Here is a 60,948-nt window from a genome sequence, read left to right as displayed (position 1 = left end):
TCATCCTCACACCAGCCGGCTCCTGGGTTCAGGGCCGGGTGCAGAGGTCGAGAGAGAGAGAGAGAGAGAGAGAGAGAGAACAGGACTGCTGCGACTGAGCAGCTGGATTCGCTGTCACGGATGAGCTCATTTTGGCCACCGTCCAAACGTCTGAGCCGTCTCCGTGAAGTCACTCTCTCTCCGAAACACAGACAGAGCAGCGGCACAGTCTCAGCGGACAGGACCGCAAAACATTGAGAATTAGTTCAACCAAGGCCAGAGTGATGACAGGAACAGGAGGTCCATCTTGGAGAAGGGTGTTTTGGCAGCAGGGAAAGGAAAAAATAACATGCCTTCAGGGCCAAATGTAGTTTTGTCATACCCATAACCAGGGTAATGTGAACAAATAACAACAAATCTCATGTGCAAGATAGACCATGATAACTCCCAAGTAAGCAGCCCCGAGCATCTTTCACCAAAGGGACACGAGTCCTTCAACAGGCCTCTCGATATAATGTTAACCCCAACCGACCAGCTGGCCCACGGACAACCTCCTCTCCTGCTCTCTTACATCTGCCACTCACCGTTCACTGGTCAGACACACACACACACACACACACACACATATTACAAATATACCTAAAATGCAATAAGGAAGGCTGTTTGGAAGCGACCTGCTCTCCAACTAGGCCATCCGGTCCTCCAGAAACACACGCCAAGGAAAGCGTTCATCAAGTCTAAACCACATGTTATTCTGTATCGAGCACACGACATAAGGTGGGCCGAGCATATACAAGAGTGCCCGTTGTAAAATAACTTTAAAAAAAACTTTAAGGCAGTGAGACATTGTCATGCTTTACCCAATCCAGTTTTAACAGACACGTGGCTTTCTGTCTGCACGGGGAATCAAGAGGAACAGCAAAGAGGTCAACAGCTGAATATGTCATTTATATTCAATTAGCCACATTATTTATAAAAGAATCAGTGTGTCGTTGATATATATATATATAAAAAAAACACACTGCCCATTAACCTGTGGTCTATAAAAGGACATATTCTTAGCAATTAGCCCACGTTTCCCAAACTTATCCAGCTGCCTCCATTTCAAAATGACTATAATTCTAAACAACGTGGTAATTTACAAGGCAGAGAGCGCATGCCTGGTGCCGGCTGATTATGGCTTTTTGGAAATGTATAAAGACCGTGGTTTCCTGGAGGGAGACCACATCAGCTGTCGTATTCATAATTATAGCATTTCTGCTATTTCTAACAATCACGCACTTATTTATTTTTTTATTTTTTTTGGAATCTCTGCTATTTCTGTCATGTAATTATCATATTCATTCACTTTGTTTTTCTGACATTTACCGACGTTTTTCCGTCACGGATCAAGATGACCGTGACCTCGTTTTCTAGCACGAGCGTCGCTTTCGAGTGCTTGACTTGAACCCCCCCCTCCCCCCCCCTTGAACACGCAGTAACCTTTCTGACGACAGCTCCCATTTCAAATCACATACTTGATATGAGAAAATGTAAACGACTATCTCTCAAAACTATGATGATAAGTATAAACTTCATTTGGAGGGCTGTAACTCAAAAAGCCAATCCAGTTGTAACAGCTGCTCCACAGAACCCTCACTCCATAAATTTAGGGTAATTAAGGCCCGAGCTCCACTAATGAACCTGACCAACAAGCTGGAGGAGGGTTGTTGCTCCGACACCAGGTGCTGAGGCCATTCACAGGAAGTCTCAGCAGGAGTAACACCTGGGAGTAATAAACCCTTTCAGCAGACAACATCTCAGGGCTGCGCCACTGCGGAAATACGATAAAAGCTTCCGTGCAGAGAACATATAGTGAATAAACAGTTTGCAGTTTAACCACAATTAGGTGCACATCATAAGTACCGCTAAACTGTGATCAGGAACAACTTAAATCTGATTGTTCAAAGAGTTTGCAACTGCATAATTCCCAAATGTCTTATATATATAGAGAGAGATATATTTATAGATATAGAAAGTAAAGTAGTATTAGTAGTTCCGGAAATGCATTCAGATATAGAAAATGAATGCATAAAGAGAAAGTTATCTGGAGGGCAATTAGACCACAAGTTGAGTCATTGCTAAAGGGGAAATGATTAATCATAAATGCTGCTGTCACGCTGATACCAATCAGTGGACCATGAGGGATGTTAGAAACACCGTTTTTTAATCTGAGCAATAACGGTAACAAGTTTTTTTCCAGTTACGGTAAAGCTGCACAAGTAGTCACACCGGCGAAAGAAAAACAAGGTTGAACCATCATCAAGAGCCCTGAAACGTCTGTAATCTGCTGTAAGTTTTGGGAGATGATGTTCTCACAGTTTACAATATAAATAACAGCAATGCTACCAACGCGTGTGCTATTTAATTTCAGGAGGAATTCAGTATATAAGTAAAAGAACACATCAAATATTATTGCAGTATATTAACAATGCTGTGTGTAGACAACCGGACCGTGTTGTGTGGACAGAGCTGCCCTCTCCACTCCGTGATCATTAACTTGGGCAAACTGCTGTGGGTACCACTTAATCTCATAAGCAGAACAGTGGAGAGTGAAAAGAGGTCTATTCCTAATATCACACCAAAGCTTGAGTCAATGAGGGAGCCGTCCCCTCCCTTCCCCACTCCTCTAAAAGGCCACCATTGTATGAGAAGAATTGCCATGGCTACTGCCTGCGAACTGTAAGCCTTTTAGAATTATTAGCATTCCTCTCTACCCCGAGCACTGTAGCAAAACTACTCGCTTTACCATCAATCCGCCTTGAGAGAAACACACCATTTTCTTTTATTAGAAACTAAAGGAATTTCCATCTGGCTGGGAATTAATTAAAGTCGAATTATGGGCTGCAGCAATATTGGACTAGCCAGACAAATTCAACAACACCCATGGAGGGTAAGAGTGAATGCGGCCTTGTTAATGAGCACAGTAAGAGGCGAGCAAAGCTACCGACTCAGCAGTTATAGGGCAAGATAGCCATAACACAGATAACAATGTGACTATTGATATGGCTACACAAACATCTTTATACCAAACGTATGTTTTGCAAAAGTGTGCACATATATTCTTTTAGCACAATTACATCAGCCTCAGTACATTTTCAAAACACCTTTTTTCTTTTCTTCGCCTATTAAAATCCACTTGCCACTTTTATTTAAAAATATATACTCGTTTTCAAGTGGTTTGTTATTTACCATATGTATCTATTGTATCCGTTTATTGCACGTGCACAATTAAAAGAAACAAACCTTTTTTTATATCCAGTTTTATGAGAGTCAAAATGCACAGCAGTTTTTCATGGGAATGGACAAACCTAGTTAAATTAATCATATTACAGAAAAATGTAATGCAATATAGTGATTACTCAGATGGGGAGTGTCTGCAATGTAGGATAAACAACCAGAAACCACCCAATTCTGAAAGAATGTAACATTTGTATCTTTGTCAGTGTAAGACAGGGAAGCTGGCGGAGACAATGTGGCCACTATTAGACAGTAATGAGGACGCCTGGACCAATGGTGACACAACAGGCTCTGTTCCACAGGCAACCAGGGAGGCTCCACTATCAGGCCTGGTACTCCTCCAGTCCTTGGCACCTCCACCGATGCAGAAAAAGTAGGTCTGCGTGAGACCCAAGGGGAGCAGCCGCAGGGCCCGTGTCATTCCACGGGTTGTGCCAAAACGGCTAAATGGCAACCGTTTCCCTGGAGCATACGACCGACTACAGTTTCAGTTTCACCTATCCGTGTTGTTCCAGGTACAGGTTGCAAGTCTCACTCGACTGAGCCCTGAGTGGTACCTGTGAGAAAGGTGGCATGCATACGGATGTGCTTTGGGTGTGGAATACCATAACGGAGAAAAGAAAATCCAGCACGCTGATCATTTTTACTGACTTTAATAATAATGGTCAAGACTTCCGGAAGGGAAGGAGCAAATGGCCAAAGCATTGTTAACAATGTAAGTTGAGTACAAGTGAGTGGGAGTGTGCTGAATGTTATTAGTTCATCACAAATCAACGGAGTTCAGATAGCAGAGTTTTTAGATCTGTCAAAAAACATTTTGACGCGCACATGCAAAATAACTTTGTAGGAACAATAGCTGATGTTTTGGATCCCATCTATTGTTACGGAAACTGCCCAATCAATGTGTGTGTTTTTTTTGGCAGACGTACAGACTAATGATACAGAAGAGCAGCTCATTCTTAATCACAGTCGCAGGTGATCAGGAAACCTGGGCCGGGCTCTGCTGATGAAAGAGAGAGAGGGTTTAACTCAGTCCAACACGGTGATACAAGTACATATATCTGCTGACATGGGTTGTATCTGGTTACCTTGGTAACTGCCTGTGGCCTGGGCACTCCCAGCCAGTCGCAAAGCTGATTCCTCTGGGGGCGAACGGTGGCAAGGTCACTCTCCCTGGAACAGACACCCGGTTACATACAAATATAGAGCTACATACCAAAAAGCATTTAACACTGAAACGATATTTAGTAACCGCATCCAACGTGACAACTAACCAATTAGCATCACTGAGCAGGGTCATGACATCATCCAACACTTCTGGATCTATGACATCATCGTAGGTCAGAAGCATCTCGTACATCTGGCTGGCCGTGGTCTTTCTGATCTAGAGTTGTTAGAGAGGAACAGTTAATCACGTTCATGTTGTAGCTGTTGTTACATAAATTAATGACTTGGAGTCTGGACTGAGCCAACTGCAAACTTCAGTGCGCTAACACGTTCACAATGCTAATGCTAACATGCCGATGTTAAGCAGCTATATTGTTTACCATGTTAGTTAAAGTGGCAATAGACCTTAACTTATCATTATAAAGTAAATGTTGACTGCAACAATGTAATATTATAGGATGAAGACACCATCAGCATTTAGATTGGTTCCCTGTAATACTTTTACAACCCAGTTCTGTCCCCCAGGCTGAAGGCTCGATTTACAGCAGTAAAAAAAAAAAAGAAAAAGAAGTGCTTCAACAATTGCGTCTGCAACCAAAACTGGAAGAAAACAGCACGTTTTCCCTGTTTGCCATTGACAGTTATTGGTCGCTATCCCCAGTTACCAAAGAGTATCAACATAAGTGCTTCGTGTCCCCAGTAGCAGAAATGCTGGAGGGAAACAATTAAAGTCAACGTGGGAAACGAAATGCAGTACGTCCTGTACGTGTTGATGGAAGTTGCTCTGAAGAAATTAGACGGTGATCCAAGTTGTCTTTTTGACAGCTGTGCCAACATTAAATACCATTTGGAAAAGCAAGTGGGGTGAAGTGGACTGTTTCCACTTAAAGAGTGTTAGCATGCTAACAATTGCTAATTAGCATTCAACACAAAGTTCAACTGAGGCTAATGGGTACAACATTTTAGAGGCTAGTGATCCCTTGGCTCAAACAAAAAGCCAAGGGATCACTAAATCACTAAAGAATGCAAAAACAATATCACTGGCAATTTCATCCGGACGAAGACACATTTCACTGGTATTTAGAGAGTGTGAATGTTTTACCGTGAACCAGAGCGGCTACATTTTCTAATGCTGAAAGACGGCTCGTCGATGCTTCTATAGCTCTCGTAAAGGATAGGGGAGTATTCCTGTCTTGTGAGCTTACCACGGGGAATGTATGGCAGAGTAGCATCAGCAGCTGGGACAACACTTTCTTCCTCACTTCACCCGGGAACTGGATCAGCCCACAAAAGCTGGGAAGACGCAAACAGCGCGGTCATCACGGATGCCTCAGTGCAGTACATCACTGAATGAGTCAAGATGATGGAGACTTACACAGATATACAGGCGCGCAGCTTGGAAATATCTTTGGCCTTCCTGAACTCTTTGCAAAGATCCAACAGGTCCAGACAGAACTGATGACTTCAAGAAAAGAAGAACAAAAGGACAGAAAAACATAAGCTCTCACACATATTCATATCCTTTTTTTTATTTTTAAACAAAGCTTTTGCAACACTCACTTCTCTTGTGTAGTGAAGATCTCAAAGCAGCTGTTGGCAAGCATCTGATTGAGCATCTTCAGAAAAGGAATAGACACCCTAATAAAGAATAAAGATAAAAAGAAATCACTGATTCTGTTTCTTTCTATAAAGGAAGAAACAGAAAACACTGCCACTATTTTTCTGGTTGCATTTTAAGTATATTTGTTAAGAATGAATCCCTAAACGTATTAATAATATTGACAATAAACATGAGGAAAACAAATTGGAAGAATATGAAAATCAAAAAATATATATATGTGTACACATGTATATATTTATACATATATACATATATACAAAGTGTTCCATAGAAAGTCATAATTTACATAATCACATTCAAAGCAAAGCACAAAATAAAAGCAAAATGAAAACAGTGCAACACATAACCGAAGGTAAAGAACTATTAATTACATTTAAAAACAGGCTGACATATCACACTCCAGTCTTCAGATGGAAAAGGGTGTGAAGTAACATATTTATGGCCGTGTACCTGTCATTGCGGAGATTGTCTCTGAAGATGCTCAGCAGCGTATCTCCAAACGGCGTCAGAGCAGCACTGGCGTCCTGAATCCCTCTCAGGTAGTCAAACAACGACTGGGAAGAAAAATGCACCTGAATGGACGCAGCAGAGAGCGGCAGTTAATGTGGAGCCGCCTGATGATCAAACCAGTGGCATCACTCGCTGTGGTGAGCTCGCTTGTTAGCTTGCATTTAGATTTGTTTGTATCGACATCACAATGAAAACTAAAAAAAACACTTTTTTTTCTTCAAGTTTACTTGAAAAAAGGGAAGCTACGGTAACAGGGCCATGTTCTAAAATGTTGTACTGTCAGTAAATAATAGTAAAAAAACAGAAGTGCACATTGGTTTGAATATAAATTACTGATAAAAACAGAACACGTGCCTGTAATAACTAACCGTGTGTTTATTAGTGATCGTGAACTTGGCCATGAAAAGAAAAGCAGTAAAAATGATGATGATATCATCGGGCTGCAGGAAATAAAGTGTCAAATCTTGACGCTTGCAACATAGCAACAAAACACAGCAACGCAATGTGATAAAAACAAAGTTACATGGAACCGTTGGGTCTGATATCCTAATCTACACTTAAATCCATTCGTAATCATCATTTTTTAAAATTGTATTTGCGTTTCAATGCCTAAATGTCACTTCAAGCATTTATATTTCATACTACCAGATATATAATACACAGAATAGGGTTTCTCCATCTTGGGAGAAACCCTATCTTGGGACTTGGCCTTATGATCTCAAAAGCAGGCCTTCAAAGCAGTTCTTGGAAAGTTCGTGGATGCTCCGTCTCTCTCTGGCCTGAATATGCGCCTGTGGTGTGAGAATGGTAATCTTGGCTCATGTATTGATGCAGCATTGGCTCAGTTTCCGGCATGCAATCCAGTAAAAACATAATAAGTCCCTTCCCGTCCTTGAGAATGCATCTGTGGCAAAAGATATTGGAGGTAAAATCAAGACGAGAGCCAGATCGTCTCTGATGGAATATGTTGACAGCCTTCATTGGCGGACGAGTTCAACTTCACTGCCGCTACTCCAGGCTTTAAAACTTATCTTTCTTCTCTTTTTACATCCACTAAAACACTAAAAGTTAAAAATAACCCAACCATCACAAATCTTTGTGAGCAGGACAATCTTTCGAATGATTGGTTTTAACAGGTTTAGGTCAAACTGGAACGGGAGGGAGAGCTTGATCAGCCCCTGTTGGGGCCCCTGCTGAGCCTCCTGGGTGATTCTGTGTAAGGGGTCAAGAGTGGAAAGACATGCTTTTAAGCTGTTATTTAGCAAAGCATAGAGGAGGTTAAAATGATGGGAAATTCTCGCTTGTCCGTACCACGAGGGACTGATCAATTTGTTCTGGATAAGTCGGGATCAACGCTTCAAGCTCAAGTAGTGACATTGTGGAGATAAGTCAAGAGTAACACAGCCTGATATCTGTGATTAAAAAAATTATTGAAAAGACATGCATTCTAGAGTATGGGATTACATTGCAAAGACACATGGCTCCCCCTGTTGGCCTAGATTTAACAGCCGAGAGCTGACTTTTCCAACTCAAAACAGGCAGCCAGTAATAATCAGGCCTTACTGTGTGATGAAATGTGAATAAGGTACAACGATATAATGTTAAATGTCTCTCTCATATGACATTTTCAGGAGTTCTATATTTTATACCAGTGATGAAATGTTGGAACAGCGTCCTTAAAAAGGGAAATAAAATGCTAAAATCAGTTATATGTTTCCTACTAAACTCCATACACTATATTGTTCATCTTGAGAACTTCTTGATTATGGCCTTGAAATGTGAATAAAGTTATAGAAACCTCCACTAAAGCAACTGTAGGTTAAAGTAAAAAATATATACAGATTTAATGACAGATTAAATGACATTATAACATGAAGTGTCTTAATAAGGAGAAGGGAAACCATGAGATGGAGAAATGTGGTGCTCCTTATCATAGATTGTACAATTTGCTGCAGGGATGGAACACCACCCTCTTTCAAAATATGTAGCCTCATCTGGTGTTTTGAGATCTTAGCATACGATAGCATTCCGCGACCACCTTGCCCGCATTTGTTTTCCGTTTTATCTTTCAAAGTAAATCTCCCATCTGTACGTCATAATGCTCCGATTTGACAATTTTCTACTCCTCTTAGCACAGTTGACCTACCGTGGACTCGGTGATCCCTCCCACAGACACAGTGAGGCCCAGCAGGGTGTGGTACTGATACTGGGGCAGCCCAAGCAGCTGGGTGATGTACTGGAACGCTTGTGATGGAGCATTCCAGTTCAGACTGGTTGTGGTCTCACTGAAAGACATAGCAAAGTGGGAGAGAAATATAATAAAATATATTGGTTTTGATTTTATGCATATTTGACAGTCCAGCCAACTTGTTATGCTGCAAGTTGAGGGGCAATGGTGACTCACACGGGGAAAATGCTCAACAGCTCCTCTTGCTGTGGGATGTGAGGTACTGCAGGCTCTGTGCTGTGGAGGAGGCGCAGGAAGACGTTGCCAGCGTGGGCTCTGTAGCGGTCAATCTTCTCTGCTGCCTGCTGGGCCAGGCAGCGCATCATACACTTCACCCTGCATACGGAAACGTGGGAATTAAAAGTAAATAAAATCATTTGTTTTACTTTAGCCTGTTCTTTATTATCACTTAAAAAACGGCATGATCCAAGTTGGGTCGGCGAAGGCTGAGTTTATTGTGGCCACACCTTTAGAAATAAACTGACTGACATTACCACTTGTATGTCCCCTGCTGGTGACATTCAACCCAGTGTCGAGTTCTCCATTTACTACTCACAGATCTGGCGGAAGGATCTCTGGAGCACTGCTGGCCACCAGTAAAGTCACCTCCATCAGACTCGTCATCGCTGCCTCTCTCACCCTGGTCACGGCACAGAAAAGAGTGAAGACTTTATGCTTGAATCTACCCTCCACACACTGACCTGGGTCAATATGATCCAAAAAACTAACATAATCTTTTAAAAACAAACATGACAAATGATACATTTACACATACAAAACACAAGATAGCGCAAGGATGCATGACATCGTTGGAAGATCATATTTTAATGGCGCTACATTTGGCAGTTTTCTAGGCAAATTAGCTTCATGGCTGCAGGGCACCCTTTGTTTATGCGAAATGTTAATCAAGACGTTCATGCAAATGTCACACCCAGAAACAGGTGCACGGTGGAGAGGAATCTCTCTCTCTGTGTGGTGTGGGCTGAGAAAAGAAGTAGAAAAGCGTATAATAACAGAAGAGATAAGGACGCAAACGAGAAAGAATGAGGGAAAGAAAAAGATTACAGTGTGAGAGAAGATGCCCATCCCATGTAGTAAGGACAAGTGACAAGCCTGGTGACATTCCTGGCGAGGCGGCAAGCATGGCCTGGGGCTACTAGTGAGACAGGCGTGCATGTCACGTCTTTGTGTCCCTAGTTGGAGGGACAGAAACACACCAGAGGCCTCAGGCAGAGGAGCATTCCTAATACCCGAGGCGCATTAAAAGCACACGTGTGCATTTGCAATCGGTGTGTTTGCATGAAAGTACGATGAAAAAGGAAGTTAACTTACCAAGCGCCTACGTCCCCTCTGCTGTCTGTCGTGTAGTCATTCATACTGTGAAGCAGCGCAGCGTACACCTCCGATACATTCTCCGAGCATAGAGCAGAGTCTGGGGAGCCGTGGGCACAGACAACCACCTTCCCACACACTCTGATGGAGGATTACAAATAAATGCATATTTAAAAAAAAAAAAGACCCCAAAAAGGTTCATCAGAGGCGGTACAGAAGCTCATGACCTGGATCAAAGGGGAGTAATTTACTAAACTAATGGACGGACACGTCGTTCAGGTGTGTATTTTCGCATTACCACCGACACAACAAGGCACAACAAAGAACAGAGGAGAGACCGAGGGTCCTTCAGAACTTAAGCCTGAACCACAACAACTACATTAAATAAGAAAACATAAAATAAAATGAATAGATAAAAATGTGTACGGAAACTCACTGAGCAATTGCTCTGACTGCATCTCTCCTCGACTCTGTAAAAGTCCCCTCCTTCTGGCTGACGGTGCACATCTGCTTGAGGCCTTCAAGGATCTAAAACACACACACACACACACACGCACACTTGATATCTAAATACTGAGGCAGCGAGTTCTAAAATGGCTAGAAAATGTAAACATCCTCCAAACCGACCTGCTTCAGTTTGCTCTGGATCATAAATCCTGGAAGACAGCCGAGGGCAAGTGCAGATCCACAACGAGTGAGCATCTGGTGACTCTTCAGCCCTTCAATGTACTGAGATACCAGCACATCTACAAACACACACACACACACACACACACACACATGCCGTGCAGAGATTAACTTCAAATTCAGCACCAGTTATAACTAGTGGAACAAAGAAATAATATCCAACTCACCCTGCATTTGTGAGTCCGCCTTGCCCAGCTCGGCCTGGTAGTACTCCTCACACAGAGTGGACAAGGCTGATACTACGACCACCTGCAGACAATAGAGAAGAACGAAGCAAATAGAACAACAAATAGTCTTTTTGAAATGAAAAGCAGCATTATAATAAACAAACTGTGTCAGTCTTGACTTGTAAATGATCTGCTTCTCAAACTTCGAGTATTTAATTGGCTGGAAAAAGGGAAACATTTACATTTTCTTTGATCCATAATGTTACTTGCATTTTATAAAGAAAAGCTCACCATGTTGCCATCCTTCACGCCACTCTTTATGGTGTCGTCAATAAGCCATTGCCAGCCAGCTGAAACAAAGTGGCACAACTTCAGAAACTTTGAGCGGATGATTTTTAAATTATATTTAAAAAGCATAAAAGCAAGAATAAACTTACAGATTACAGGGTCGTTCTTAAAAGGCATTTTGGACAGCGACAGCTTTTCGATGAGACAGCACACTGTAAAGAGAAGAAAAAAGTGATCACATCTACTGTATTATGTGAATTTAGCATCGCTTATCATCTTTCCTCTTGTTTGTGCGACAGCCAGCTCATTAAAACCAATTAAGTGCTTCGTGGAAGCCATATTTCTAATTGCCGTGTGACTTACTTGCTGGCCTCATTAGCTCTCCACCAAAACCCCTAAAACAAAAAGGCAGAATTGTGATTAAAACCCAAAAAGTTTTTACATTTTTCAAACATACTGCTAATTAAAAATATATCCTTTCCACTTACCTGTACTGTTTTTTATCATTAAGCTGAAAGTAAGCCAACGAATGAACATTAGCAACAAGGGGGGGGGCATTTGGCTTTGGTTTATTTAACTTCGAACAACATTTTTAGTCGGCTCGTTTGGGCACACGTACCGTCTGGTGAATGTTCTTTAATGCATCCACACATTCTGAAGAAATGATGTCCACCACAGTCCTGTCGGACCAATATAAAGAGACAACTTGTGAGATTAATCCCAGTTCAAAGGGAACATTATTTTAAAAACCTATAGTAGCTGCATCATGAGCAGATATATAGTGTTCTCGTTTTTTTTGAGCTACACTCGTGAAATTTCCCTTCATGACGTTTTACAAAATGTGCATGGACTAGTTATTCCACTAACTGGGTATTAAAGTCTACCTGTTGGTCTGAAGGCCCAGTTTGTACAGAGCGTGTGTGATCTCTGCACATGCTAGGATGGCTCCGTGGCGACCGTGGAGGTCAAAACCCACCGCCGTGGGCAACAGCTGTGGCAGAACTGAAAGAACAAGGGAGAAAAACTAAAAAAGGAGCAAAATCTACTCGCGACCAATCATTATAGGTTTCTGACAATTTCCAAAAAGGGCATGTCTCATGAGCAAGTGTCTTTCTCCATTGCCTGTGGAACAGGTAAGGTGACATTGTTTACCCGTGGTTGCCATATAATCAGGTGCTTGAGGCGTCAGGTTGTGGAGTGCCTTAGTGGAGAGCTCTCGGATCACTCTGTAGAGCACATATAAAAGGATACCGCCATATATGAAGACAGGCAAATGCGTCAACTAATTTAACATAAAGTGCACATTACCCAGAGAGTCTCTGTCTACTTTACAAGTAGTAAGAAAACCAAAAAACTGAAAAGAAAACACAGGACATGCAAATGTACCAACACACACACACACACACACACACACATGCACACACATGCACACAAACTCACATCCAAAATACATAAATACAAGTACGTACCCATCCCAGTGGTTGATCTTCATGGTTATCAAATGATCTATCATGGCCTTGGTGTACTCTGGGAAACTGGCTATATAGACACTTTGAAAACAAAACAGAAAGCTTTAGCTGCATAGCTGCCAACTGTAACTATACACACTATATCCACTTTTCTACATCGGCATTCTGTTTTCTTTGTTATGTGCAGCTCATAACCTGAGGCTAGCATCTTTCTTCATGTGTTCTGCTTGAATGTTTGTTCTGCTGGTGGTGACACACTTCCCGCCAAAGGTGACACTTTTCTATGTTGCATTTCATATCTTTAAATGCGGGAAATGCACTTACAAAAGATGGCAGATGTTCATAAATCTAATTGGAAAAAAAACAACATATTCTTCACGAGCAGTAAAACTGCACAGCTATAGCAACATTAGCAATGGTTTTGTTCTGGGAAGGATAACAAATTAAAAAAACTTCACATTTATGGGTACTTTACTAACCAGAAATCATGTAATGTCTGCACACGACTCTCCTTTGTCCCGAGTGTTTTTTTTCTCTTTCGCCAATAGGGCAGGAAGACAAGATGAAAATCTTTTGGCCGGCAAGTTCAGCCATGAAGTTGGACTGGTTTCTATTCGTCACTTCCTTCGTCGATGAGGAAGGATGGGACACTAGCTGTCGCCACCCACTTCATTGTTTTGGCTCTTGTAGCATTTATTCAAGTGCAGCTTTACTTGATTACTGTGCGACTCAGACAATATGACTGCCACTGTGCAGAATACACAGTTTCTTACCTGATGTTCAGATAGCAGTTGTTGAGATTCCCTACAGCATAGTAGTCTGCTGCAGTCAAGATGTCAATGCCGTGAGGAAATGTCCCCTATTGACAGACAAGCAGGCAATAAAAGGCTGAGACGTGTCAGTGCATTGTGTAAGAACGGTCCACGTTGTTCAACACTGAGCAGATTAATCTGAGAAGGGACGTAAGTGATTTGGTTCAAACTGTATGTAAATGACCTACGATATAAAGAGAGATTTATGGCTCCAGGACTGTTGGCATATCAAATGTCTCCCTGTAGCTGTACTGGGAGGCTATCGCTTTGCTTCAAAAGCTTTCACTGACAAGTTTGAGCAAGACCCGGGTGATTGGCAGCAAATAAACATCAAATCTCAGTAATAGCAGCCACAAACCTGTCTGCCGACATTCTCCTGGAAGGCAGCCTGGGACAAAATGATATAAAAATTAAAAGCCGTCATGTAACTGATCATCTTTGATTAGGTTATTGTGGGATGTTGACGCGGGAGAACTTACAGAGGCAGCTCTGCGGCAGTTGACATTTCTGTCGAACACCGCTGTGATCACCAAAGAACTGCAGAGGAAAAACACAAAGAGTGAATTAGACTGGAGAGGGTAAATTATCTGATAAAAGTGGTGTGCATAGAATTGTCCTCTCAACATCCTAATAGTTAGTTACGAACCAATGACTCGGATTAAAGTGATGTTTAAATCTAGATTACGTCATCACCATGATTGCGGTGCGCAGGTTCCTGGAAGGTTTTTGTAGTGCAGCAACATTATGATTAACCAGGAGTCTGCAGTTGGGAGGTTGGGTCTGAGGATGTTTTTCACCCCAATATCGCTCCTCTCTACACTGCCTCTACAAGTCTCAGGAGGGCGTGTGAATGTCAGTTATTGAAGGGGGGCCAACTTACTTTTACATCACAGCGTGACAGCCTGAGAATAACTGCTGTTGGCCTTGTTTCCTCTCCTCCCATGTTCCCTGTCTCCTAACACTCAGGGCCTGGAGCTTTACTAACTGCCCCAGCCCCGAGGACTTGGAAACAAAAACACTCTGGCTAATGCCCTCCAGGATATTTTGAATCATGTCTGTGGCTGCTACACTTAAATAAGTGAACAGAGAGAACTGTGTGCGTGTGTGCCTATAAGTCACTTAGTCACACGTTTACAAAAAAGTATGTTTTTAAGTAAATGTCATCAAGTTGTGATGAACAGAGCAGGAACCAGCTTGTCGGAGCACTGTTGCCAAACGGCGACCGAAACCTACAGCAACAGGCGAAACCTGGCAATCCTGTAGGCTAGGGAAAGGGAGGGTGTTGTCACGGCTGCCGATGGTAATGGTAGTCACAAGGGGTTCAAACTGACACCGCCGAGCTGGTCTGCACAGTCAGAGGCCACAGGTTCATACATGCACACCGAGAGAAAGGAGACTGACGAGGAGGCAAACCGTTACTATTGACAAAGACTGAGCGTACGTCCCTGGATGATATGGCACCCGTGTGGATGTATAAATATACACGTTTTAAGAGGTTACTCATTACTGGTCCGAGAAAAAGGGCCTTCTTAGTCATTATTAATTTTAGCCTACTGACCAAAAAAAAGAGTATTTTTGCTGGGCAAACTGCAAATAAAACACTTTATTGACCACAGCTCCCAATAAATCATAAGCCCCTTACAGACATGGACCCCTGACGATAATCTGATGCTCATTTAAAATGCCACGTCTGAATAAGCAACCTGTCGTCACGAACAATGTATAATAAAAACATAATTATATGCATGGATGAACGTCCACTTACATGCAGCACGTGAGCCAACGGGAACAAAATGAATCCCAACTGCCGTTCAATGTGTGCGTTATCAACGTTAAACTTGAAATGATGCAAATTAGGTCTCCCTGCCCTCTCCTTTGCCAAATATCACGTGAGAATGCAGCGCTTTGCCTTTTAAACCAGAAGTTGTCATGAAAATGAATATAAAAGATGCATATGTCTTACTGGCTAAAAGGCAACAATTAAACGGGCACATACAGCCAGCTGTGTTAAATATCACACGTTTAACATGTCATTTATTTATTATTTATATTACCGTGACATTACATTGACCTGCTGCAGCCTACTTTAATATAAAAAAGGACAAAAGAAGGCCACATATCAGCTGGTTATGTGGGGACATGCAAGACTGATGTAGCACAGAAAAAGGCAGTGAATGACTTCCTGAATATTAAAAACAGTTTATCCGGTTTCCATCTCTTGAGTGTAGCTGCTATTTTTTCTAAGTAGAGGAACATATTTAGGAGTTCATGTACACACTGGTGGGATGATATCAATGACGGATAGTGGGGCTTGTCACAAATACGTTAATGTTTGTGCAGCTCTATTGATATTTGCCCGGTAAGGAATGATAAACAGATTATGTTGTGACAATTATGGCAATTATGGTTATGAAATATTATCACAAGCCTTTGCAGGTTACCTGGCAATCTGAGTGACAAAAGGCTCCAGCTCCTTGGGTTCGTAAGCCCTGGCGAAAGACCAGCACACGTAGCAGGCGGCGTCACGCACATTGGAACCAACGCTGCACGCTCCCCTCTTTTCGTCGTAGGTCAGGGATTTGACAATGAGTGGCACAACTGGAAGAAGACAACAGACCAACATGACCAACGCAAAGTCCTTGGACTGCAACCAGTAACTAGCTGAATGAAGGTTGTGTGTAGTACATTGACAGAGATGAACATGTTTATGTTGCCTCCAAACTGTGGTAAACATTTCAGATTGTAGTAAAGACTATAATAATATAAAAGCAACACTTTTGCAGCATATTAAGAAGTGGCATAAACTGTTCATTTGAAAGATTTTAAGAAAAACACCCCGGGTCCGAGCAACTACCAAAATAATAAAATGTAACAATTTAAATTATTATTATTATTATCTTAGATTATGATCCATAAGGGGAACATGTCTTGTGTGTGGCTCATTAATCATTGTAAGACTATTGGAAACCTAATTGAATCCAAAGGTAGGGCCTGCACACCTGTTCCTTTCCCATCAGTGAAATAAGTGTTCATAGTCATTTAATACATGATAATTGTTATATCAGGGGAAAGACAAGCACAATGCCATTAACACTGTTATGACTTGGAGGTCAGGTGGTTAGCAATAAAGTCAGCACATTCAGTAAAAGTTATATATCTGTAGCACTTTAGTAGTTTTCTTTAACACAATAAACAAGATCAGCACCAGTTGTAACTGCATGTTTGCAGATGTCATGCCAATCCTGCCAGCTTGATACTGGACACTAGATCAACATTATTATTATTATTATTATTTAATTCCAGGAATTGCAAGCCTGTGAGGTCCTTTCCTCAAAAGACAGAGATGGAGCGGGGTAGGAGAAAGAAGTAGCGAGAGCCCCCACCCCACCCCGTCATGTAAATCATCGCTTAAGGCTTGACTAATATCAGGTACATCAATGGTGCCTGAGGGCCCTGCTGTTTGGGCTGAAGCCCCGCCCACTAGTTAAGACAACATCTCAAGAGAGAGGATCTCACCACACAACTAACGTTGGCAAATAGAGCACACACACACGTACCACCGTACACATTCACAAACACACTCTTTGCACATATTGGAGTGAACATCCTGACTTCGGGCTGGCTGAGGACGACGGCGCGGCTCTCTGCAGGCTGAACACTCGGGAGAGGACTCTGCTGCTACAACCAAAGCAGGTAATGGCTTCATTTTTAAATCATCTCTCGACATTAAGTCACATTTACTGACTTGAAGCGCTTCGTCAAAGCCTTTCCGTGTTATTGTAAAAGAGTGTTTTCGAAAAGGTGCCGTGAAGTCGTTCGTATCATAAAGAGTTGGTATAAATTGCGTATCCACCTGTTACCTGTGGATTATAATTAGCCCCTACTTGTCATGACTGATCCACAGGTAATGCTAAAAAAGTACCCGGCCTCAAAAGAAGACTTTCTAAAAAAAAATGATACCATATTTAGAGATACTTTTCTTTCTTTTTTTTTATACTTTTATAATTTTTATAACATAAATGGACTGATTTGACAACACACCACCTGAGCTGAAACCAAAAATATATTTTAGTTCAGTAGAAAAATCAGAAACTAAATGTTCCGGATTATATTCACAGTCAGAGAGAAACATTATTGGGATTTTTCGAATGATTTTCAGTTATTTAGAAAGGAGTGGCTTTGCATGCTGCAACAACTGGAGAGAAACTTGAGTGACAACTTCTTGCGACAGCGCATGACAAGCAGGTTCCTCCATGCGGCACCCAGCAACACTCAACTCACAGCTTTAGGTGATGTTTCATTTCAAAAGGGGAAACTGAATTGTTTCAGATGCCTCCAACTTCACTGTTTTAAGTAAATGGCCGGTTTCAACAATCGTCACTCATGCTAACTGCTGCATTACATGCTATGGATTTATTAAAGAATTATTTCTCATATGTGTGCATCTCCAGAGCTGTCGAGCTCATCATATGATAATTAGGAGCTGAATGCATCCCGCAGGTGTAGTCATGGGAAGCAGGTGGCTTGTGGTTCCCACGCCGACAGCATAGAGTTTAGTAAGGTTGATAGAGAAAGCAAGTCTCTGCATGCCCTACGGGTCTACAGAGACTGTGTTAGTAAGTGTGTAGTCTGCCCAACACCTGTCTACCTAGCGCCTGAGCAGCTCCCACTTTATAGGACAGATGAGTCGAGTGATATCGGAACGGATAGACAGTTAGGTGTAGGCGTTTGTAGGCTGCTGCTGAGAACACAAAGAAAGGAGTGCACCTATGTAAACATGTGGGGCCACTTTTGCATACAGTAGACAGGTTTTCATATTTAACTATTTCTCCGTTTCAATTTCTAGTCCAGTGAGCAGTAACAGTTGCAAAAAATACGTTAGCCTGAGGGTGCAGTGTTTTAGGCAGCTAGAGATTTTTTCTGCGCAAGCAGCTTCAGGATAACAGAAAAAAAAAGAAGAAAAAAAAACTTGCCAATGAAAGCCACTCTCCTCCTGAACCAGTCCAACAACTCTAGTATAGCCTCTTCAGCTCAGTGGACATGTTGTACAAAAGCTGCAATGATTCATGAGTTTCTTGTACAACAAAAGAAACCACCATCATTTGCTAAACTGTCATGTGGTGTATTCTTCCTTCAGAAAACATCCACTGGTATCAAGATGGAAACCGCTCAGGAACGCAAGCCAAAAAGGCCCCACTACATTCCTCGACCGCCAGGCAAGCCGTACAAGTACCATTGTTTCCAGTGTCCTTTCACCTGCAATGAAAAGTCGCACCTCTTCAACCACATGAAATATAACTTGTGTAAGAACTCCATCTCCCTGATGTCACAGAAAAATGGCCAAACAGCCCGACAGGTCAAGCCTGTGGTAAAGGAAGTCCCTGACAAATCTAAGGACTGTCCGAGCCCCCTGCCAGCAGTTCAGAACAATAGTCCTGAGAAACAAGGTACTAAGGGGAACAAAGCTGAGAGCGGAGGTGACACTGAAGAAGTAGACGTTGGGTGTGACAGTCCAGTCAATAAGGAAAGCCAGAGTGTGACAAAATCAAATACAGTAATAGAGGGAGGGAATGAGAACAAGTCTCTGCCACGCCCATCTGCTTTCTCCCCTGTCACACCCAAAAGTGACGGAGCAGAAGCCTTCATGCCATCTGTGCAGCAGCCAGAGGATTCACAAGCTCCTGTTCCCACTTTCAGCCACCCAGGTTTTCCATGGGGCACGATGTCTTCATCCATTGCCTTAAAACCATTCCCTCCTCCCATAGTTCCTGAATACACTCCTTACCTCCTGCCTGACCGGCCCCTGTATCCACCATACTACCTCCCAGCAAACCACCATGCAAATGAGCCAAACGCTCCCTCTTTCCGGCCAGAGGTTATGGATCCGCCTGTGGTGCCACAACCCATTGCCCCACCTCACGCTTCGCTCTTTCCCCCGTACCCATACAGATATTGCCACCCTCTTCACTCAAACCCCCCTGTGCATTTTACCCTTTACAGACCGCATGAGCTCTCCATGCCAATCGCAGGACCCAGATATCTTCCTTTGGATTTGTACGGCCCGGCCCTTGGGCCAAAGGATTATGACTTGTACGTGCATTCCCGGTCCAGTCTCGACAGCCTCAACACATCTACACGAAAGGAGAGCAACCACGGGCAAAGAGGCGACAAGGAAACCAGGCTGAGTCCTAAAGAGGGTTGTTCAGCGTTGGGGTCCCCTGACAGACCCAGTCATGCACACATCATCCAGAGACACACAGAAGCCCCACACTACACCAACAAGAGTGACCCACAGGCAACCACCCAACTAGGACATACAGCTACACCCATTGAACCTTTCAAAACCGACATAAGGCTTGAAGAGTCTGCCAAAACCTTGCTGCAGTTAAGAACTCTGCATGTGGATGGAGGGTGAGTAAAAAATCCCCAAATATGTATTTGTGGTTTAGTTGAGCTGCAGTGTGTTGTTTTTGCAATTATTGTCCTTTAACTGGTTATTTTCACCTTTCAGATCGGCCGAGAGCAACAGATATTTCTCTGTGCCTGTTTCTGAGCCGTGTCCTAAAAAAACAGCAGACCAAGATAGTGAGAACAACAGAGAAGATTTGACCCCCCTAAACCTCTCAACAAGGAACCAGGACAAAGAAAAAAGTCCATCTGACCACAGACTGAGGTGCTCAGAGACAGAGAACTTAAACAGGGAAGAGTTGCCTCTGAACCTCAGCCTGCGACCTTCTTATAGCAGCCCTGTTCACAGCTCTGCTCTGGGCACTTCAGAAGATCTTGAGCCGAAGCCAGAAACTGAGCTGGATGAAGAACCATGTGACCAGAGGCAGACTGCAGCACTGGCACTCTGTCAGCTAGCCATTGCACGTTCTGCTGCCTCTTCATGTGGCTTCAACACTGCAGATAGGACTTCGGAGAATTACACAGACACTGTAAGTTCTGGCTCACCAAAGAAGACCAAACACACAACTGTGGCTAAAAAAACTGGTGTGAAAAGAGCAAACAGTGGCCAGGCTGATAACAAGTGCCATAAACCAAACAAGAGAGCAAAAGCACCAGGACGGGCTCTGAGGAGGAGGCCTCGCTGCTGCTAAACTCTGACTGTTACTTGGTGTGGAGGACGGAGTATCTGAAGCCTTCGACTCTGCATTCCTAACCTTGAAAAGATCAATTTATTGAACATGCTTAATAAATCAAATGTATATAGCACTGCCACAGGATCAACTGTAAGAAAAGAATTGTGAAATGCAAAGACTCGATGTGCATATTATGTCTCGTTCCCACACTTGATTGTGAAAGGTGAAAAAAGCATTTTTTTTATATGGGATGTTCATATTTAAACCTGTACATTTTTGGATGATGTGGTAATGTATTGTAAATGTACAAATGTTGTAAAAATAAATCATCAGAATTGACTTGCATTAGTCCGTGTATCTTGTGATAACTATCTCAATGTGAATTTGTAGTCACATACCATCTGTCAACCTGGAAGGAAGCAGCAGGCCTCTCCTACCAAGTTCTGCCAGTGCCAGGCAGCCGCCGTGCCAAGCGTTGTCCGTCTCCTGGAAGCTTGAAAAAGAACACACACACACACACACACGCACGCACAGCACGGGTGAAAACGTAAAACACATTGGTGGAATGCTGCATGATAAATTGCGATGGGTAACAATTACATTTAAAAAAAGAAGAAGTGAAAGATGGCATAACGTAGCTGATGGAGAGCGCCGATATGCCCCTCGCATGAACCTACCTGAAGCAGTCCAGCACTGATCCAACCACCTCATCTGCCAGCTCCTTGGGAAGCCTCCCAGTCACCCTTCCAATGCTGAAGGGTTAAATAAAAGATTAATGCAACACACAAACTCTTTCAGGTGAGCCGTCTTTGAAATAGATGACTTGCTAGATGACGTATGAACAGACGGTTACCCCTTTGCTGCAGACCAGCGCACAATTGTTTCCTTGTCTTTCAGTCCTAACAGCAGTTGCTCTGTGGAATAAAATGCACATTACATTTTCTGAGCAGAGAAATTTCGCAAATAACAAGCAATTTAAAAACACAGTGGAGGCTGAAACTGACCAATAACAGTCTCCACTTCCTCAGGAATGTCATAGTCCTCCTCCATATCTTGTGTCTCCACTTCAGGAGTCGCAGCAGTAGCGACTGCAGTAGATTGGGACATGGAAAGGTTTGCTGCTAGTGAGCGGCTGCCTCTCTGGTACCTAAAAAAAACATGCATTTAAACTTGTGACACATATGACATCATTCACGATAAAGAAATAGTTGGAAGGTAAACTGCAATGAAGCAATGCCAAACTGATCAGGGAGCCGTGATTGGTTATGGGAATACTTTTGTTTTGGTATTACTGACATTGTTTACATTCACTGGATTTGTGTATCAACGTGTAGTGCAGTGTGGTTGGAGACTGAGTTTTGGAACATTAGATATAATGAGCTGGCGTTAGGTCTGACCTCCAAATGGCCAAACGGGGCTTCAGGAAGGTGAGGCCAAGTCTCTGGATTAGTTTGACACCAAGCTTCCTCAGCATAGCCTGGCTGCTCTCTGGAAGATGCTTCTGCTCCAGACACTGCAGAATTGCAGGAGCTGGGAACAAATAAAAGACATCAATAGTATCTGTCGGAATACTGTTAAAACGAAAGACGGGATTAGATATTTATATGTTATCGGTATTTGGCTCGAGGCTTAAAGTGCCTTTTCGTTGTGAAAAACATCACCATGTTGACAATTCAAAATGTTTAATATTTGCATAATGTGTTTGCATATCACAGGTAAACCAACAACAAATAATCCTAACTGCTATTGACAAGTTTCCCATGTCAGCTACGTCTGGAGTCTCTACAGAAAGTGTCATGTAGTTAGAAATGTGTAGTAGATAGCATGACAAAGAAAATCCTAGATTCAAGTATTGGAAGGCTTTGTTTTTATACTTTTTAAAGGGAAGAATCTTAAATATTATAGGCCAATGTGTTAATTTGTGAACATAAACAATGATGTTATTATTAAACAAAGGCAACTGAAAAAAGACTACAATGTCACAATCGCATGATTAAATAACTGCTCTTCTGGAAATTCAGTTTTTGCTTTGACCTCCAACTTTAGAGATCAGAGCAGATAAATATAACAGGGGAAAGGGAACCAACCATACTGTAGGAGGTCATCTCTTTTCCCATGTTTGTAAAGAGTTGCCTGGGGGACATAAACAAGATGACCAAATCAGCTTAAGTTGCACGATAGCAGTAATATTTGGGAAGGCATCACACGTTTTTATTGCACGAGCAAACTGAAAAAATACCCATTACTCTTAAAAACCCAATTCATAATAGCTAATTTATTGTCCTTACATCTTGATTCTTTGCACTTCGACATCAACGTACACACAAAAAACATGCAAGTATGGGTCCTGTAGGCTTGTTGACTGAACACAGAGAGGCCGTTTTGAATGCCTTAAGCACCATATAGGCTGGAACCAGGTTACATTACGTACAAAGAAAAGCTTTCTAAACATGTGCCAATGATATGAATGCAATGTCCTTGCTTGAGGGCTGCATTATACTTAGCTGACAATAAGTTCAATCTTGCTCAGGATTTGCAGTGAGAACAGGTTTAATGTGAGAGGCATTGGGACTAACTACTCTTTATCGGCATTCTCATTTGACGAAGAACCGTTTATCTCAAAGCAGTGAATTAAAGTGACAAGATATGACACACGCAGCAGGTGCATTACACACCTGCTAAAACCACTTGTGGTATTGTGTGAGACATACCAGTCATGTCAGCTCTTGTAAACCATCCTCTGCAAGAGTGCACTGGCTTCAAACACACGCAGACAGGTGTACATGCAACACTACAGGTTTGAGGTTGATCAGTGAGTATGTATGTTTACCAGAGACTGCAGGGCACCATCCAGAACCATAATGTTTCTCATTGACTGATCATTGGTCTGGGATATAGTTGTCAGGCTCCAGTCCAAAAAGCCTCCGAGACACTTCAGTATCACATCAGGGCGTGTCATGAACCTGTACAGTCATGTACAATAAAGATACAAAAGCAGTCATAGGTTTCAAAATTAAGACGCCAGTAAAGAGAGTCAAAGAGCAATGTGGCCCTCTACTGGCTGAAAAAGTTATTACATTTACAATAACTATCTGGATTGTATTTTATATTTACTGCGATTTGCCATATTTTTCCCCTTTTGGAGATCGTGATTGGCATTTGCTTTACATTTTAGACAGAGAAGACATCTGGCCTGGACATATGCAACAAGCTTTTGTTATTATGCCAAATGCACTGAGAATAATAACGATGGATTTGGTTTCCCTTTAAAGATAAGCTTTCACTTCATGTACACTTCGTGACCATAGCATGCATTCAGTACAACAACACATGGAGGTGGATTATTGAAGATTATCATCATGAACAACAGAGTTATGTGCACTCTCTTTTTTTAAATCAAATATACTCACTTTGCCTACTTGGTTGAGTCCAGTTGTACGTATTGATAAACTAAAACTTGTTTTTATTTATGAATGGTATTATTGTTCAAATGTTTTATACTGTTATGTTATTGGATACAACCACAGTATGAAAATAGTATGCATTACTTGTGTGGTGTTCATGCACTTACTTTGATACCAGTACAGATGCAGCATCCCGAGGACTACCGCTGACAAGTAGATAAGACTGGACAAAAAAACACATGTGTTACTTGTCGTGTTTGATTACAGGACTGCTGCTCATCATCACATTCTTAGATGTTGGAGTAACTACAAACAAATCAACAAACATTACCCAGGCTTGGTTAACTTAGTTTCTTTTGACATAAAGATGATTTGTTTTGTTGCTGTAATTAGGGATGTATCACTACCTCTAAAACAGCAGAGGGTGCTTTATTATAAGTTACTCTGTGTTGTTACTGGCAACGAATTACTGCTGTCAAACATTTAGAAAGTATATTCAGAAGATTCACAAATCCTGATAACAGAGCCAAGCCACTATAAGGAGCGAGACCTAGACATACAGTCAAAACTCTCTTACGCAAAACAGCAAAATGGAATCAAAATTGTATCAATATTTAACTTGCCTTTGCAATAGCGAGAATGCGGTCCATGGTGGGCTCTCTGGCCTTGCCACTGTCTGACTCCAAATGACCATCCAGACGATAAAGGTCAAAAGGTATGAGGCAGGTCATGGACAGCCACAACAACAACATGTAGCGAGTTTCCCAAGTCTGGAACGAATAGATGGTAAAATGCAATATTGTTCAATATTTGCTGAAGGGAAAAATTCATAAAGGTGTAACTCTGAAGGCCTGAATGATCATGGTTGCCTTGATAAGTAAGGCTAATCTCACCTCAGAGTCTATGGGATCTTGCTTGGACAACAGGTCCAGTACTGGCTGGACATCTGCCACCTCATGGGGGAGAAGCTGCATGAAGATTTTGTAGCCTCTGACCTGCCCAGGAAAAATATATGAATGCAAACACACAGGGGACTGCCTTACAAATCCGGATTACTGAATTAGCTGGGTACCTTTTGTCTCAGTGAAATAAGAGTTCTGGGTTTTACTCTGTAGTGGTCTGATGATGTATTTACTGGTTTATAACATGGGTAACATGAACTTGTTTTTTACTGACCTTACAGATGATGTAGAGAAACTTGAAGGCCAAATGAACCAATGAAGGGGGGGATGTTTCACTCCTCACAACCTCCAGTATCATGTTGAGCATCCATTCTATAACAACATTGAACAGTCGCAAAAATAAATAAATAAATAAATACACACACATGTATACACGTTCTCCAAGTGAATATAGAGTACTAACACAGTTCCAATTAAGAGGCCTTGTACCTAAGTGTGGGTCCAGCAGATGAGGCTGCTCTTGATATCTGTTCATTATCACTGTGGGAGGAAATGTGCAGTGTGATGAATTAAAATGAGACTAAAAACAACCCATCCAAAGCACCGATTCATTTAGTGTCTTCTTCTTTGAAGGGTGATTATCTCACCTAAGAACCTCTGTGTAGCGGACTCGACTGTCCCAGTGTCGCCGTGGACCTCCAGGAGGCTGGAAAGGAGAGCTCTGGTCTCACTGCTCTCACTGAAGTCCCCCAGCACACACGTTTGAACGATGGAGTCCGCTACGTCACCGGAGGATCCATTCTCGGTCTCAGATAAGGCCATTATGCCCGTCGTCCACCTACAAAGAGTGTCTTTGTTTCAGAGGCTGACGTCGGCGTTTGTGGTTGTGGAGTTATGAACAAGTTGACGTTAGCTAGCTAACTAATATTAGCATTGACGAGCAACAATAACGAATCTGAATACAAAAACAATTTGCTCACGAAACAACAAAATGTATGAGCTTGAATTAATAATTAATAGCTACGACACTGACTTGGTCTAGCGGGTGTTCGCGTAAAAATGAATGCACGCAAAATTGCAATTAATTCCATGAAACAATAGCGAAGCAGGATTGTTCATGTCATCTTTCTTATGTGCGTAGTGGTCGTGCTCGCGCCCTGCTACGGAGAGCGAAAAGGTTCATACGGGCACGCGCATCGTAGGTCACGTGATACAACGAGCGCTCAATGCTGTACACTGTTTGCTACTTTCATCTTGTGCTATTTTAAAACTTTTACTCTACTACCTTTCAGAGGACAATATTGTACCTTTTTGACAGCTACCTGTAACTAGCCTACAAGATCTAGATTCTACAACCACGTGATCAGTAGTTCTATTTAAAATAGACACAGATCTAAAAAGAGTATATCAAATATTTCAAATTAGCTCATTTTCAACATTTAGGTGTTTTTACATGTTAATGCATCAATAATAATGGTCCAGTACTGTGGTAATATAATACTGAGAGGGCCCATTCAGACCAACAAATAATAACATGTGCTCATAATAGGTTTGTACATTACTCCAGTTAGTTACATTTTGAATCCATTACTTTTATTTGTAGTATTTCTAGTGTTGTATTTTACTACTTTGATCTAAAATCATGGAATACTTTTTTCCATCAGTGCAATTTCCCAAAAATGTATTTATGATACATATATTACTGGTTCAATGGCACAGCCTGTACCATTGGGATTTGTCAAGTTCATAAAAGATTGTTATTTTATACCTGAGAAAACATAAAATACTTAAAGTCTGAGTATGTTTAATATCCTCCAAAGTGCAAATACATACACAACACAATTATACATATCAACATAACACCACACATACAAGCAAAGTAGAAACAACAATTAAGAGGGCTAGGTTCATATGTGTATGTTATGTTACGTTACTAAGTTGTAAGTGATTGCCGGGAGGAAATGTGTATTACAGCCTGGGAGAAGAAGCTATTGTTCATTTTAGTGGCAGGAATCAAACAGTCAAGAAGAGGGTGAAGATGTAGTGATCTAGACAAAGTATAAGCAAACCATACTCAGCTGCAGATCAACTTCAAATGTATTGGTATTTGTTCTAACTGACAAACAGGCCAACAATACCTGTTATGCGTTGCTTGCTCTTACACTCATAGAACTTCCCTTTTTTGCATATTATGTTTGGTTGTCATCAACCTACACACAAGTCAGTCTAGTTTATACAGTATATATCCTTGTTCAAACATAAAATTATAGATTTCATATGAAGCAGGTTGGTATAGATGAAGCAGACAAGACACAACTTGTTTGCTATGTTGATTCTGTATTGTCTAGAGTAGACAATGTGACAGACATTACAATGTCAGAATGTTATGTCTCTACAATTAGCCACACTATTTCTGGTCAAATTAGCATATGGCAATACGTACATCATACTTGGTTTGAGTTTAAGACTGTGAAGCTTTCTACAAGTGAATGTGACCGCAATTATTTCAGTAGGTTCTTCATAATACTTATTGAAGAGCCCCTGTAGCCACCACCAAAGTGGTTCCAGTGATTCAGATAGTGGACGAGTTGGTAAAGCTGGTTTCTCTTTGCAAAGCCCGGTGCTTGAGGAATCTGTTCATGGTACGCAGAGTAAAAAGAGCTGTTGAAGCCACCAAACATCCCTGCAATACCCAGTTCATACTCTGAATGTCCATAGAAGGAGGCCGGGTCATAGATGACTGGGCCCTCTGCACACTGCGCCACGTTGCCTCCCCATAAGTCTCCATGGAGGAGAGCAGGGACGATCTCCACATCTTTGAAAAATTGAGGGATCTCCAACTGCAAATAACATACATAATATGTAAGTTGCTGTGTCAAATCATGGATACAATCATAGACACTTGTGTAAAGTATGTTTTGATTCTGAGGGGGTCACGGTGAGGGTGCACCTGTAGCTTGGCCCATAGTTCTCTGGCCTCCCTGTCTCCATAAGATTTATCCACCATGTTAAGCTGGTGCTGCAGCCTCTGCTGGGAGTAAAACATCACCCAGTCATCCTGCCACTCATTTTCCTGGGGAGGTACGGTAAAAATACAGTAAGGACAACAGTCACATCATAAAAGACAGAGAGACCACATACAATAATATAGTATACAGACACAATACTTTTATTTTTACCTGAGGTAGATATCCACAGCATGTAGGTACACTGAAGCCAAATTGTGTAATAACCGCCACCTCCGATTGTCCAGCTCCTTTTCCTGTGTACAGTCAAATAAGTTATGTTTGTAATACATTTGAACTAATCAGCAATAAACTCTTTTCAATTATAAGAGTTAACTGTTATTCACTGTAGCAATGGCAAGAGGATGAAATACGTTGTTGTGCATTTGTCTACATGTACAAAAGTTAAGTTAAGGTGAATTACCCACTGTCTGCTGCTCTTTATTTAATTTGTCCAACTGTCTCTTGTTGTGAAGATGCAGATCTGCCAGCTGCTCTCCTAGGTTCTGTGAGTACCTACATTGGATTTGGGGGAAAAAAGTGTTTTCTTTAAAAATATATATATATAAAAAACACAAACTATACTTGCAAAAAACCGATACGTTCCTGTTGCCTTCTATTTCTACTGATACAGTGCTGAACACATTGTATGAGAGATATCTTACTTGGTAAGACCTCTCATGTCCAGATGCTCCATCACAAATACACATCCTCCTGTGTCAAGTTCAATCACCTTCACAGGCTTGGGGACTTTAACAGTTTCTGTCTTTAAAATGGCTTCCAAACTGGCCATCTCCCCATCAAACATCAATTTGGCCTGAATAAAAAAACAAAAAAACACATTTGGGCTGGTGAGCAGTGCAGTAGCACATGCATCTTCACTACTTTGCACGTGCATATGAAGAAATGTATTGTTGTGCGTGGTAATATGTGCACACAGTACAGTGCCAGTCAAATGCTATCTGGCTTTCAGAGGGGGTGCACATGTGAAAGGCCAGACACCAGCTAAACACACGTTGCTATAATAATATAATAACAGTGATGATAAAATACCTCGCTCTTGTGATTTATCTTCACAAACACTCTCCCAGTGTCGGTATCATAACTCTGGCCCTCGCTGATACATCCTCCACCTGAGTGGCCAGTTGACTTCAGCGTGGTGGTGCCCAACGCTTTCTTCAACTTGGCTTCCATTATTATTTCCCACGGCCCACTTGAGTGGACGTGTAGTGGCACTAACACGCAATGCGGTGCCAGGAGTCGTTTTGCTTTTCCTCGTATGGACCAACAACAACTACTGCGGTCTTTGTTTTTCTTCCGTATGTATTGACACGTGATATCTTCTTCGTCCTATCACAATGGCGCATCGTGGCCACGTGATCGTCGCCATGGTGCCAAAGGTAAGCTACGTCGGGTGCGTGTCCTCCGCCTGGACACCCGAAATGAGCAGCCATGACATTTGCCTGCTTCTCGGAGCGACTGGCGTCGGAAAAACGTTGTTGATGAAACGTCTACAGAATATCCTTCGTCCAGCTGAATGTTTTGATCTAGAACAAAACCAAAAACTGTCGCTAGTGTTGTGTAGCTTAGCTAGCTGACGCTGGTTAGCTTGTCAGCTAGTTTAGCCTGATACACTGCAATATTAGCTAACGCAATAATTAGCTAACTGTTAAGCTAACTAAGTAGTAACTCGCATTACATTTAAACAATACACTAACCTGAATAGCTTAGTTTTATATAACTGACCAAATATACAATATCATACAAACCTTTTTAAATAGTTATGTTTCTCATCTGAAGCTAAAGGGGATATGTTTCCTAACAGATTTAGTTTACAGCTTAGTTTGCATGGACTAGGTGAACTGGGGGAACCTCCTTCTACTCTTCCTACAGTAAGTAACATAAGGGGCGTAGTTTTAATCCTATTTTTAATATGTTTGCAGGCTCAGTTTTGATGAGATGGCCAATTCCTGTAATGTCTCTAATCTATTTCAACCTCGACAGGTAGGAACCAACCTCACAGACCTGAAACTGAAGAAGAAAAAGATGACACTAAGAGAGCTGGGAGGCTGCATGGGCCCGATATGGCCAAGTTACTTCAAAGACTGCTCCTCTGTCATTGTATGTTTTTTTCGAAACGAGTTGCATCTACTTGTGACATTTTGGGAGAGGTACACAAACTTAACTGTTGGAATAATTTCTCTGAATGTGTGTTTTTTGTTTTGTTTTCTCATAGTTCATAGTGGACTCATCCAACATTGCTCAGGTATCCTCGTCCTGCATCCAGCTGCTGTCAGTACTCTCCGCACAGCCTCTGCACAGTGCCTCTGTGCTTATTCTGTTCAACAAGAGGTAACACTCTTATACACGTGCACAACAATCCCTACTTTCACTTGCAATACCTGTAATATTTCAGTGTCTGCTGGTGGAGCACACCATGTGTCCGATATCATAATTCTCTCTCTCTTGGTGGAAGCTGTTCATGCCATTGTATGTTTTCTCTTTTTCTTTCCACCCTTTTCCAGTGACATGCCATGCACTATGAGTCTCATAGAGATAAAATCACTGTTTAGAATGGATGACATCATTGCATCCGCTACTCAGCCAATCACAATACTGGAAGTCAGCGCCCGCACTGGACATGGACTTCAGGAGGTGCTGAGCTGGCTGGAGTCCATCCTAGTCAAGTGATCATGGGTGTGTGTGGTTCTACTCTCACATGACTTTGGATGATGACTTCAAGCCTTTTGGCAAGCAATGTCACTGAGTATCTCCTCAGTGCGCAAAGACTGTTTTTTTTATAGTATTTAATGATGTGTTTAGTGGTGGACCCACTGAAAAGCTATTGCTGTATTTTTGTTACCATATACATATGATGCCTGTTAATAACGGTAAATAGGGAAAGAGTTATAATTGTGATATCGTTGCAGGAGTGAATGTCTCTATGTTTGACCATTTTTACCATTTGTTAAATCAACACTGTTGATCCTACCTCACGCAAAGTATTATTTATATTGGTTACTTTTACTAATTCAATTCTGCACAGATTAACAACGAACTGCTCGGATTCATGACTGGCAACATAGTGATCCTCATGCTCCTCTAAGACAAAATAAGCTCTTACACATGTTTTAATTACTAGTTCAATGTGAGAAACACATGAGAGTGATTACTGCAAGTGATGCAGCATAGTGGTAATGATCACGACCAGCAGGGGGCATACAGTGCACAACAAACATTGTAAATGGTCCTGGGATTTCAGAATGAAATGTGTTAATGACAATGGAATTGAAGAAATACAAAACAATCAAACCAACTGAAGAATGAGGCAGTGTTCCATTTATACCCTTATATTTGATAAATCAGTGGTTATCACGCAATCAATAAAACTCATGATTCATACATTTTCTAATGTCACCTTGCTTATAGGGAACTCTGAAGTACTTCCAGTCCTTCCAAACTAAATTTCATTCAATTAACCCGAGAAATTAATTTCACAATAGTAAAAATCAAGTACACACTGATGTTTCTCATCAGTTATGGTCCAACTAACGCTCAACAAAGGTAACGTATTGATGCGGCAACATTTCAAGAATCGGACAGGTCTTTAGCCCGGGTCTCTTATAAGAAATATATTTTTTTACACTTGTATATGACAGCAGCGATAGCCAGCTAAACCAATCAAACAAACAACTGAGTGAGCAAGAGATCTGTACACTACTTGAAAAGCTGTAATACATTTGCCTGGTAAGTGGCGCAAGTGAAGCAACAACAAAATATTATCACACTGCTTTTGTGTTTTCTTTGTGTTTTGTTTTTTTCTGAATTGCAACAGGTTGCAGTAGGTTATGGCCATAAAGAATGTTTACATGACACTTAATGGTTTCCGATACAAAGGTGTTCTTTTTTGTATACTCTGATACTGCATCATTGACAAGAGGCGCAAGACAGATTATTGCAGTGAGGAGCACAACCAGCTTGCATCAATCTAAGGGTTACAATATAAAAACTAAGAATAGGGTTGTCATACAAGTCCTTAGGGCTCAAGTTCAATCTGCAGTTAGTTATATTTGGAGAGCATAACCTAATGGAATTCCCCCTTTTTCTTAGATATCTTCTCCAGTTAATTTGATCCTCATAAGAAAGGGTTCTGTGCAGCCTGTGATCCGTCAGTGCTGGTCGAAGAGAAGGGCAACAAGGGCTCAGGGAGGGTCCCTGGCAGGCCCAGACCAGGCTGGGTGGGATGAGTAAGGGACACAGGGAGGCTGGCAGACTGGTGGCTCATAGGCAGAGGCAAGGAGGCACTGTATGGAAGAGAAGTGCCCTGGGGAGCTGAAGAGAGGGAGCTGAAGCCCATTTGATTCAGAGTTAGTTTGGGCGGCTCAGCTTGGAATGGATTGTTGGGTGATGGAGCACTGAGGCCTAAACAGAAAGACCCAACAGAAAACAAAGTTATTGAACTTAATCAACACAGAACTGATTTAAATCTAAAAGCATGTTCCCGGTCTTCCCCTGGGATCTCAAATTGAGTGTCTACAGTCAATAATGCAAGAAATACCTGATAGGAAGGGGTTCATGGTCTTGGCTGGAGGATTTGCTGGGATCAATCTATCCAGGTCTACTAAGGATGCCGCGGTGGGGCCCAGGAAGGCTTCAGGTGTCCGGCATTTACGAGGGCTGGGGTCTGCCAGGCTTTCTCCAAAACGTGACAGGTCAAATATCTCAGGACTGCTGTCCTCTCGCCCATTTACATTCAACTGACCTCCATCCATGGCCTCATCAAACAGATCCCCATCTAACAGCAGAAAAAAGAAAAAAAATATGCTGACAATGCAAGTTTGTGTGATGCACAGAAACACAATGGGAACAGTAAAAGGAATGTATTGTGCACCTGAGGGGCTTCCAGGTCGGGGACAAGTTTCCCTGATAGCTCCTTTGAGGGGGAATGGATCAACTCCTGAGGCAGCTACAAACATACCAAAATACAATTTACTTTTATTATTTAAAGATGTCATTTTAAACACAGTGTGGCTTCTTCTATTCATTTTAAATGGCCGACCTGTGTTGGCAGAGAAGGCCCATGCTCGGCCTGTGGCGTTGAGGTCGCTCTGCGGGTCGACCCAGGGGTTGACCGGGGGCTCCCACGGTGGGGGGGGGCTGTTGGATGTTGGCGGTGCCATCCAGGGAGGATCTACTCTCGAGATGTTGTTGCTGGCTACTTTAGTAACGGAGAGGTGAATTAGAGAGAGACAGAGAGAGAGAGAGAGGCTCCTGTTCTGGCATGTGAGCAGAACAAATTATACTGTGAACGTGAAGAATGAGGAGGTTTCTACTATAATGGTATATCTGGTTCTCCAAACACCTGAAATGAATCAGTTGGCAAACGTTTCAGTCCGCGAAGAGTAAGTACTTTATGACTTGTAATTTACGCCATATTATTTACAACTTGGTGCTTAAACGCTCCTGCTTTGGTCGAGGTTGGCTAAGTCGAGGCTCACCCATGGAGTCCCAGGGGTCTGTGCTCCCCGGATGAGCAGCCGCCTGGCGTGGGGCATTGTTCCATCCGTGGTCACTAGGAGGCGGGTCTGAGGGCAACGCGAAAACATCTACCAGGTCCATGAAGGCGGTCTGACCACAAAAACAAGAAAACAATCCGTCAGTTCAGTGTATTGCTTCCGTCGAATAGTTCTCTAATCCGGATCCACCACGTTATAGTTGAGTTTAATTATTGAGGAATATTATTTTTTTCACAGCGTATTTGTAGTGGTTAAGATGTAAATAATCCTGCCCATCATGTTATGTATTATAATTTAGATTTTGGTCCTTGTTCTCAAAACCGCAGTAAACTAGATTGCATGGTTATATTTCATCACCCCCATTGAGATATTCCATACCCCAATAAATCATACCCCGCCTTTAGTCTCCATCTCACGTGTGCTGTCCTCCAGAGCTTTCTTGAGCACTGACTCGTCCCCTTGGCGACTGAGTTGCTCCTGTCAACAGATAAAGACACATGGACGCCCTCGAGCATGACAGCTTCCAGCAAAATTCCCATATTGTTACATCATACTATATTTATGACCGCTCACTAGCACAAACGTATATGACCCAGATATGTAGATGAGTGCAATGGGCACAAACCAGACAATTGAACGGTTCAAAAGAGAGGAGAGAGCAGATCACTGTGATCGCTAACAGAGCAGCTCTATTGTGGCAGAGAGAGAGAGGACAAAGACAAAGAGAGGAACAATGTTGCAAAAGATAGAGACAGAGTGATGGGTACAAATGGTTTTTCTTTTCTTTTCTTTTTTTAAATAGGCAAAACAAAAGAAGCAGAAGGTCAGGAGATAGGTTCAGGTCATAGGTGATTAACAGAACATATGATTATTGGAGAAAATAATTAGAGATGTCCTACTCCTTTTAAAACAGTGGAGGTGGGAACACATTACATTATTTAAATCCCAGCATCTCCAAAACAAAAAAAAGGGTCTCTTCGGCCCCCAGAAACCCTACCTGCTGGTGCTCCTCCTTGCTCAGGCTCAGGGCCAACTGGAGCTGCGTGTCCTCATCCATATCCAGTGCAGCAGGTGCAGGTTGGACTGGCTGTGAAGGGGGGGGGGGGGGTTGTATTTGGTCAACAAAGGGTAACTAATGCTTGGTCAAACTCACTGTAGAGTAAATTGCATGCAATTCTACAGGTGTCCCAGGGAGAGTAAAGGGGGTCAAGCCCTTTGCCCTTCCCTGAAACCAAACAAAGGAAAGTGTTTGACATGAGTATCTCATACTACTGAAACTAAGAGGAGAGATGTAATGGTTAGTGGAACAGAAGGATGAAGCCTCATTGGATTAGTCGCTGGAGAAAAATGACTTTTTCAGTTCAAGGGCTTAAGGGAGGCCACAGAGAGTGATAAGTGCATGCAGCAGTTTCTGGCAGGGCCCCACGCTGCAGTGAGGTTGGCTTCAGTGTACAGAGCAACAGGAGAGGTGTTAAAAGGGGCATGAGATGCAAAAGAAGAGTCATCCCTTCCTCGTCCCAGCGTACTTGTACCTTCTGAGTCTCCTCCTTGCTGAGCGTCATAGCGATCTGGAGCTGGGTCTGTTCATCAATATCCACTGTAGGAGGTGGCTAGGGTCAAGCAGGGAGGATAAGAAGGAAGGCTAATCAAAGGGGAAAGTAAACGCTTGATTTTGCTTGAGTGATTCTTAAAGAAATCTAATGATTTTAGGCGATTTAGAATCACAGAAACTGCTGTGCACTATATTCCTATAATAGCCCTTGCCATGGAGACTCCGCCGGGCTGTGGATGCTTAAGAGTGGATCAATGCACACATCCTGTCTGGCTTCTCACTCTCTCTCTCTCCCTCGCAGCATCCTCACTCTTCATCATTATTCATCAGAGACTATGTTGATATCATTTTCGGTTGAAGCTTCGGGGAAATGGTGGCCTCGAAGAGATAGGCAGTAGGAGCGCCTCACCCATCATGACTGTGTGTCTGTGTGTGTGTGTGTGTGTGTGTGTGTGTGTGTGTGTGTGTGTTTTATCTTAGTTAGAGGTACCTTTTCACTCTCTTCTCGGCTCATCGCCAGGGCCAGCTGCAGCTGCAGCTCCTCTTCCCCACTGGTTGTCGGTCGAGCTTGCTCCATGTCTGGAGTAAATCGAGGAGAGGAAGAGGAGGCTACGGAGGAAGAGCAGAGGGGATAGTGTGTTAAGTGAGGAACAGGGAGCCGAGGGGTGTAGGCAGAAATACAAACAGATGGAAAACAAAGAAAGAAGCGCTTAAGGGGGATTTTTTTTTAAGGCCAGAAAAAGAGCTGGCACTGTTTTTGCATCTTCATTTTCTTTCCACTGCCCGTTGTTCAGGGCCTTTGCTGGCATTGCTTGTCACTGCCTGCCTGTAGTGAGAACAATGGTGCTCCTGTGTGGGGAGTTAGGGTGGTGGAGGGGCAGAGGAATGGACGGGTTGGAGTAGAGCCCACCTTATTACCCTGAATACTCTGGGTGGGTCCTGGTTTGGAGGAAGGGATGCGGGGGGGGTGTTTGTTGGCAGTGCACCAGTCTGGGTGTCAGGCTGTCGGTCACAAGGATTAAAGAGGGAAGCAGGTCGCACATTGGCAAAGTTAGGTCTCAGAAACTAATCATTTCCACTGTGCTGCCCCTCCATATCCTGAGTCTGAGCTGGAATGCTTGCAGGCAATTAGCCGCTGCCAACCTCTTGACCCCCACCCGTGCCGTCAATCAGCATTCTGTCCAACGCGCTAACTATCCCCGTGCGCCCGTGTCCACGGAATCTCCCGAGAGATCCAGCCAGGGCAAAGCAAGTGCAACGTAAAAAACAAATAATTAGAATTGCTGCATTTACACAGCCCAGCACACAAGTCTGCAGGTGTGAAAGTGTTATGATTATCCAGCCAGAAAGCTGCCTTTTGCATTTTGTTATCACAGGTAGGATATGTTTTTCCCTGCGTATTGCAAGCCGTTCTCCCGTCGGATGTGGTGACCGTTCGTGACAGATGTTTCCACTGGCATACGGTCCGGCCGAGAAAAGTATGCAAGAAGCGTGTATCAGGTGGAAAGTGTATTGGAGAAAAGGGACTCTTGATGGATTATTAGAAATAAAACAAGATACCAGCTGTGGGCGTGTCTCTGTTTAAACCATGGAACCGGCCTCAGACATCAAAGTAACTGCAACCACAGCTCTGCTACTGACTGAACAACACTTTCTAATAAACACCATGAAACACGCAGACCACAAAACTACACGATGCACACCAGGCATACATTCACAAATGCAGCTACTTTTTCACGATATGTTTTCAAGTTTCAGCTGTTTGCTGTAGTTGATGAGTGACAAACCCCCTGCACACTCGCAGAGGGATCGCTTAGGTCACATCATGCTACCTCACCAACCATATCTGCAGATCATACTGTAAAGTAAACATGGTTCCCAGTTTGTGGTTTTCACATTAGATTGGGATAACCACACACACACACACACACACACACACACCCATACACACACTGGGCCTCCTCTCTTTTGTAAAGTCCAGTTCAGCTGACACGACTGTAAACAATAGAATGACAGGAATGCAGACATCCAACCGCATCAAGGCTTGACTGTCGGAACGTGCTGCTGGCATTGAAATAGCACGTACCGCAACGAGAAACCACGGATGAGGACTGATTGATTGAAAAGGTCTCAAAAACGGTGCCGAGGCTAGAGATATAGCTTGACAGTGTCTCCACTGTCAAGCTATATCTATAAAAAAAAAAAAAGATCGATGAGAGCACACGGTAATTTATGTGGTGAACTTGACCAATGACGGGCCACATGCCAAAGAAAGTAGTCAGGTGATTGTGTAGATGTTAGATGTCCCTGATACTCACAGTGAAAAGAGGATGGTGAGCCTCTGCACCTACCATGCTCATCCCCATGGACCGCTACCGACTGGCTTGTGCGACGCCCCGGGTACGGAGGAGGAAGGGATCCAGAACCCAAGCCACTGGTGGAGCCCGCCATACGCGTCTTGGTCTTCAGTGCCTGGCTTCTCTCCTTCTTCAGCTTCTCCTCGTCCTTCAGCAGAGCCACCAGATGCTTGGCCTTCTCCCGGACGTGGGCACCTTGGTCGAGTCCATCCCGATCAATGTGCTGGAAGTCTCTCAGTGTCTGGATGGTGTAAATGTTCTCCCGGCACTCCTGGGCCACACGCTCAGAGCCTGTTTTGATCAGGTAGTCCATCAGGGTCAGTGCCTTATAAACATGGCGCCAGTTCTTACCGTGGTCGTTGAGCCGCTTCCAGATCATACCCAACACCTCGGTGAAAGCCACTGCATTGAAAGTCAGGTCTGCGATTTCGGACATGAGCGAGCAGGGAGGACCCCAGGGGTCATTGGAGGTGGCTTCACGGACCTTGACCTCGGCCTCCGTGAAGTTGTTGACCATGTTTTTCATCTGGCGGCGGAGCGATGAGGTCTGCATGATGGCAGTTGTGTTTCCCGAGCGATAGTCCAACGGCAGGCCGGCCACTATGTTGCCTCAGGCGAGGTGGAGATCAGTTCGGTGGGAAAATGTAGTGATGTTGGCCTTCTATTGGGAACGTCAGTAATGTCTACGAGTGTGTTTCTGCTGGAAAGGAAAGATACATTTATAAGCATTTTTATGCTTCAAAATATTCACTTTATAACAGATAACACACACACACACACACAAGCTTTAGTATCGTTACTCCTTTTGCATGCTTTTACTAACAACACGGACGACTACAGCTGAACTCGCACACATATTTTCACTCTGTAATTGTGTTTGGAAGGAGAGAGCAACCACTCAGCGCCTCCCAGCGATGTGAAACGCAACACCTGGGCTCAGTTTCCCCTGAAACAACTGGAAGAGAGATGCATTGTTCCTCAGTAAGCAATGATAAGCTTGACAGCTATTTCCTCAATTCAATTGATACAAATATTGTTTCCCTCCCTGAAAAGCAAATATTAGTTGAGACCAAGGGACTTCAACTCAACCTGCCGGTGTAGAAATGTGGTTTACCTTGGAGTCAAAGGGGGGGGGGGCTTTAAAGCATCCAACAGAATCACTATTTTGTGTGTGTTTGTATATATATATATATATATATATATATATATATATATATATATATATATATATATATATAATATGGAGTGTAGTGTATAGTGTATGCACTTTGCCCTACACAGCCGAGGCGGTGAGTCAGTTGAACCGATAACTTTCCCCTCCCAGATCCGTCTCATCCATTCAAAGAACATTTCACTAAAGAGTCCAGTGCTGAGTCATGTGTGATCATTTCCCAAATATTAGACAAAAAGGGGGCATGAAATTAGAGATGGGCTTTAAAATGGTAAATATCTACCTTATATCTTGAATAAGATCAATATGCCACGTTGATATAGTAATAAAGAATGTAAACTACAGACATTACCGTTTTTTAACTCTTTAAAAAGGGCTGTGTGGGGCATGCTGTGAATGAAAGGTCGGCGTTGTACGCCGTCAAATGGATCGTGAAGTGGTCGTAAGAGACACAACGTGTTTGTGGTGACTAAGTCCCATTATCTCCTGAACCCCCCGGGGGTCGCTTGGCTGGAGACTGTCTGAGGAGTACCTAGACAGTCAGTTCCTGTAACTGAAAGCCCGGGTACAGTGGAGGTTTTTAATGAAGCTAATGGCAGAGAGAGAGAGAGAGAAGTGGTGTAACAGGAGAGATCAAAGAGTCCCCTTTTGGACACATTTCTAATCCAGGAGGCCTCCATTACTGTTGCACTCACTCCCATAATGAAGATAAAATTCATGTTGTGACTTATTATTGTACAAATTACTATCACATAAGTCAAACTGATAGCAGCCAGGGGGAGGGAGGCAGCACACTCTACCTCCACTTCACACACATTCTGTGTTTCCTAATCTCTCACACAGATCCGAGTCCTAGAACTTGTGACCTTGACGTGGTGACCTGCTGCACTCAACTCTCAAGAGTATTTACTTGTGTCTGCTTTTCCACATTCGCTTATTCAATTATTTTGTGTGTACAAGCACCACGGTCTATATAGGCCACTTATAGGAAGCAAACTGTTCCCGGATCAGGCCTACATGCTCGTATGTGTGTTATTAAGCCCTCCCAGATGTGCGGACTTAAACCCCAAACCCGCTGGGTGAAAACACAGCTTTCGATTCAATTTGCGTACCCCTTTTTTTTTTTTTTGGTGTGTCCCAAACTCCAGGGGGGGGGGGGGGGGGGGGGGGGAGAGGTGGACGACCGGAGCCCATTATCGTGGTGCACGTTGCGTCAAAACGGAGGGGGGGGGGGGGTGGAGAAAAGGATCGCGCAGAGGTGGCGCGTGAGACCGTGACTCAGCTGCGCTTCCGAGTTTAAAAGTTGGAGAAAAAAACCCCCCAAAAAAAACAAAAACCTCGACAGAATCCAACGAAAGCAGCGAATCGCTACGATCCGCGATCCGCGTTCAAGCCTCTTACCTTCATGTCACGGCGCGTCGGAGGGGGGGGGGGGGTCCCGACTCGGAGAGGCTTCGGGGTGGAGGAAAGAAACGCCTCCGCCGATCGGCATATCCCGTGGGAGAGAGAGCAACGAGGAGTCCACGAATAAATAGAAACAATAATAATAATAAAAAGGTATTCAAAGCGAGAGGAAAGCCGTGTGCGCTCAAACCCGTATCCACAACCACAGTTTAGTTATCAAACTAAGTTGTGTGCGGTGCAGATCACAATCCGGGGCTTGCGAATGACACAGTCCCCCCCCCCCCTTAAAACACACACACACACACACAGTAAAAATGGATGGAGAGAGAGAGGGAGGGAGAGAGAGAGAGAGAGAGAGGGAGGGAGGCCCGCTCGGTGCATGCGGAGTCAGACTTAACCCTTTCACCGCCAGATGGAAAACAATCTGAGCTCACTGGAGCAGGTGACCACGTGCACGCGGGCCGCTGTGCCGCGCGGTTGAGGCGCAAACGTGCACACGCGCAGACTGCGTGAGCGTGAATGGAGGACACGCTGTTATAGGACACGTGCGCTGAGACCCCCGATGTCATTTCAGAACAGTGAGCCCAAATCACGTTGGCTGTGCACAAAAAAAAATCATCAATCTAGCAAGCAAGTTTCATATTTAAATATCACAGAGACTACACAGGCAGAAACATATTGGGATGTTACAGCTCTGCGAATGCCATGACATGTGATACAGTGGGTCTAAATCCAATTATTGTATAGCTCAGACCCTTTAATTGTCCATAGTTCAATGCTGGTAATTTAGCAGAGTGAGTTGAAGGTCCCAGAGGGATTCAACAATGGACTGCATTGCCTCTTCGGCAGCTTCATCGTTGCATCTCATGCTCTTTACTTATTTATCACAGCTAATGGGATGTTGTCTGACGTCACATGCTTCTGCAGTATACAGTATACTCAATGCATCCTGTATTTACGTGGGCTTGGATTCCGGTTCAAATCTCTGCCGTCTACTAGCGGTCTACATGGACGTGCAGAGGGATCATATCGTGAAGTTGAGTGTGTAATGATTAACTGAAACTGAGGGAGAAGCAGCAGGAAAGAGCAGTGGGCCTGTCGGCTGGTTGACTGAGCAGGATATACAGGAAATACCAGCTCCACCTTGAAACAACAAAGGCATGCGTGTCTTGGAGACAACACACAGGCAAAGTGTACAAAAATCAGAAGTTTATCAAGCAGTGAAGCTGCCTTTTTAAAGGAGGTATTTCTAGTGCTCACAAAGAGATCAAATAAGTGTGTAGTGTGGGAGGACATTGTCTTTTTGCTGCTCCTTGTTTAGATTTCATGTGACTCTCAGTGATCAGGTTGGTGGAGCCAAACCTTATACACCACCTCCTCCCTGTCTTTATTTCTCCTGAAAACAGATGCCTGGACACTCTTTGTTTTGCAACAAAGGCCTGATGAGGTCAGTGCAGGGGGTGGAAGGGGGGGGGGGGGGGCATGTAGGCAGGTCTGGGAGACCAGAGGGGGAGGAGAGACTTCCTCTGCTACGTCACGTAGCAGAGGAAGTCGAACTTCTCTTGTGTTTGTGTGTATTATAAAAACACCATGAACTGAGCGTGATCACTGATCTGTCCACTGGAGGGTGCTGTTTCTGAAACGCTGTTGCATGACTGTCACTCTTTGCTGCCCTCTAGTGGTTTTGTGTTTATTTTTAAGGTGGGTCGTGTTGTGTTTTCACCTGCTTGCTTCTTCTGAGATTATTAAACTGTAGATTAATACCATCCACATACAACAAAGTGTACTATAATTAAATCAACTAATTGTAGTTAAGTATTATGAAAAACTAGCAAATATTCACATTTGAGAAGCTAATATCAGTGAATTATTTAAAACGTCTACAATCAAAATTCAAGTTTTGGAGTATTGGTTTGGTTCGTCTGTGCCTTGGGAAATAATCTGAAAATATGGGTGGGCTCATAATATTTGCGTGGTGTTGTAAATCCCCACAAAGAGACCAGGGTGTATATTCAAATGACCACAGGCAAGTGAAGTGCAATGACTTCAGTTGATGTTACAGTGTGTGGCTGTTTGGGTAGATGACGGTCCAATAATTTCTAGAAATACAAACCAAATCGAACTTTGTGTGAATGTGGTTTCTATATTTACTCGTCAACGTGTGTCAGTGCATATCGAGCCTATGAGGTACTGACTAAGCTATTATAGTAGTGTCAGTGTTTTGTTAACATATGTTTTTTGTAATATTATCTTTTCTTCTGACCGTCAAATTAGCCATAAACTAAAATAAAAATCTTGAAATGAATTTATGCGGAGGGTTCATCAACCCTCTGTTGCTTTTCCAATCAACATGTTTTTTTCAATTTTCTCTGAACTGCACTTGTGAGATGAGATTGCGTTCTCCATGGCAATCATATGCAACCCACTCTTCAGATTTCCAGAAAGAGACTATTATGGGCTGTTCATTCGGAGTGGCCGTATTATGCGCAAAGAATGGCAAAGAAAAGCTGCATTTATTCAATATGTTCTGGTTCCTGCCATCAACCAACAAAGTGCTGTCCATCTGTACCTTTAAATCAGGTGTCCTTCAACTTTGCATGTAAAACCAAACCTTCACTCTCAAATACTATATTTATTAATGCAAATGAATGCATTCATGTACCTGCACTTATAAAGCGAAATATGACCCCTAGCCATGTTTTTTATATTGGAACATAAAACCAGAATGCATCGCCAGAGCGGAGAGTGAGCTGCTTCTCCATCTTGACCCTGATTGTGTCGTGATCACAGCAGAAAATAATAAGGTTTGCAATAACAGCCTCGTGAAAAATGAAACCCTCATGATGCAGCTGTCCATGATCGTATATTATCAAGTGGCATGTTGGGAGAGCACCGCGTGAGGCTTATTAACATATAAGAAGAAGGAGGATATATATAGAACTGAAAACACCGATGATTATTATCACCATGATGCTAGAGTATAAACACAGCTAATTAGTGCTCACACCTCCAGTATCCACGACAACAGGGATTTGCAGGCAGATATCTGAACACTGAGTTCATTTATGTATTTAATGAGTCTACCTTGAACGTGAGGTGCCTAAAATACATTAATTAGGTCACAACAGATGAGAATGTTATATTTTACAAGGGTTTTGTTTTTTCCAAAAGCCTAATATAAATCTTATTTATCTCATTTAACACACATTTGGAAAAACAGCTCTTTTCTATACATTTCCAGACCAGAAACACTGCAATAGCATATAGTTTCTCCCTGTCAGCTTTTGAGGACATGCAGATAAGTAGTGATGAGCAGATGGGACAAATATGTGCGTGTGCGCACATATCGGGAGCCCTCCTCCTCGTCACAGCTTGAAATGGCCTGCATCCCTCTGGGAGGAAAACATCCCGATTCTGTCAACGACGTCGACTCCAATCCGGCTTCTTTTTTTTTTACGAGGAGGCTCGTGCAGAGATTTGCCAAAAGAATAGGAAATCTAGAGCCGGTCTTCTCGGTGGGTAGAGTCCACTGGAGTGAGCGAGAGCAGGTCCTTTGCAACGCGTTCCTCCTTCAAGGGGGGGGACAGACACAGTTATGAGACACTATTTGACTGTATACATATACATTTTTAAAGAGCGGTGCATCACCTTCACCTCCTTGCTGTCCTCCATGGCCTGCATAATCACAGCTACCACCAGGTTGACGAGGACGAACTGGGCCATGATCACGAATGAAATGAAGAATATCGGCGAGACCCACAAGAGGTAGTTAGAGTCTTGCCGATCCTGGGTCATGGTGTCCTGGAGAGAGGCAGAGCGAGACTCGGAAAGCATACCACCTCACTCTGAAATCCTGACGGGGACTTTGATAATCGGCCCAGTAGAATCTTACACTTGAAAAAGATCTGAGTCCATCATTTACTAATATAACCCCCCCCTGTTGTGCACTATAAGACATCGTCTTAAATGCATCGTCTCTCAAATGTATTAAATTAATTAAAACAAAGGGTTAAAAGTGCCTCTTTTATTTAGACACTAAATAGACAAGTTAGATCCCCTTTAAATAACCGTACAGTGTTTGCAGTTCTTAATTAACACACTTATATAAAATACACATGTTTTTAATTAGATTAAATATGGCATTTTGTTGGCAGGTGGGACGACAATACCCGCTTAAAGACGCACGTTCGCCCCCCCCCCCCTCCGGGATGAAGCGTGTGCAGAGCTCATGTGTGCGTATGGCCGTGCGTGCACATACCTTCATAATCACGCTCCAATTGTCCCCGGTGCAAACCTGGAACAGAGCGAGCAGGGCAATTCCAAAGCTCTCGAAGTTGACGTGTTCGTTGATGCCCCGGCAGAGGTCCTTGTTCACGCATTCTGTTCACACGACACACACATGTACGTAAGTATGTATATATATATATATATATATATACGCACACTGTTTATTTATCCCAAAAAATTGAAAAAAGTCAGCTTCAAAACATTTTTGGGAAGTGAGAAAATATAGTTTTTGAAATAAATAGAGTGATAGTGTAGGCCTACGCTCACTACTCCGCCTGGTTTGAGCTAAAGGCTTCATTGGTTCCCTTAGCAACAATATGGCTTCTGGGATAAGCTCCGGGACCATGATCCATTGCTGCATGCCCTTGTTTGTGTGTGTGTGACTGACCGAGTTCACCGAAGAGCTCCACTCCCAGCGCGGCGTAGACGTAGAAAAAAAATATGAAAAGGAGACATATGTTTCCAACCTGCAATTCAAAATGCACGTGAGATCCCTCACACGCGACAAACACTAACATCATCGGCCTTCATTCGAGACCTCGAGGTCTCTTTTTCTTTTTCTCTTCTGCTCCCACATTGCTGCGTTTTGCTGCCACGGCTTTCAAATGATCAGAGATCTATTCATGCTGACGTGTTTCATCGTTATTAGTCTGCAGATTTTGGGGAGTGAACCGCGTCGCGAGGGGTTTGTAGCGCGCCGACAAACACAGACACTCGTAAAGTGTGCCGACACTCAAACGTTCCTCAACTCAAGTACACAATGCAGCTTATCCCCAAAAACAAAGAGTTCATTCTCACATTTATATGTTCATGAGGAATCAGACAAAAACTAAATAAATACATCGAGCGTTTACCTGCGCCAGCGTTTTGATCACGGTTGTCAGCAGAACCCGGATCTTTTCGGCCTTCAGAACTGAAGAGAGACACACAGTCGTCGTCACGAACAACTTTGCATACACGACAACTCGCACACACACGCGCGCGTTTACATTTCTGTCGAGTGTGTGTATGTGTGTGTGTGTCTGCGTGTGTGTGCATACCTTGTGCAAGTTTGAGGACTCTGCCGACTCGGAGGATGCTGGGATTGATGGTAATGGTGTGCGTCATCTTCATCTCAGTTACAACAATCCCCAAGACGGAGACAAATACGACAACCAGGTCCAGCAGATTCCAACTAAACACACACACACACACACACACACACACACACACACACACACACAAAAGTAATATACACTGACAGCGGATGAGGAAATAAACTCCCTCATGCTCGTGCGTTACCTATTTCGCAAGAACCTGCGTCCGCCGAACGCCACGACCTTCAGCAGGACCTCCCCGATCAGGATGAGGGTGAACACATAGTGGCAACACTCGGTCAACTGAGTGATGTACTGCACACACACACACACACACACACACACACACACACACACAGGTTAGTTTCCATCCATGTACATTCAATTCATTTGCTGCACTTCTACGCGTGCCTTTAGCGAATACCTGAGGTTCACCGTAGTGTTCCAGAGCCATGACCATGACGCTCATCCCGATTATGGCGGCCATGAAGAGGTCGAGGTAGCGGCTCGTGCACAGGGCGTGGACGCACCGCCGCGTGCGCGAGTATGACGCTAAATACAACGTCGCTTCAGACTCGGGAGGACCAACGGCTTCACGCACACACACACACACACAACCACACACACACGCACATTTATATGTACACAGACAGAAAATGGGAGATACTGTTTTTGGCTGCAATGATCGATGTATATGATTATGCATTTTAACGTCATTTCGGCTGGTTTATTGTTTTTGGCTTTATGGCATCAGATTCCCCTCTCACCGACGCCATTTTGGTATATGAAACCCGATATATGCATTGATGCCCACCGCCCCCCCCCTTCCCTTACCTCTGCCCCGGACATGCAATGCTGTTCCTTCTGCCTCGTCTAGCCTCTTCTGCTTCTGCTGACACTGGTGGAAGGTGTCCACCATCACGCCGATGAACATGTCCAGCAGAAAGAAGCTCATTATCATGAAGGGGATGAAGTAAAAAAGCACCCACTCATTGTGGTTCATCACAGGCTGAGATGGGGATGGGGGGGGGGGGGGGGGGGGTAAAGAGGCATCAGATTGTGTCTTGAGAAGTTAAAATAATTCATATCTCTCTCTTTCATTTAGCACGACAAAAAAAAAAATCAGACACCTGCTGGTCCACTCCCACGGCATCCAGTCCATTGTACATGATGTGCACCCAGCTATCTTTGGAGTACATCGCGAACAGCGACATCAGAGCCTGAACAGGGGAAACAAAAGTTTATATTATACGTTTTGTATGTTTTTAAACCTTTATACTGGTAACCCGTTTGTTTGCATTTTTTATTTGAAAGTTCTTTTATTACTGTGTAAGGCATTACACGGCCTTGGACCAGACTCTCAGAAAAAGCTTCAACTTTATGAACCAGTGAAGCCCCCCTCATCTTTTAGCTTTTTTTAATCTGCATCATAATATTAAGCGCGATAGATCTTGTAAACGTGCCGAATGGCTGACCAACTACTGGAGCGCTAATCATTCAGAGATGTGAAAGGTCATTTTTGGGGAGTTTTTCCTGATCCGATGTGAGGTCCTGGGACAGGGATGTCGTATGTGTACAGATTGTAAAGCCCTCTGAGGCAAATTTGTCATTTGTGATATTGGGCTATACAAAATAAACTGAATTGAAATTGAATAATCTGTGCACGAATCCTCTAAACGTGGTTGTAACCGGCAAAGTGTTACAGTTTATTGTCAAGTGTACAGGGAACCAATTACATAAAAACACTGTATCAAATGTTAAAACAACAAAGAAAGTGGCGACATTTGGGGGGGATGATTTGAATGTATAACGTACCGCACTTGCGTGATGATCAGATATACCATATTCGAAACCGCTTTAAATGTCAAATCACAAACACGTGTAGAGTATATGTATTCGATCCGTTTCCACACGCTGAACCTCGCATCGTCCGTACCTGCGGCAGGCTGTCAAAGTTAAAGAACTTTCTCTCCCAGCGGTAGTTGGCCGACAGACAGTCCGTCTTGTTGGTGATGTGTTCGACGAATTCGCCGATACAGACGTCGAACTTTCCCTTGAACAACTACGGAGAAAAAAAAAGCCAGCAGAGAGGTGGGTTTTTGACCCGCACAATAAAATGTGTGTGTGTGTGTGTGCATTGCCCCGGTACCTGCACGCCGAGGATGGCGTAGAAAAAGATGAAGGCGCAGCATATGAGCGTGATGTTCCCGATGGGCTTGACGGCGGCGATCAGAGCCTCCACGGCCAGCTTCAGCTTCGGGGCTCGCTTGATGACCCTGGAACACAGAAAGGTCGTCACAAAGACGGCGACGAAAAGATGCGGGGGTCGCTGACGCACGACAGCACACCAACGTCTATACTGTACGCGCACACACACACACACACACACACACACACACAGAATCACGCACCTCAGGGGGCGGAATGTGCGGAGCAGGCGCAACACTTTCACGACGCCCAGCATTTTGTGTTCCTTGCTGACCAGAGAAACAAGGATGTTGGCGAAAGAAAGAATCACCAGCAAGCCGTCCATCACGTTCCAGGCCGACCGGCAGTAGCTCTCGGGCCCGACCAGCAGACCCAGAGCCAGAACCTGGCGTCAAAACACATTGATTTGAAGGTAAAAAAATAATGATTTATTGAAACGCGCACCGTTGGAATTTCATTACTTTACTTAAAGCACCCGATGACCTCTTGAGAGTCACTTATAACCAGATTATATTGCATTATAACAAAGTGTATCCTGAATCACAACCATGGGAATCATACTTACACTATGTGCAAGTGAGAGACAAGAAATGGTTTCAGTATTACGATACTTAACTTCATAAATCATTATAAACTGCTGGGATAAAGTGCTATAGGCAGATTATAACGCATTCTAAGTGGGTTTGCAATGCATTCTGGACATGGGCATCATAGGAAGTGTTAGCTCAGATGTACTGGTATTTATTAGAACAAATTAAATATTATAGTTCATAATAAGAATGCCGTTTCAGTGACTAAAGTAATAAAAAAAAGGAAAAAAAAGAAAGATGTTTACCTTGAAAAGCATCTCGACCAGGAAGACAGCAGAGAATATGTAACTGGAAACTTTCAGGAACAATTTCTCCTAGAGGGCAGAGTGAGATTAATTTTCCAACATGCCTGTATTTTATATTATATCTAATCACATTTAAATGACATATTATTGGTTTCATTAATTACAAAACATCCAGAGAGAACTCAGAGACCAAATACTTAAGGTGTTTTGTAGGTGTGTGTGTGTACATGTCTCACCGTGCTTCCAGGTTTTATTCCAGGCCTCTCCATAGCGATGGTGATACAGTTCAGAACAATAAAGGCCAAAACCGTGTAGTTGAAAATCTTAGTAACAATCACACGTTGGCAAAAGATGCGGAATCTAAAAACACACAGACACACACACACACACACACACACACATTTCACTTCCTTCATGTACTGCATATAAAGTATCCCGAGAACAATCTTTCCATATTTATTCAAGCATTAATCACGTTTGTTTGTGTTCATGTGTGTGCGTGTGAGAGACTTACCGGTTCTGGGGAGACAACATGTAGAACGACCAGTCTTCATGTTCTTTGAACCAGCGGAGTGTTTTCTGGATCCAGTTCAGAGATCTCTGCCGGGGGGGTGGGGGGGTGGGGGTAATCAACACATTAGCCATCTCTCTTTGTCTAAAGCGTGGGCAAAATACTTAAAAAGACGTCGCTCAGAACAGCGGTAAAGAGACCAAGAAACCAGACTTAAAACTATCGCTAGCCTGGAACTTACGGTGTCCTTATTGTTTGTAGGTAAGGAACCTTCCTCGGGAGGGTCTTCGGGGGTCCCGTCGGCAGGAGAGGAGCCGGCGGACTGAGAGGAGTCTCGATCAGACGGGCCGTCCTCGGTGGACTGGAAACAACGGGGGAGAAAGAGTTCGGCAAAAGGCGCGAGTGGAAAAAGCGTGCGAGTGTGCGCCCTACTTAAAAAGCCACATTTGTAAAAATACAACTCTTGGGAGAAGACACCGGGTCCTCACTCTGTCTTGGAAGCCCTGAATGACGATGCCCACGAGGACGTTCAGAAGCACGTGTTTTCCCGTCACTAAGACCGCCACAAAGTAGATGGCGGCCCACGGACTGGTGGCCTCCATCATGTTATATAACACCAGGTTCCAGTCCTCCTCAGTCAGAATCTGGATCGAACGGAGAGGGTTTGAGGGGCCACTTTTTGAGACGCAAAGTGCACACAATCACAAAATTAAGGAAGTCTGACAAAACCGACCTGGAACACAGTGACCATGGACCAGAGCATTGTGTCGAAGTTCTTCCTGTCGGGGTCTCCGTCCACAGTCCTGAACTCAAAGTGCTTTCCAAACAGCTGCCTGCCGATGAGACTGCAAGGGGAGCGAGAACAAGAAGCGACAGTCATTGAAAAGTAATGCGTCTGGTCAGATGTCTCCCACACAGACACGCAGTGGGCAGAAATGATTTGTGTGTGTGTGTGTGTGTGTGTGTGTGTGCATGCCTGAAAAGTAAGATGAAAAATAGCATGATTAAGCAGAGTGGAGCTGCATCCACCATGGCCCTCTTCAGCACCAGCAGCTGCTTCTTCAGATGAGGGAAGAAGTGGAGCATCCTCCCAAACCGTAGCACCCGGAGGACCGACAACCTGCCGCTGACTTTAGTGATCGTCTCCCACAGGCTGAAAGACACAAACACACACACACATACACACACACACGCTCCTGTCTGACCGCTGTCGCTTGTAGTCAACGTAACGTACGTCGAGGCTGTCACCTCCGCCTGTTACTGAGACTGCTGCTCGTGTCAAAATTGCTTTTATTTTTGGGTGGCTTTTATGGTCTTATGGTGCACGACTGGTCTCATCCAGAATCCACAGCTTTAACTATAAAATAATGCGTCGTAAATTTGTACCTCAAGCTTTCATAACTACGGTCTTCTGACCAAAACTTTAAACTGATCTGATTAAGAACATAGAAACACACGTACGGTAATAATAATAAACATTTTGGACAGAACCAATTACGGGATTGAGGTTTCATACCTAGCCACACCTTTTTAGTACACAACAAACATTTTAAGAACAATAGGTCCTCCGCTCCGACTACGTCAGTGCTCGGGCCCTAATAATAATAATAATAATAATAATAATAACAAATATTTTTTTTTATTATATACAATATGGTTAAAGTCAACCAACTTCCTTTTTTGGGCCTTGTAATTCTGCAGCAGTAGATGTGTGGTAGGGCTGACATTCAAGCTAACCCCAACCCCCCGCTGCGGACATCTTAATGCTGATTGGCCAAGAGTCGACACATCACATCAAAGATGTTTTATTGCGAAGATCACAACATCATCTTTTCTCCTTGTCTCACACCTATCTCAGAAACGCTGGCCTGGCCAGTTGAACCCCCCTCCCCCCACCCAAAACAAAAACTCCTGTTACCTGATGATGACGATGAAAAAGTCAAACAAGTTGTTGTTGTCCTTGAAATACAGCCACCTGAGAGCCACCAGCTTCAAGACCATCTCCACCACAAAGACCACGGTCAAGATGTTGTTGCTGATCCGCAACACGCTCGTCAACTCCATCGGCTGCAGGAGGACGAGGACGGAGAGGAGGTGAAGGGAGCGAGAAAGAAGCCTACTCACAAGCTCCCAAATGCAATGCTTATTTTATTTATTTATTTTACTTTTCATTTTGGGTAAGCAAGCACATCGTAAACAATAAATCATATTGATTACACTTACGCAAAAACAGAGGTTAGTTTTTAATTCCGCAACTGAGCTCTTCTTAATTTTAAAGATGATGCGTCATTTCAAACCTAGTTTTTCTGAACTCCGATTAGATTTTTAAGTCAATCTTTGTCGGAGCGTGCCGGGCCCTCAGTCCGTCGTCACCTCACACACTTGAAGACACTCCTCACCTGGTCGTGATGCTCTGCGGCCATGGTGAGGATGCTGAGGAAAACGGCGAAAATGATCACTCTGTCGAAGATCTTGTTTCTGACGACTCTGAGCAACCAGTCGGTGACCGGTGTGCAGATTTCAACCATGATCTGAAAGATGACACGGTCACGTCAGGTGACTTCTCGTTGCCGAGGCAACGCCTTCCGCCGCTGGTTGCAGTGCAGAACAATTTTTTGTGTCTTACCGACTTGTCATCTGTCCCGGCGCCTTTATGATGGACCCGGTTACGACGTCTATTTGTTAAAACCTGTAAATAACTGAAAATAACCCAAAAGGAAGTTATTTTTCAGGTGGAATGAAGACCGCAAACCCCCACACATCTGACCACAACTCCACCGACGTGTTTCAAATGGTCGTGTACGGGGACCGACCTGCAGACGGCGAGTCCGATTCCATTCAGGCAGCCGGTCAACTTTGAAAAGACCCCCGAGATGGACGCGGCCTCCGTGACTCTCCTGTCGCACTCCTTTATCTGGTCCAGGTTGTCAGAGAACTGGGTGGCGATGACGACCGCGCACACGTTCATCATGATAAAGGAGCCCATCTGGTCGGGGAGGGGGGGGAAAAAATGCTTCAGGGAGATCGAAAGAGTTTGGAATAATACCGACACGTGAACCGTCGTTTGAGACCCAGGAACAACGAAGACGAGTGGCTGTACTCACAATGGTGACGAGGACGAAAAACACAAAGCACCAGAAGGAATAGGCGTCCATGACGTAAAACATGATGTTCGACCATCCTTCCATAGTGATGACCTGCAGGCGGAAAGACAGAAGAATGCAATGTTAGCGCTGAGTTCAAAACAGGATGACTAGTGAGTCACATGGATAGACAGACAGACAGATACATAGACAGAAAGACAACAGACAGACAGACAGACGTATTTCTGACAGCCCTTCTTACCTGGAATATGGCTATCCAGGCGTAGCCAATGTTGTCAAAGTTGATGGCCCCATGGCTCGGGTTCAGGTCCCCAGCACGACAGATGTTGTAGAGCGTGTTCCAGTTCACGCAGGCGTTGGCCACCGGGGGGCCCAGCGCATCGCCGGGAGGGGTCAGAGTGCACGCCTGGCCGTTCTCAACGGACGGCGGCAGGTTGTGACAGCGTCTCATGCCGCTCATGCCGTCGGTCGAACAGATGTACGGGTAATAATCATCGTACATGCTCGTGTAGTAGGGAGCCATCGACGCCTTGTACTCTCTGGTTAAAGAAAGACGACGGTTTGTTGAGAAATTAACAGCAATCATATTGACAATTTAAAAGACCAAACTATAATCAAAAAGCCACGAGAATAATTGGTAATTGTGGATATTGAGATATCCTTACGCGGGGACGTCCTCCGCCAGGAAGCAGCGGTTGCGCAGCAGCCCGGCCCACAGCTGGACTCCCATGACCCCGAAGATGTGGACCACGAAAAGGTAGAGGAAGAGAACGTTGAGGAGCATGGGGAAGATGTCCATCAGGACCGCGAACACGTCCCGTATACCTGCGCAGAGGAAGACGGAAAAGATGGCGTCAACACAACTTAATATAGTGAAGACCTTCTTAGTGATTTTCTTAAAAGGTCCTTTTTTTTTTTTGTCGGACCGGTAGAAAAAGAGCTGCCGGTTTGTAATACAAGTATGTATCCGCATTTCAGCGCCGTTCCTAAATAAAATCTAAAATAGTCTAAAATATAATATAGATAGCATGCACTTATAGAGTTATCATTTGCATTATTTTGAATTGCATTGGACAGTAGAGGTATTATACTGTCTACTGTTATACTGCATACGGTGTTTACAACCAGATTCTTCTCGCCAGATAAAAGTACATGTTATTACATGAGGTTTACATTTTTGTCATCCACTACGAAAAAAGTAAATCGTAAAGAAGCGGACCCGCTTTCCGGAGGTTTATCACATCGATCGATACTCATAAGAGTCACATTAAAAGCTTGAAATGTACATAACTTGCTAACTTGTGGGGTGCGTGTATGGAAACACTTACTGGTCACTCTGCTGACCAGCCGCATCGGTCCGAGCACCCGGCAGATTTGGAAGTGGAAGTTGACGTTTTCCATAAAGTGGCCGAACAACCTGAAGGGAAAAAAGTGGGAGAGTGGGAAGAAGTGAGTTTGCTTTTTTTTTTTTTTTTTTTTACATGAATATGAAACCAACCTGCTCACAATATAAAACACATATAAACTGTTTCTGGAATACTCACACTCCGCAGTTGATGAAAAGGTCCAACCTGTGCCATCGGTTGCCGAGGTAACTGCCCTGGTAACCAAAGCATCCCTTGGCCAACATCTTGACGAGCATTTCTAGCACAAAAAACGCCACGACCAAAGAGTCCACAACCTGGCAATAAATAAAAGTAGAAAACAACAATACCAACGTTGTGCTTTCTCATAAATACAGAAGGACATCTTGAATGTAGTGTGTTTTTCATTATATATATATATATATATATATATATATATATATATATATATATAAAACCATTTTAGGTTTGTTATTAGTCTTTTGCGTTATGATTTGTGCGCGACAAAAACGCTCACCTGAAACGTGGAGCTCCTCTCGTCACCGGCTTGGAGCATGCCCAAACTCAGGCAGTTGAGGAGGACCACCAGCGTGGACACGCAATCCAACCACGTGGAGGAAAAGGGGGGTTAAGGTCAAAACTCAAACGACTTCCGGTTAGCATGCGTAGGGGGATAGACGTGTCTCGCAACTTTCAAATGATTAAATCTTAAAAAACACATTAATACTTCTGCCTGCTTCATACTTACGTCTGAGAGACAAATGAGCCATAATCTGCGGACGAAGAAGGACGAACGAGCCGCCACATCACCGGGAGAATTGTCGGCCTCGAAGAAATGTGCGCCTCACTAAAAAATAGAAACTGCATTCTCGCTGACACAGTGGATGATCTTGAAAACAGATCAAGGCGGTGCAATCTGAGAGTGACCAACTTGGCAGAGAGAATAGAAGGGACTGATCCGGTCAAATTAATGTCGGGATTATTTTGCCTAGACTTTGGGAAGCGACTTATTCCCCATTCCGCCGACCTTGGACCGGACACACCGCCTCGGCGCGCCACGCTCCCGACCCAACTCCAAACAATGATGGTGACCTTTCACTATTACCAGGACAAGGAACCACCCGTTTGTTTAGGCTAGTGAGTAATTTGATGCACTGGAAGTTTAAGATTAGTTTTCTCCTGCGGTTCTCTTCGTTTCGGGAAGTAGACCTAGGATTGTTTTCGGGGTAATATGGGTTTGGCCTACAATTTACGTTGTAATGCAAACAAACTAATGATTGCAGTCACAAGGACAGAACTAAGGGGCAGAACCAGATATGCTCTTCTTTCTCATTTTTCCAACCGTTATTTTAATCTAACCACAGTCTTCTCTGTAACTCTCATCTTGGTGTCTCTCTACTCTAAACCACAAACTGTTCATGGCTAACACTAGCAATTCCTCTGATACTCTGAGGGTTGGAGACAACTCTGTCAGATAAAGCTGATGTAGTTTTCCTCCAGGAAACACATTTGAAAAAGTCTAATCGCTTAAAGCGATTCTACGAGGGGAAATTATTTCCTTTACATCGTACTCAAACAAAATGAGGAGGCAACAACTAAAACATTTAACTGAATCCATTCACAACCTTGAGTGTGTTTCTAATCCATCACCTGAGCTTTAAAAAAAAAAAAGGGAAAACCTGCAATTAGAATTTAATCTTCTATCAACCAAAAAAGCCAAACAACTACTGTTGTCCTCTCGTGGCCGGTCATATGAGTATGGGGACAAGAACAGTCGGCTGCTGGCTCATCAGCTCAAACGGGAAGCAGCCTCACGGCTCATCCCTGAGATTAAAGACAGTCGTGGAAACTTGAAAACAAACCCAAAAGAAATTAACAACGTTTTTGAGGCATATTACACTAAATTGTATACCTCTGAATCCACCTCTATACAAAAGGACCAATGACGACCTTTTTAGTCGGCCTCAACTTCCCATGCCTCGAATCAGATAAGATCTCAGAGCTAGATAGAACAATAGAACTGGAAGAAGTCCAGGCAGCAATTACAACCATGCAGAGTGGCAAGACTCCGGGCCCCGATGGCTTTACGGCAGAGTTTTACAAAAAAATTGAATAAGAAGCTTTCTCCAATTCTTCTTGGAATGTATCAGGAGTCGCTGATTAAGGGTACTCTTCCACCTACTCGCTCACAAGCAACCATCACACTTTTACTAAAAAAGGACAGGGACCCGTCTGATTGTGGATCCTACCGGCCGATCTCACTTCTTAATGTAGACGCAAAAATCGTTGCAAAGGTACCGTCTCGCCGACTTGAAAATATCACCCCTTTAATTATTTCTGAAGACCATGACTGGTTTCGTTAAAGATCGTCATTCATTTTCCAACATCCGCAGGTTGCTTAACATAATTCCCACTTCCCGCTGGTCCCGGAAGCAGTTATCTCATTAGACGCTGAAAAGGCTTTTGACCGGATTGAGTGGGAGTATTTATTCATGGTCCTACAGAAATTCGGGTTTGGTGATATTTTCGCCTCCTGGATTAAACTCTTATATTCATATCCGCAAGCATGTGTCAGCACAAACTCACTACGTTCCCCATATTTCTCTCTAACAAGAGGCACATGCCAAGGATGCCCACTTTCCCCCTTGCTTTTTGCAAATGTAATAGAACCACCCTCCATTACATTGAAAACATCTCCACTTTTGCGAGGAGTACGCAGGGGTGGGATAGAACATCGTGTATCACTGTACACAGATGACCTTTTGTTGTATGTAAATGACCCAGTGGCATCCTTTCCTACAATTAAATCGATTCTGGTGGAATTTGGTTCATTTTCAGGATATAAATTAAACTTAAAAAAAGAGTGAATTGTACCCAATAAACGATTTGGCTTGCCAAATTCAACAAACTTCAGTACCTTTTCGTCTGGCCAGTTCAGGTTTCAGATACCTTGGTGTGAACATAACCCGCCAGTCTTGCTTCTCTTCATACAGCCAACTTTAACCCCTTGGTTGAAAATATGAAAAATGACCTTCTTAGATGGAGCAACCTTCCCCTGTCACTACCTGGCAGGGTGCAGTCCATAAAAATGAATGTATTTCCCAAATTTCTATACTTGTTTAGATGCTTACCAAAATCTTTTTTCCGATCTATTGATAAGATCATTCTAAACTTTATCTGGGCAGGTAAGTCGCCACGAGTGAGCAAGGTCTTTCTCCAAGGCCCGGGGGACATGGATGGCGTGGCTCTTCCTAAATTCATTTTTTATTATTGGGCAACTAACATTAAAAAAATATAATTTTGGATTAATGGATTAATTTCGTTGTCACTTTAAATTTCAAGCCGCTTCTTCTCTGGGTCCGATTAGTAATAACCATCTATTCCCACCATCTGAATTGGACTTTGTGAGAGATGTGACCTGGACCGTTCAAATCTCTTCAGATACTTTCAGGTCCGCCACTTAGTAATGTTTTATTATTCATTGTTATAATTTTTTTCTTTTTTGGACTGTTGTTATTATCTTCAGTTATTTCCTTACTTTTTTATTTTCTGTTTTACTTTCCTGTTTTCTTCTTCACTATTGTAAATTGACTAACGCATACACAAAAAATGAAAATACTTGTTCTTTGATCCCTGTATGTCATATTGTTCCTATTTAAAAAAAACAACCTCAAACACGTTCACTCATTCATAAAAACAGTGGATCGATGATTACATACTAGAAACACCCAACGGGACTAACGATGCCTATTTTAAACTACGTTACAGTGTATTAATAGCGACAGCTGAGTGCGGCCTTTACTCTACTCAAGCATGCACTCACGTTTTGTATTATTTTTGTACACATATTTTGGATAGGTGAGAAAGGATATGGGCTCAAGGCAATCTTAAGGCACCAGTTACGGGGTCTTGATGTCTGCTTAAACCAGCCCAGGACCACCGAGGCCAGATTAGGGTACGGGAGGTGCTCCTGCTCGGCGGAGACGCCAGATGGGTTGGGACCTCCTGGCCGTGGTATGGCGACCGCCACCTCGGTCATGCTTGAGTCTCGAGTCCAAGCAAAGTTACTCTGGAGGGATGTCAACAAGAGAAACGGGAAGAGAGGGATGGGCTACGGGGAAGAAAAACAGGCAGGCAGGTGTGTGAGAGAATATATTTTTTATTTCGTTTGACTAATTCATTTTTTTTTAAATTGAGAAATCATTCAGATCATTTACTTGAATAAAAGCAAGAAGCAACGTAATAATAGGTCGTTGGGAATAAAATTTGAATAAATCACCCATTGAATTTATCAGAGAGCCCCTGTGAGCGTGACACCATCACATGACTGCGTGAGGGTAAAATCCTCATAGACAAAAACGTGCGTGCCTAGCAACCAATGCCGGCGTTGCCAAAGCCGTTGTTGCTATGGGAGTATATCTGATCACGGACTCTCTTAAAAAATAATCAATTAAAATCATTTGTTTATTAATATTTGCCTTAAAAAGATTTATTTAGTGAGCAGCCAGTAAAATAAGCAAGGTCAAATACATTGGGTCATTAGGACTCATTATAATAATGTTGATACAAAATGTTAGCGTTAGCTAAGTTACATGTTTACCACACTGTACATTGTATTTTTGCATTTAATTTAATTGTTTATTTTACAGTTGGTTTACAATGCACACCAATAAACAGTACAACTGTAAGTGAGCCTTTAAAGGCAGTAAAAGGCCAGTTAATGGCAGTTAAAGGCCAGTTAATGGCAGTTAAAGTCATCGATAGACAGACAGTAACGTATGGACTAAAATAATTCACATGTAAGCAAAATAAAAGTGTACCTACAGTATGAGCATGAATGAAAATGCATTATTGTTATTATTATTGTTTCTAGCTAACATTAAAAACGACATACGTAATGTTGCTTACCAAAGAAGAGAGTTCCTCAGTCCGGTGTCCAGTTTGCAAGTGTTTCATAGAAATGTCGGTTTGAAAGAGCTCATCCTCTGGAACTTTAATATTACCAGTTGACGATTGTGACGGCCAATGAAATTGCAGCATTTATTAATACTGTTGGGGGGCGGGTCATGATCACATGATCAATGTGAATCCCATTTTCTTCTTCTGATTATAGTTGGATTGTAGTGACAGGTGTGTTATAGTGCTATACTGTGACTGGTATATTTAAGAAAAGTTAAATAAATGCTGTAATTTAAAAGGCAGCGTGTAAAGGAGATTAATACGAAAATACTGAGGCAAATCAAAAGTTGACATCATATCAAGTACCGGACTTACTTTTAACCAGCCGGTTTCTTGTGTTTACACGTCTTGTGAAGTACTTCTACAAATGTGAAAAAAAGCCAAATGTTTAAAGCCTTTTAGGGCCTCCAGAGAGATCTCCACAAAGTCTGATAAAATATATATTTGTTTAAATATTATTCAGATCCTTTACTTGAGTAAATGTATCACACAGAATTACATTACTGTATAAATTACATATATATATGACATATATATAAATATATATAAAAATATAATATATTTTATAATATAAAATATACATATATAAAAATATATATATACATTTTTTTATATATATGAAATATATATATATATATATATATATATATATATAAATTAGTTGACTAAAAATGTATTTTCTGTGAATGAATAAATAAATAAATGAAAAGCAGAAAATGTAGATATCAATGCGCTGCCCAATCTATTATTGATCACGGTGGGGGGGGGGGGGGGGGGGGGGGGGGGGGGGGGGGTATCCACAGCCTCAGGACAGATTCCAGATCGCTGCCCCTTGATGACATGACACCTGTCCAATATGATAGTCGGTGCCTGCATGGTTCAGAGCAATGTTTTTCTATGCGAGTGCCACTTCTCCTTTCCCCTCCACCCTCCTTAATGTCATTCATTTGTGGATTTTCAGCATGAGAGGTAAGCCCAGTGCAGCCAGCAACTGGATTAGCCTTTAAACAACATCCTGTTCATCACAGCCCTGTGCAGCCCCCTGCTCGGCTGTCAACACATCATCCAGCCAGAAGGAATAAATAAGTAATGGGGGAGGCGTGAGGCTGCTTGCTGCCTTGACAAAGCCTTGGGGCATCGGTGCAAACCCAACCTGCTCTGGATTTATTAATAATAATAATAATAATAATAATGCATTCTATTTGTAAGGCACTCTTCATCCAAGAATCTCAGAGTGCCACAGAGCCAGTACATAGTTAAAACTAACAATAATAAAAAAGAAATTAAAAAAAATGTCCCCTAATCAGCCGCTGTCCATCAAGCCCCTGTTGAGTCGGCCCATCCGGAGAATCGGCCTCCAATTCCACTGCCGCCAACTGCTATCTCCAAATGTCCACACATTAGCTGCGTTAGCGACATGCTCCAGGACATCATTTAATTGGCAGACACTGAATGACATCCTCCGCTCTTTTTCCTCATAAACCGGCAGAGAGAGAGAGAAATGAACAGGCCTCAGCAGAGATTTTGGAAGTCACCTTGGCTAAGACCTGCTTGTCTCCCACCCGACACCATATCGTCCTGCATATTATTTTCATATATTTAGCATTTGTTCAGCATTTCTACCTCTCTCATGCGTTTCAAGGTTCAGTGTTCTGGCCTCCTACTTACTGGCTCACGCGTATCCATCTCTGATTGATTTACTGAAGGCAAGCAGACATTCTTCAAACAGTGCCTTTAAAGTTTGGGATTCTTCCAACGGCACTTTAGCACTTTTGGGTCTCAATAATTTCCCTTTCACAGATATTACACCTTAATAGAAGGAATTTAATTTTTTTGGTCATGTTTGCTTGACTGACAGGTATCCAAGCCTATAATAATCAGTCATGGTACATACTGCCTTCTCTTTTCACCACAGGCTTAAAAAAACAGGTAGAAGTGCAGTAGTGGAAAAACAATGATGTCAAAGACACACACATATCTATATTTTTCATGCAATGCATCGGTTCGGTACATTTTAATTTAACATTTTAACTTTCTTGTTCCCCTCCAGTAGCTGAACAAATTCTCATGTAGTTTCACTATAATGACTATCAATCAAACGATAATTCAGTATACATCATGGGAATGAGAGGGAGAGGGGGGAGGGGGGGGTATTGAGTGCTGGTGTGTGTTGCTTCTCGGTGCTTCTATAAAAGGAGTGTGTTCCTTTGTGGAGACGGTGACGCAGACACTGCGCTGGTTGCTGGGTGTATAAGAGGCTCCGCTCGTGCTCCGGGTCGACGCACACACATGGGGAAGCAACCGGGCTGGTAAGATTGCGATAGCCTCGTCTCGGTGCCTGGAGACGCTTGAAAGAACATGGAGTTGCACGCAACTGAGAAGATGTACCTTCCCGTTGATGGCATCCTCGAACTGTTCAACTCTCTCACCGGACATCACGAATCAGACATTACGCACCCGGTTGTTCAGAGCGCAGCCCTCACCCCAGTGCCGCAGCACCCCAACGTCTCGAAGACCAGCATGGGCATCATCAAAACGGTGAAAGGGCGCTTGAAACAACAAGATAAAAGAGCCGTTTCTCCAAGCAGATCTCCCAGTTCGGGCAACCGGCAGGTTTCGACCGACCGACTCCCCAAAAGGTCCGTGGGTCTGCTGGAGCTGGGTCTGACCAAG

At 43.2% G+C, this 60,948-nt stretch overlaps 7 protein-coding genes across 15 annotated transcripts in view; 3 read left to right on the top strand and 4 right to left on the bottom strand.

The window, feature by feature from the left end:
- Positions 1-3,895: 3,895 nt before the first annotated feature.
- Positions 3,896-26,189, bottom strand: tbcd (tubulin folding cofactor D). 2 transcript variants are annotated; one of them, XM_034538472.1, is made up of 39 exons: positions 25,574-26,189; positions 25,416-25,466; positions 25,201-25,298; positions 24,918-25,019; positions 24,648-24,794; positions 24,192-24,247; positions 23,451-23,583; positions 22,708-22,753; positions 22,018-22,150; positions 21,625-21,767; positions 21,474-21,534; positions 21,298-21,372; positions 21,019-21,113; positions 15,980-16,136; positions 14,018-14,075; positions 13,897-13,926; positions 13,500-13,585; positions 12,727-12,807; positions 12,410-12,483; positions 12,142-12,259; positions 11,877-11,937; positions 11,746-11,768; positions 11,621-11,652; positions 11,407-11,469; positions 11,261-11,319; positions 10,970-11,051; positions 10,743-10,861; positions 10,552-10,643; positions 10,116-10,256; positions 9,340-9,423; positions 8,961-9,119; positions 8,703-8,841; positions 6,497-6,618; positions 5,986-6,063; positions 5,801-5,887; positions 5,631-5,718; positions 4,533-4,642; positions 4,347-4,431; positions 3,896-4,258 (listed from the first exon to the last, which is right to left on the bottom strand). In XM_034538472.1, exons 1-39 carry the CDS (start codon positions 25,746-25,748, stop codon positions 4,238-4,240), a joined length of 3,564 nt encoding a protein of 1,187 aa, XP_034394363.1. In that variant the 5' UTR covers positions 25,749-26,189; the 3' UTR covers positions 3,896-4,237. The 2 variants fall into 2 exon arrangements, with proteins under 2 accessions (XP_034394363.1, XP_034394362.1); XM_034538471.1 differs by having other exon boundaries at positions 3,896-4,261; positions 25,574-26,082.
- Positions 17,077-20,959, top strand: znf750 (zinc finger protein 750). 2 transcript variants are annotated; one of them, XM_034538482.1, is made up of 4 exons: positions 17,077-17,231; positions 18,676-18,767; positions 19,539-19,949; positions 20,050-20,959. In XM_034538482.1, the coding sequence occupies exons 2-4, from the start codon at positions 18,697-18,699 to the stop codon at positions 20,636-20,638; spliced, it is 1,071 nt and encodes a 356-aa protein (XP_034394373.1). In that variant the 5' UTR covers positions 17,077-17,231; positions 18,676-18,696; the 3' UTR covers positions 20,639-20,959. The 2 variants fall into 2 exon arrangements, with proteins under 2 accessions (XP_034394373.1, XP_034394372.1); XM_034538481.1 differs by having other exon boundaries at positions 18,676-19,949.
- A 526-nt stretch (positions 26,190-26,715) lies between the features above and the next one.
- fn3krp (fructosamine 3 kinase related protein) lies at positions 26,716-29,253 on the bottom strand. The gene is made up of 6 exons (XM_034538483.1): positions 28,985-29,253; positions 28,597-28,748; positions 28,356-28,447; positions 28,106-28,188; positions 27,877-27,999; positions 26,716-27,766 (listed from the first exon to the last, which is right to left on the bottom strand). The coding sequence occupies exons 1-6, from the start codon at positions 29,123-29,125 to the stop codon at positions 27,428-27,430; spliced, it is 930 nt and encodes a 309-aa protein (XP_034394374.1). The 5' UTR covers positions 29,126-29,253; the 3' UTR covers positions 26,716-27,427.
- Positions 29,254-29,321: 68 nt separating this feature from the next.
- On the top strand, positions 29,322-31,151 carry arl16 (ADP-ribosylation factor-like 16). The gene is made up of 5 exons (XM_034538484.1): positions 29,322-29,449; positions 29,768-29,823; positions 29,936-30,052; positions 30,168-30,283; positions 30,457-31,151. Exons 1-5 carry the CDS (start codon positions 29,374-29,376, stop codon positions 30,620-30,622), a joined length of 531 nt encoding a protein of 176 aa, XP_034394375.1. The 5' UTR covers positions 29,322-29,373; the 3' UTR covers positions 30,623-31,151.
- A 97-nt stretch (positions 31,152-31,248) lies between these two features.
- On the bottom strand, positions 31,249-40,257 carry epn3a (epsin 3a). 7 transcript variants are annotated; one of them, XM_034538480.1, is made up of 12 exons: positions 39,929-40,233; positions 37,738-38,056; positions 37,318-37,647; positions 35,490-35,608; positions 34,980-35,057; positions 34,445-34,534; positions 33,841-33,924; positions 33,430-33,559; positions 32,991-33,149; positions 32,823-32,897; positions 32,490-32,726; positions 31,249-32,353 (listed from the first exon to the last, which is right to left on the bottom strand). In XM_034538480.1, the coding sequence occupies exons 2-12, from the start codon at positions 37,907-37,909 to the stop codon at positions 32,067-32,069; spliced, it is 1,761 nt and encodes a 586-aa protein (XP_034394371.1). In that variant the 5' UTR covers positions 37,910-38,056; positions 39,929-40,233; the 3' UTR covers positions 31,249-32,066. The 7 variants fall into 7 exon arrangements, with proteins under 7 accessions (XP_034394371.1, XP_034394369.1, XP_034394364.1 ...); XM_034538478.1 differs by having other exon boundaries at positions 37,351-38,053; positions 39,929-40,257; XM_034538473.1 differs by having other exon boundaries at positions 37,318-38,056.
- A 2,687-nt stretch (positions 40,258-42,944) lies between these two features.
- On the bottom strand, positions 42,945-53,915 carry LOC117734810 (voltage-dependent T-type calcium channel subunit alpha-1I-like). The gene is made up of 30 exons (XM_034539078.1): positions 53,834-53,915; positions 53,497-53,633; positions 53,281-53,369; positions 52,618-52,777; positions 52,194-52,491; positions 51,953-52,045; positions 51,662-51,834; positions 51,475-51,547; positions 51,248-51,379; positions 50,767-50,915; positions 49,825-50,001; positions 49,582-49,693; positions 49,337-49,492; positions 49,090-49,209; positions 48,852-48,937; positions 48,574-48,697; positions 48,338-48,406; positions 47,706-47,887; positions 47,444-47,570; positions 47,231-47,356; positions 46,425-46,514; positions 46,129-46,303; positions 45,719-45,846; positions 45,500-45,609; positions 45,259-45,392; positions 45,073-45,131; positions 44,607-44,685; positions 44,190-44,311; positions 43,580-43,732; positions 42,945-43,500 (listed from the first exon to the last, which is right to left on the bottom strand). The coding sequence occupies exons 1-30, from the start codon at positions 53,870-53,872 to the stop codon at positions 43,429-43,431; spliced, it is 3,744 nt and encodes a 1,247-aa protein (XP_034394969.1). The 5' UTR covers positions 53,873-53,915; the 3' UTR covers positions 42,945-43,428.
- Positions 53,916-60,492: 6,577 nt separating this feature from the next.
- Positions 60,493-60,948, top strand: part of rasd2 (RASD family member 2) — a 1,515-nt gene continuing 1,059 nt past the window's right edge. Inside the window, exon 1 of the mRNA XM_034539643.1 lies at positions 60,493-60,948. This exon is cut by the window's right edge and continues 226 nt beyond it. Coding sequence (XP_034395534.1) covers positions 60,634-60,948 — 315 coding nt within the window. The 5' untranslated portion in view covers positions 60,493-60,633.

The sequence above is a fragment of the Cyclopterus lumpus genome, chromosome 8 (assembly GCF_009769545.1).
Source record: "Cyclopterus lumpus isolate fCycLum1 chromosome 8, fCycLum1.pri, whole genome shotgun sequence".
Taxonomy (NCBI): Eukaryota; Metazoa; Chordata; class Actinopteri; order Perciformes; family Cyclopteridae; genus Cyclopterus; species Cyclopterus lumpus.
This window is presented reverse-complemented; position numbering and strand designations above follow the sequence as displayed.

Excerpts from the sequence above, each read along its gene's own strand:
- tbcd (XM_034538471.1), bottom strand. The coding sequence starts at position 25,748 with ATGGCCTTATCTGAGACCGAGAATGGATCCTCCGGTGACGTAGCGGAC. Across the intron at positions 13,586-13,896 it reads AGGAGAATGTCGGCAGACAG|GGGACATTTCCTCACGGCAT; the intron begins GTTTGTGGCTGC and ends GTCTGTCAATAG. Across the intron at positions 6,619-8,702 it reads GAGGGATCACCGAGTCCACG|GTGCATTTTTCTTCCCAGTC; the intron begins GTAGGTCAACTG and ends GCGTCCATTCAG.
- LOC117734810 (XM_034539078.1), bottom strand. The coding sequence starts at position 53,872 with ATGCTCCAAGCCGGTGACGAGAGGAGCTCCACGTTTCAG. Across the intron at positions 52,492-52,617 it reads CTGGCGGAGGACGTCCCCGC|AGAGTACAAGGCGTCGATGG; the intron begins GTAAGGATATCT and ends TTCTTTAACCAG. Across the intron at positions 47,888-48,337 it reads TGGTCGAGATGCTTTTCAAG|GTTCTGGCTCTGGGTCTGCT; the intron begins GTAAACATCTTT and ends TTTTGACGCCAG.
- epn3a (XM_034538473.1), bottom strand. The coding sequence starts at position 37,909 with ATGCAGACCTCATCGCTCCGCCGCCAGATGAAAAACATGGTCAACAAC. Across the intron at positions 33,560-33,840 it reads AGATGGAGACTAAAGGCGGG|ACCGCCTTCATGGACCTGGT; the intron begins GTATGATTTATT and ends TTTTGTGGTCAG. Across the intron at positions 32,898-32,990 it reads GGCCTTCTCTGCCAACACAG|CTGCCTCAGGAGTTGATCCA; the intron begins GTCGGCCATTTA and ends GTATGTTTGTAG.
- arl16 (XM_034538484.1), top strand. The coding sequence starts at position 29,374 with ATGAGCAGCCATGACATTTGCCTGCTTCTCGGAGCGACTGGCGTCGGA. Across the intron at positions 29,450-29,767 it reads GTTGATGAAACGTCTACAGA|AGCTTAGTTTGCATGGACTA; the intron begins ATATCCTTCGTC and ends GATTTAGTTTAC. Across the intron at positions 29,824-29,935 it reads CTCCTTCTACTCTTCCTACA|GTAGGAACCAACCTCACAGA; the intron begins GTAAGTAACATA and ends CAACCTCGACAG.
- znf750 (XM_034538481.1), top strand. The coding sequence starts at position 18,697 with ATGGAAACCGCTCAGGAACGCAAGCCAAAAAGGCCCCACTACATTCCT. Across the intron at positions 19,950-20,049 it reads ACTCTGCATGTGGATGGAGG|ATCGGCCGAGAGCAACAGAT; the intron begins GTGAGTAAAAAA and ends TTCACCTTTCAG.
- fn3krp (XM_034538483.1), bottom strand. The coding sequence starts at position 29,125 with ATGGAAGCCAAGTTGAAGAAAGCGTTGGGCACCACCACGCTGAAGTCA. Across the intron at positions 28,189-28,355 it reads TAAAGAGCAGCAGACAGTGG|GAAAAGGAGCTGGACAATCG; the intron begins GTAATTCACCTT and ends GACTGTACACAG. Across the intron at positions 28,000-28,105 it reads GCTGTGGATATCTACCTCAG|GAAAATGAGTGGCAGGATGA; the intron begins GTAAAAATAAAA and ends GTACCTCCCCAG.